Here is a 72,089-nt window from a genome sequence, read left to right as displayed (position 1 = left end):
GATAACTAGACGGCAGCCGTCATAGAATCAAAATGACCCCGCTGGGAGTGGTGGTGGCGTTTGTGGTAGAGTGACCATGGGTTTGTATGAAGAGAGATAGCGCATATGCGGTAGAGTGAGCATCGGTTTATATGAAGAGAGAGAGCACATTTGCGGTAGAGTGAGCATGGGGTTGTACAAAGAGAGAGAGGCATTTGCGGTAGAGTGAGCGAGCATGGGTTTGTATAAAGAAAGAGCGCATTTCACACACAGATCATTCATATATTACCAAGATTTAATGAGAAATAAGGCTTCTTTAGAAAAATGACTGACGGGCTGGGCTGGGTCTAATTTGTCAATTATTAGTCGAGCCGGGCTGAAATATTTAGGGGATATGAAAGCTCTAGTTAGTAGTTTGAAGTGCTCATGTGGCCTTAGAGTTGCTTCTTTTTGTTTTCATAGACCTGCGGACTGCGGTTGCTTATTTCTCTCCAAGGCTGGCAACACGGCTCATGGTCCAACGCACAAAGCCATTGTAGTGTCTGTGTGCACTTGACGGGTGATTTTATAAACCAGCGGGTGCTTCTAGAATCCACTATCCCCCGTCCCCAAGCCGTACCCATGTGTGTCTGTAGAATTGCAATGTGGGGGATATAGCAACAACACGCCCACGGGCACACCTCCACGCGCAAATAACGGCGTCGGCATAATGGTGACGGGTAGAGCAGGTGCTAGAATAACCTATTGGGGCGGCGCAGGTCCATTATCCCGATTTAACGGGGAATTTTTGGCCTGAGAATGGGGCCCTTAGAGTCTGTGTCGTTGTGTAAACTGTCCCACCGTGGCCAGCCTGACGAGACGAGTGCAGAGCGCTCAAACCTGATTTATTCAGCGTTGCGTCGTGCCTGCAGGGGCTCTGCACAGCACTGCATAAGCAGTGGCGGAAAAAAGTACCCAAATGTTTTACTTAAGTAAAAGTATCAATAATGCAATGCAAAAATACTCTGTTACAAGTAAAAGTCCGGTATTAAAAGTATTGGCATCAAAATGTACCAAAAGTAAAAGTACTCATAATGCAGAATGTCCTATTTCACAAGTGTTCAAGATGTATAGCAATCTTAGCAGATCTACAAGCTCACAATGTGTCGCAAAGCGACGTGTTTCAAGGCATCGAGGCTTCATGGAGTGTGTAATTGATAGAAAATAAGTAACTTTTTTGAGTGAACTACTCCTTTAATGTCCGGAGGTAAAAACAAGAACTTTGCAATTGACTTCTGAAAACTCACTAATCATGCGGAGATAACTCATTCTTCAGTTTTAACAAAGGTATAGCAGCACACACAGTCGCGCACACACGCACACACACACCCCCGTCAGCTTCCTAGACTAATGGCCTAAGTAATTTTTTTTAGGAAAATGATATTTTTGCCTAAGTCAGCTCCTCATGACACTGGCCACCTCTGGTAAAATGGCCCAACTCCTAATAGAATAGGATCATGCTGTTCCCTCACCTTTTAGTATAATGGCCTATTTCCCCAGTGGACTTACATTACATTTACATTACAGTCATTTAGCAGACGCTTTTATCCAAAGCGACTTACAATAAGTAACTTAGTGTCACATCCTCTGCCTCTGCCTAGTCTGTGCCAACACACCCATTCGCCCAGTGCCCTGATGACTACTTGGTTTCACCTGTGTATTCTCCTCACCTGTTCCCATTCCCCATTCAGTGCTTAGTCTATATATAGACCCTGTGTTTGCCTGTTTGGTTGCTGTATTATCCGTTTGCCTTATGTGTCCGAATGACACTTCCCTTGTTGTAAGGTGAACCGAAGTTCTTCAGTAAAAGTATCATTACGTTTATTCCTCGTTTCCTGAGTCCTGTTATTCTGCATATTGGATCCTTACCTGGTTTTCAAGAGTCCTGACAGAATAATACAGCCTTCAAGATGGATCCAGCGGATTTTATTCAGCTACAAGGTGCTGTTGCCCTACAAGGACAGCTTTTGGGCCAGCACGAAAATCTTCTGACCCAGATGAACGATCGCCTCACTCAGCTGATTGTCGCCGTCCAGAACTTCACCGTCGCTCCCCCCGCTGCTGCTCCGCCTGGGGTCCTGGCACAGGCCGTGGCCGGGGGTCCCCAGGGACCAGTCGTCACACCCAGGGAGCCTCGTGTTCAACACCCGGAGAGGTATAGTGGAGGGGCCGATACCTGCCGTGGTTTCATATCACAGTGCACTTTGATTTTCACCCTCCAGCCATCTGTCTTCACCACTGACGGTGCCATGGTGGCATATATTATGACTTTGTTATCTGGCCGAGCGCTCGTCTGGGCTAATGCGCTGCTGGAGAAACAATCCCCCTTGTGTGCCGACTATGACCTTTTCATTGAGGAGATGAAGAGGATTTTCGATCACCCAGTGAGGGGGAGAGACGCGGCGACTCGTCTGCTGCATCTCCGACAAGGACGCAACAGTGTCGCTGACTACGCGATCGAGTTCCGCGTCTTGGCCGCGGAGAGTGAGTGGACGGAGGTGGCGTTAATTCCTACTTTTCTTCACGGGCTCTCGGATGAGGTCCAGGATGAGTTAGTTTCCCGTGAGTTTAGTGAGGGGTTGGATTCCCTTGTTACCTTGGCCATTCAAGTGGATAATCGCTTCCGCGAGCGCAGGAGACAGAGGCAGTGGAGCAGAGCGCCGGGTTCAGCCGAACGTTTCCGAGTGGGGCCGAGTGCTCCCGACTCCTCCCGAATGGTCCCGACGTCATCAACAGCTGCCGATTCCCTGTCTACAGAGGAGCCTATGCAATTGGGACGCACCAAGATTTCTACCAGGGAGAGGGAGAGAAGGATAGCTGAGAGGTTATGCATGTATTGCGGTAAGCCAGGCCATTTCCGTATTTCATGCCCAGAGAGAGAGGGAAATGGGGCGGCTCAACAGTAAATGGGGAATTACTGGTGAGCCATATCGTTTCATCCTCCCCATCTTCTTCTTGCTTTAAAATGCCTGCCGTTTTGTCCTGGGGGGGCCAAAAGCACTCTGTTACTGCCCTCATTGATTCGGGGGCAGCAGGGTGTTTTTTGGACAGTTCTTTTGCTCTCTGTCACGAGACACCTTATTTTAAGTTAGATCACCCCCAACGTATCACTGCACTGGATGGACGTCCTCTGGGAAGGGGCGTGGTTCAGCATCTCACTGAACCTCTGAGCCTACGCTTGTCTGGGAACCACTGTGAGAATATTCAACTTCACCTTATTGACTCCCCTGAGCTGCCGCTCATTCTGGGGCATCCGTGGCTGGTGCACCACAACCCCCACATCGACTGGCCGTCCGGGACCATATTGGAGTGGGGCCGTTCCTGTCATTCCCAGTGTCTACGCTCTGCAGCTAGTGCGCCTCAGTCTCCAGGGCCTGGTCCTTCGTCTGGGGGCCCCGAACCACCCGAATGTTCTGGGGTCCCTCCCGAGTATTCTGACCTCAACCTGGTCTTCTCCAAACAACGTGTGGCGTCCACACTGCCCCCACATAGGCCCTATGACTGTGGTATTGACTTGCTGCCAGGGACGTTTCCACCTCGTGGGAGGCTCTACTCTCTCTCGGGTCCTGAAGTGGCGGCCATGGAGAGCTACATTGACGAGGCCCTCACAGCAGGGTTCATCAGGCCATCCACGTCCCCAGCAGGAGCTGGGTTTTTCTTTGTCGGGAAGAAGGATGGCGGCTTGAGGCCCTGCATTGACTATAGAGGTCTAAATCGCATCACGGTAAGGAATCGTTACCCCTTACCCCTTATGTCCTCATCTTTTGACCGTTTACGTGGAGCTAAGTTTTTTACCAAGCTTGACCTCAGAAATGCTTATAATTTGATACGCATTAGGGAAGGGGACGAATGGAAGACGGCGTTCAACACCCCTAATGGTCATTATGAGTATTTGGTCATGCCGTTCGGCCTCACTAATGCCCCTGCTGTCTTCCAGGCTCTAGTGAATGATGTACTGAGGGACATGTTGAATCGTTTTGTGTTTGTGTACCTGGATGACATACTCATATTTTCTAGGTCACGGGAGGAACACATCCAACATGTGCAGAGAGTGCTGCGCCGTCTCCTGGAGAACCAGCTCTATGTCAAGGCGGAGAAGTGCGACTTCCATGTGTCCACCCTCACCTTCCTGGGCTACATCATTACCACTGATGGGGTGACCATGGACCCGGCTAAAGTCAAGGCAGTGGCTGACTGGCCCCAACCCACCACCCCGAAACAATTACAAAGATTCTTGGGCTTTGCTAACTTCTACAGATGTTTTATCCGGGACTACAGCAAGGTGACAGCGCCTCTCCACGCCCTCACTGCCGGGCCTGCTACCCGCTTCCGTTGGACCCCCGAGGCGGAGCGGGCTTTCAGTGGGCTGAAGCGGAGCTTCTCTTCTGCCCCCATTCTGACCCACCCGGATCCTTCTTTGCCCTTTGTGGTAGAGGTCGACGCCTCTGATGTGGGGATTGGCGCAGTGCTCTCGCAATGTCCTCCTAAGGGGAAGAGGCTCCATCCCTGTGCCTTTTTCTCTAAGAAGCTGGATTCGGCAGAACGCAACTATGACATCGGGAACCGGGAGCTGCTGGCGGTCAAGGAGGCGCTAGAGGAATGGCGGCACTGGTTGGAGGGAGCGGAACATCCTTTTGTGATCTGGACTGACCACAAGAATTTAGCTTATATTCAGTCGGCCAAGAGACTCAATTCCAGACAGGCCCGGTGGGCTCTGTTTTTTGACCGTTTCCGCTTCACCCTTTCCTATCGCCCGGGTTCCAAGAACCTGAAGCCTGACGCACTCTCCCGCCAGTTTGACCCTTCTGAGAAGGACCCGGATCCAGGTCCCATTATTCCGAGTGCTCTGGTTATAGCGCCCGTTACCTGGGAGATAGAGACCATCGTTCGACAAGCGCTTCAGCAGGACCCTGACCCGGGTGGTGGCCCGCCATCCTGCCTGTTCGTCCCTGTGGCCGCTCGTTCCGAGGTACTCCAGTGGTCCCATTCTTCCAATCTCGCTTGCCACCCTGGCGTTCGACGCACCCTGGCTCTCCTCCGGCAACGCTTCTGGTGGCCGTCCATGGTGGCCGACACTCACTCCTTTGTCCGGGCTTGTGCTGTCTGTGCTCGCAACAAGACCCCCAACCTCAAACCCTCTGGGTTACTCCAACCCCTGCCGGTGCCACGTCGCCCCTGGTCCCATATCTCTATTGACTTTGTCTCTGGGCTTCCCCCTTCTGAGGGCAAGACGGTCATCCTCACCATCGTGGACCGTTTCTCGAAGATGGCCCACTTTGTCCCTGTGTCTAAGCTCCCCTCTGCCAAGGAAACGGCCCAGCTCATGATCGACCATGTCTTCAGGTTGCACGGGTTACCCCTGGATGTGGTTTCGGACCGGGGACCCCAGTTCTCCTCTAGGTTCTGGAGGGCCTTCTGTTCTCTCTTGGGAGCTTCTGCCAGCCTCTCGTCAGGTTTTCATCCCCAGTCAAATGGCCAGACGGAGCGTGTGAATCAAGACCTGGAGGTCGCACTCCGCTGCCTGGTGTCGGATAATCCCTCCTCTTGGTGCGGTCAACTGGCCTGGGTGGAGTACTCCCACAACTCCCTTCCTTGCTCCTCTACTGGCCTGTCCCCATTCGAGTGTGCTCTGGGCTATCAACCCCCGCTGTTTCCGGAGCAGGAGAGAGAGGTTGAGGTCCCGTCAGTTCAAGACTTTGTCCGCCGTTGCCGTCGCACCTGGAGGAGAGCCCGGTCCTCTCTCCTGCGGACAGCTGCAAGGAACCGGAAACAAGCTGACCGGCACAGGCAGCCTGCTCCTCGCTACCAACTCGGACAGGAGGTTTGGCTTTCTACCCGGGATTTGCCCCTGCGAGTGGAGTCCCGAAAATTGTCCCCACGTTACGTTGGCCCTTTCAAGATCACACGCATCATCAACCCAGTAGCCGTTCGCCTCAAACTCCCCAAGACCCTTCGGGTGCACCCTACGTTCCATGTCTCTCAACTCAAGCCAGTTTCCTCCTCCCCTCTGGCGCCTCCCACAAAAGCGCCCCCTCCTCCTCGCCTTCTCGATGGTCATGCCACCTACACCGTCCGCCGCCTGTTGAAGGTGCGTCGCTGGGGCAGGGGCCGTCAATACCTTGTTGACTGGGAGGGGTATGGTCCCGAGGAGCGCTGCTGGGTTCCTAGTCGGAACATCTTCGACCCCTCCCTGATTGCTGACTTCCACCGTCAGCATCCGGAGTCGCCTAAGGGGACGTCAGGAGCCGTCCGTAGGAGGGGGGGTCCTGTCACATCCTCTGCCTCTGCCTAGTCTGTGCCAACACACCCATTCGCCCAGTGCCCTGATGACTACTTGGTTTCACCTGTGTATTCTCCTCACCTGTTCCCATTCCCCATTCAGTGCTTAGTAGAGATGCACGATATTGTTTTTTGGATACCGATACCGATACCGATTATTTGCTGGGTCATATCTGCCGATACCGATCCGATACCGATATATTATATATCATATTTATATTGAGCTCATTGCTGAATTTTTTTATTTTAATTTGTTTTACTGGTGAAAGTTGATGGTAAACCCCCCTCTCCACTAACCCTACTGTGATGAAAAATATTTATGGAATAAATACATTAATTATAATTATATTCTTCTAAGTAACAAACTTAACTATGACATCATTTTTGTATGCTATAAGCCATCACAGAATTATTTGAATCTTTGTATAACACAAAACCATATGTTATGTGGCCTATGGAACTAAGATCATTGAATCTAGTTTGTTATTAGTGTTATTCATATTGTCTGTGTGTGTGAGAGTGAGAGTGAGAGTGAGTGAGTGAGAGTGAGAGTTTAGGACAGCTTGCTTCGTACACTACACTACAGATTGTAGGACAACAGGATGTCAAAGACAGAAACATTACCAGCTGAGAGTTAATTTGTGCTCATTCTCTGTGGTTAAATACACAAGCAGCTTGCTTGTTCAAAAGCAGCCGCTGGTTGCAGTCGAGTCGAGTTACGAGTGTTTGTTACGTCGATGTTAAATAACGAGGCAATGTACACATTCGTGTTGAAAATATATCCTCCGCAGTATCCCTACTCTAATCTAATTTAAGATGTACAAGAAACCCTCTGACTGTTCTGGGTATGAACTATGGACGTGAAGAGTTTGTTTGCTGTTAAGTTTGCTGTTAGTTCCACTCGTCACTTGTGCAGCCTAGTCTGCTCCGCTGCGTAGTGAGAGACATTGCATGTAGAGCGTGTGGAGGGGGGAGGAGGCGGAGCTACAGCTGGCTCTCTTAAAGAGACAGAGACAGGCAGACAGACTGCTCTCGCCTCTCGGTCATTTTATTATACAATATCTGTGAATTTAATCGGGTTTATTTTGACATCGGTTCGGTACAGATATGGCCGATATGGGCCAATATCGGCCGATACCGATAGGTTACCGATTATATCGTGCATCTCTAGTGCTTAGTCTATATATAGACCCTGTGTTTGCCTGTTTGGTTGCTGTATTATCCGTTTGCCTTATGTGTCCGAATGACACTTCCCTTGTTGTAAGGTGAACCTAAGTTCTTCAGTAAAAGTATCATTACGTTTATTCCTCGTTTCCTGAGTCCTGTTATTCTGCATATTGGATCCTTACCTGGTTTTCAAGAGTCCTGACACTTAGGCCAAAATAGGCATTTATTTGGCCTAAGTCACATGTGTTTGTGAGTCTGGAGAAAATCATTTGGCCTAAGTCAGGTTTAATCCTATTTAAACCTATTATGTTACATAAGTGACAGACAGTGTTATTTGTATGTTAATAGTCATAAACGTTTTGGGTGACATGATTAACAATATATATATATATAACACACACACACACACACACGCACACACGCACACACGCACACACACACACACACACACACACACACACACACACACACACACACACACACACACACACACACACACACACAGGCTATAAAGCGCATTGACTCTCTCTCTCTCTCTATCTATCAATCTGCCTGACAGTCAAAGAGAGGAAAAAACGTCTCCGCCTCTATAAACCATTATTCTAGTGACTGAGCTCTGACCTGCAGCCACTGTATGAATATTATATATAAACATTCTTATGCTGTATGTCATAAGTTATATAATTACACAATCTGTTACCAGTGGGTTCTCAAACTTATTTGTGTCAAGAACCAGGTTTGCCAGATCTGCTTATCATCATTTCCCGCAAGATTTTATTTGAAAATAGCAGATCTACAAGCTTGAGCTTGAGCTGCTAAATAGCTGATGTAGGCTACATGTACTCATGTACATAGTCGCTTCTTTTGGGCTGGTTTTCCTAGACCTGGTTGCTTGTTTCTCTCACAGAATCTGGCAACACTGTCAAGAACCCCCACATTGACATAAGGTTTTGTGTCAGCCCCCCCCCCCCCCCCTTCTATGGGAATAATGAATGGGCTTTCAATCTGTGGCACCACCAAAATGGCCGCCCATGCTATGCCCCACACGACTGTGGAAGTGCTGGTTGTCATTACAATAAAAATGTGAAAACAAAAAAAATACAAACAAAATAATCTGGAACGATGTGTTAACATTGTCAGAAGTTATATACAATACATGCAACATGCATATTTTCCCAAAAGTTGGACACCACAAGCAATCATGAAATAAAAATATAAAATGAAAATAAAAATGTGCAAAATACATTACATTACATTACGGTCATTTAGAAGTCGCTTTTATCCAAAGCGACTTACAATAAGTGCATATAATATATATATACTTTCTTAAAACCACGCCACTCAACTTGAGGAAAACAGCGGCATTCCAGGCATTCTGGGGATTGTTTAGTCTTCTGTGGGTTTACAGTCCAATAATACTGCAGCCATTCCCAACAAAAACAATGTCAGGATGTATATGGGAGGGGAAAGCTATACAGTGAGTGCTGTGCACACTTGCAAGAGTTGGGTTGCAAGGAGTACTCAGATCTTGGACTGAAGCAACAGTAGAAGTAGTACTCACAGACAGGGCCCTTTCAGAATCATATACTACTGTATATGTTATATTGGACTATAATTAATTATTGATCATTAAGCATTTAAGTAGTTTTACTTACGCTATTCTAAAATAGCCGATCTATATCGCTCAATATTTTGTAATTAAGTGCAGTACTTAACAAATGTGCCTAGTTACTTTCCACCACTTGATGGGTTGAAAGGAGTCTGAGAGAACACACGCTTCAAAATGTCTTTAGAGATGAAACGGCAAAGGAAGGAAAATTACTAAGTGTGAGACAGAAAATATGTTTGGCAGCTTTATTTCATCTCTCTAACTCAAAGCTGCTTCAGTCTGAGAACGTCTAATGACTTTGAGGACAGGTGGAATTAAAGCGCCATAAAATGGAAGCAGCGCCACAGAAAGAACAAGCCCTTTTTAATCCACTTTAAAGAGAGACAACTCTGCAGGGAAGAGCAATCCCACCCATGATGCATCAGCTGTTGGGGGATAGAATGGAATAGAATTAGACTAACTGTATTGGCATCAATCAATATTTATCAAAGTGCTTTGAGATTGTTGCCTTGCAAAACAGTGCAGCCCCAGATTGAGGTGGAGGTTCTTGAAATATACCGAGTACATCTGGAAATGATATGATAATGCAGGGAATATAGAACAGGGCTACCATGGATGCAATTCCCTTCATGGAACTGGAGTTTCATGGGACCTCGACCTGACTGCTAGAATAAGCTTAAGGAAATCACTATCATCATCATCATCATCATAACCTTTATTTATGCTCGGAAATACAGTTGAGGGGCAGGCCCTCATTTTCAATGTAGCCGAGACAACAACACAGAACACAACACTCAACTGGCAGAGTCATTCACATACAGCAACATCAAATACATCAATCAGAAGACAGAAAACACTAAAAAAATATATATATTAAAAAAAAAACTGAAAACAATGTCAGAGCATGTTTGTTTTAGTGATCAATCAATCGATTGTGTTCCGGCTTGTATCAATGGAACTAACGTAGTAAGTTCCTATCGGTATCCCAATGAAAATTTAAAGAAATACCATGACTTTCTTTCTTTACATGAATTATTAACCACGTAAATCCCAGCATCCGAATTCGGGGGGAAAACCTTCACAGAAAATAGCAGATCTACAAGCTCTCAACGTGTCACAAGAGCTTGTAGATCGGCTATTTTCAGTGAAAATATTGAATGTAGAGCCCTATCCCTAGCATAAAGCCCTGAGGGACTCCACTCCACCATATATGGGGTTTAAGTGGTTAATGTTATGTTGTAAATACAATCTTAGTGTTTTGCCAATTATTTGGAGTCCCGCTTGCAATATCCTGACGGCCCACCAGTGGGCCCCGGCCCACAGTTTGGGAATCGCTGCAGTGGTTCACAACCTTTTCAGACCACGACCCCCCAATATATTTGAACTGGGGACCCCCCACCCTGACAAGCACTTGGAATTGGAGTTGAGGCATTACATTTAGTTTGACTTGGTTCCACGATAAATATTGTGAAAATAGCCGATCTACAAGCTCACAACGCCTCGCAACGTGAGGCGTTGTGAGCTTGTAGATCAGCTATTTTCACAATTGTTGCCTTGACAATTTGGCCAATGTTTGACCAGTTTTTATAGTATAGTTTGTTGATTTCTTTTGATGCACTAATGTCCTTTTTTCATTTCATTTCTTTTCTTTTTTCTTTTTTTAGGTATAAAAGTCCTTAAATTGTCACTTAACTGTCATCTGGGACCGCCCCACCCCCCCAATCACGACCCACAGGTTGAGAACCACTGTTCCAATGTTGAATCACTGTCCACTCACCTTAGACAGGATACAATGATTATGCAACTGCTATAATAGTTCAACTGTTTACACCAGAGAAACATGCTGTTATACACATTGCTTAGACACACTATACTTACAGGAATCCCCTGGCTTCATGGAAAGTAAACTAACTATGAATGGAACAATTCACTACGGTGCATGCAAACATTTTAAAGCCACAATGTGTATTTAGCTGAGAATACAAAGCTATATAGCATGGCATCCTGTAAAAACTAAACCTTGGCTTACAGTAAGCATTGTAGCATCGTGGTAAATACAGACACACTGTGGTGGCTCTGCTGTCAACGTCCTCCTTGTCATGTTGATCTAAAGAGAATGCTTGTCATTATAACGATGAACTATGCAGACGATATACCAGTTGTGGAAGAAGTACTCAGATGTGTTACTTAAGTAAAAGTAACAATACCACAATTTACACAATTTACCAGCAATACCACAATTTAAAAATACTGTTGCAAGTCCAATGTTTTCAAAATTTCACTTGAGTAAAAGTACAAAGTATCGGCATCATAATATACCTAGTTACCTACAGTACTAAAGTAAAATTACTAAAAGTTTTCAACATTTGCTGATACAAGCTCACGATTCTTCAAATAGCCGAAGTATAAAATAGGTCTTAATTGGTTAATGCATGTTTCGTATAAATAATCGAATATACAGGATATACTGTAGGCCTACATAAAAGCGTAATGAAACACTTATTTCCAATAAGGTCATGAAATAATTGGAGTGGAGTAAAAAAAAAGTAAAGTATTTTCCTCTGAGATGTAGTGCAACAAAAGTATAACGTTTCACAACATTGAAATGCTCAAATGTAAATGTAAAGGTAAATGTACCTCAAAACTGTACTCAAGTACAGTACTTGAGTTACTTTCCACCAGTGCAAAATACTCATCTGCAGGAGATCAGTGAACCTCAAGGAATGCAGACAATAGAACAATATACTAACACAAAATGTGGTGAAGAAATATATACAGTAGCCTACAGTGTATACACTATTTCTATAATGAATCTTTTCACTGTCAGCCTCAGTGTTAGGGGAAGAATTCCAAGCACAGCTTCCAAAATAAAATATATTTTCCCCAAGTTAGATACTAAGATTAGACATAAACAAGAAGTGTACTTTAATTATACTCTGTGACACTTTTACAAGTTGTATTGTTGTAAGCAACTGACAGTGAACACACAGTTTAACTTGATGTTTCTTTTCGGATAAACCAGACCAAAAGTATGAGGATCAAACTGGATCTTTCAAGCGGCATCAAACATCAGACCACCTATGTAGTCAGAACATTTGGTTGGTAGCTTAAAATGTTGAAACTGGCTGTCAACCAGATCTCACACAAAACCTAAACCAAAAGCCTGGCTTTTTTTTCGTTTTCTTTTTAATGCAGGTTAATGGAATGTGGTTCCTTTAAGAATACCAAGAGGTCAAGGACAGCATACTGTATGTTCAGTTAAATATTATGATAAACTTATAGGCAAACAATGTGTTTGTTAAAATATAGGCCCTATCTGTTGATAATGATCTCACATTGAAACTTTCAGGAAAAAATAAACCGCTTTGGGATTCAGAATAGCGGCAGACACAGCCTCATCATGTACTAGGGCCTACTTGTAGTTGTTTACAGGACCTCAAATATTCTAAACCATAATTCTGTGGCGAGCAACCAATCCATGTGTGCAGCTTTCAGATCTCGCAGAATTACGCTGTTCCAGACATGCTTTGAAGGCACACAACACAATGGATTTTTTTCCTTCTTAACAATGGATCTCACAGGAACCAAGCACCAGGGTTTCAGGAAAAGAGCCGTCTCTCTCCCCCAGCCTCACCCCATCATTTTAGGTTCTGGGAAGACAACCACACCAGGGCAGATGCTTGAAACACAATCCAGCCTTTCTCTCCAGCCACTCTTGTTCTGTCGATCCCCCCCATTTCACAAAAGGGACCAGAGAATCAAATATACAACAACAATGAAAACCCAGCATCAGCTAAATATCAAACATGGCCCGGGACCCACTGGAAAGGAGCTGTGTGGACTGGAGGATGTTGCATTCAGACATTGTGGTCGCGGCTCAGAGATGTTATATGGAGCCAGCGGCACATCAGACTGTTAAGTGAAGGCAGATGAGATGCTCTCTTCCCATTCCAGTGTAAAAGACTCTGGACCTCCCACTTTCACTTCCTTTAAGTCTAATTTATGAGTATAAATTGGTTCTTTAACCACAAGCAGACAAATCCCACAGCTCCCCCATAATAATAACACTTGGATGCTGTTCATGTAGTTCATTAGATTCCGTGAGAACAACAACTGATTGTTGTCCGCATTCTTTTAATGGCACACTGTTCAAGGCAAACCATTTGAGCAATTACCCAAATGACAAGTTGTAACATTTATGAAAATAAAAGGTCTCCATCAATGAATGCTTTGCACTTGTTCTGTTCTGTTTTGTTGTGAGTGATTAAGAAAGTAGGCTACAAAATAATTGGAGCATTTAATCTGATTTAGTCTCATATCAGATTAAAAAAGGACTAAAAATGGTTTCTCTAAATTTGACAGAAAAGGAAAACAAATCACTATTGTCTTCGTCGTTGCTCCAATCATAATAATAATTGCCACAGTTTTATTTTGTTATTTTCTTCCAAATATCTGAGTGTGAAGCTGATCTGAGGCACTAATAGTGAGAACCTTGACACTGCTTCACTCCAGTGATGGAAGAAATACTCACATGTTTTACTTGGGTTAAAGTATCATTACTGCAATGTAGATTTGTTACAAGTAGAAGTCCCATATGTAAAATGTACTTGAGTAAAAGTACAAAAGTATTGGCATCAAAATATACTTAAAATACCAAAATTAAAAGTACTCATTGTGCAGAATGTCCCATTTCACAATCTTTTGAAAATAGCAGATCTACAAGCTCACAATGCGTTGCATCATGACGCATTGTGAGCTTGTATATCAGCTATTTTCAAATGGCCGAAATATATATACGGGCTGAAATGGTTAGTGTATGTTTTGTAATAATTATCAAAATCTACAAAGTAAAGTAACTAAAGTGTTCATATAATTGTTGTGGAGTAAGTACAATATTTTTTAATGTGGTAGAAGTAAAAGTATTAAAAACTGTATATACTGAAGAAAATACCTCAAAATTATACTTAAGTACAGTACTTGAGTACATGTTCTTAGTTACACCACTGCTTCTCTCACTCTCCCCAGGGTGCCTTGGCCATCACACCACGTGAGGCTGGCCATCAGGCAGACATCAGACATTCACTGTGAAAATGGTACACCTCATTATGTGTGTGCACATAGCCTACACACATTCACAGAATAACTAACGGAAGAGACCATTACAGACCTCCTATACTCCACACAGCAACACAATATCAAACAATCGTAACATCTCTGCCTGTCATAAATTGAAGGTAATCACTATAAACCATCCTCAAAATGGTGCTGATGATTTGTCTGACTTCTACCCTGCCTATGACTGAAACATATTGGCTGCTATAATAATGAATAGCTTTTTGTGGAATGAAAAAACAAAACAAAAAAACACGCACCATCATTTATGCTAGAGTGCCACCCAGTGGTCACAAATAACAAGTGCATCATTATCTACTATAATATCTATACCACCAAATGTTAGCCTATGTTATGTTACGGCAATGTATGTATCGGCAAATTCAAGGCATTGTCAATTAACCTAAAAGCATATTGTCTCTTAAAGGTAGGGGGTAAGTGATATTTTTTGGGTTAAAACAAAAAGTATTTTGTTAAAAGGTTAAAGCACTATTCTGATAGTAATCATTGCTATAGAGTGTTTACTTTGTTCAGTAACAGCCAGGAGGAGTCTCCCCGTCTCTCTACCTTAATAAACAGAAAATACATTTTCCGGTAGGTGTCACAATCTCAGCCAATCAGGAGAAAGTACCAATTTTTAAGCTTCATTTTTATAGTGTTCCAGTTCTAATTTCGCCTGCTCATTTCTTAGTGTCATCACTTCCTATTTCACTTGTTTAATCTATATCCTGATTGAGTTCTCTATCCTGATTGGATACAATTGGAAATTAAACTGAAACTGAAACAAAAATGCATTTTCTGTTTGATAAAGAGCTGGAGAGACAAGGAGACTCCTTTTACTGAACAAACACTCTAACTTCAAGCTGAATTGTCCCTCAAATGGACACAGAATAGTATCATTATTTGGGCTATATAGTGTATGTATACCATATATATGTGTGTGTGTGTGTGTGTGTGTGTGTGTGTGTGTGTGTGTGTGTGTGTGTGTGTGTGTATTATATATATATATATATATATATATATATATATATATATATATATATATATATATATATATATATATATATATATATATATATATATATATATATATATATATATATATTGGATATATATATATATATATATATATATATATATATATATATATATATATATATATATATATATATATATATATATATATATATATATATATTGGATATATATTGGAGGTATATCCAATTAACTGCCTATCAGGAACGTCCCTTTTTTAATGGTTGAATCAACAGAAAAATCAGCAAGTCAAAATCTCTGGGACCTGACTGTATTCCCGCCTTCATATGGAAGACAAACCATTCCATGAAAAGCTGTACAGTACAGCAGTTCTGTAACGAGACAAGCAAGGGGAACAAATCCACCGGCACTGCTTCTTCCTTTTCCTTTTTTTACCCTCTTTTTTTCTTCTTTTACCTGACTGACCTGTACACAGAAGACTGACACACTGACAGTTGAACACATTCTGCTCAAGAGCTTTTAACATCCCTTGAAGAGTTAACAGCCAGAGTGGGCCTAATGCTAAATGCCAAGAAGACAGAATGCCTGATTTTGAATGAAGAGTTGGATCATCCACACACTGACATCAAAGGAAATTGAAGACATCAAATACCTCAAATGCAGTCAGCAGCAGAAAGGACTTCCTGACAAGCAAATGACAGGCCTGGAGAGTGCATCTAATACGGGAGTCAGACGTCTCGAGCACTACCAAGATCAACGTTTTCAAAGCCTGTGAGGAAAGCATCCTTCTTTACAGTTCTTTACAAAGACCTCCAGGAATCGTCTTGACGGAACATACACAAGACTTCTTCATGTGTGTCCTGAACCTTTCATGGAGGTACCATCCCTCGCAAGCTTAGATTTATGGTGTTACATCCCATTCCTTCCCAACTCAGCTGTTGTGGCACAAAGAAGAGTCCGCTTTGCTGGACATTGCTACAGAGCAAAATACCAGATCATCTCAGATATTCTGCTCAGTCTGGAGCCAATTCTTGCTCATCAAGAGGAAGAAGATCACTATCGTCTGCAGAGGACTGACCACGAATTAATCTAGTCAGTCTGATCATCAGCAACAGGAAGCAGTGGAAGCAGATCAGATCTTGAGGATCACATGAAGCACATGTTTTGACCAAAAAACACACAGCTTCCGACATTTGGCATCATCAGTGTACTGTAAAGTGAAGACAGTAAGTGACTTTACATACTTGGCTTTCATTCAAGTGAACACATTTCCCAGAGGAAGCTTTGCTGTTTATTTAACCTTGGAGAGGTGATCCAGTGCCTTAAACCTTGAATGATTCCCTTTAAAGAGCTTTTGGAGAAAGCCCAGACCTGAAATCTGAAGTCATTGTCATAACACACATGGTTATTGATCTTGTTGGTGTCCACATTCTTTAGAGAGTGTTGCAGGAAGAACTGGTACCTACTGTACACTGCAAAGTCTGCTCTGCACAGGACCAGTGGATCAGGATCAGAAAAGTTATTTGAATGTCAGATGTCTCTCTTCCACTATACCCTCATAAGCTGGCTTCACCTCACACCAGTGGTGGAAAATGTACTAAAATATATAAATATAAATTCTGCAATGTAGAAATACTCTGTTACAAGCAAAAGTCCGGAATTCAAAATGTACTTGAGTAAAAGTACATAAGTATTGGTATCAAAATGTACTTAAAGTACCAAAAGTAAAAGTACTCGTTATGCAGATGGTCCCATTTCAGAAGTTTTCAAATGTATAAAAATCCTTTGAAAATAGCAGATCTACAAGCCCACAACGGGTGGCTTTGTGACGCGTTGTGAGCTTGTAGATCGGCTATTTTCAAATGGCCGAAATGTATAAAGGGCTGAAGTGGTTAATGTATGTTTTGTAATAATAATCAAAATCTACAAAGTAACTAGTAACTCAAGTTTTCAAACAATTGTAGTGGAGTAAAAGTGCAATATTTGCCTCTGAGATATAGTGGAGTAGTAGTCAAAGTACGGAAAACTGGAAATACTCCAGTAGAGTAAAAATACCTCAAAATTGTACTGAAGTACAGTACTTGAGTAAATGTACTTAGTTACTTTACAATACCACTGCCTCACACTATCACCACTCATGAATCTGTGATGTCTCAATTCTTCCTCTGTCCTTCCTCCAGCATTGTCTCCTCATCCATTCCAACTGTCTGTCTCCCTCCTCTGCCTCCACGGACTCTGCCTCTTCCACATTCCCACACTGCTGATGTGACTGGCCTGCAGAATCTCTGTGGCTCATCTTTCTTATGCAATACAATTATTAGATTAAGGCACTTAGCGGGCGCTTTTATCCAGAGCGACTTAGTTACAAGTGTGAGATCGTAATGAATAAAGTAAGCATGAACTCTAGTCAATAAAGAACGACGCAAATAGTCACATAAGTAGAGTTCAAGGAGAACAATAGTGTGTCAAGTAAACTTTCATCTGACTGATCAGTCATCACTCATATCGGGTATTATTGGTGAAGTTCATAGATATTGTTTTGTTAAAATAAGTGTTAAATAGTTCTATATTCTGTAATAATCATTGCTATAGAGTGTTCAGTACCAGGGGTCTCTTTGTCTCTCCAGCTCTTTAGCAAAGATAAAATACAGATTTATCCAATCAGGAGAGATAACTCATGTAAGATACAAGATAAACAAGTGAAAATGGAAGTAATGAAACGAAAGAAGAAGAGAGAAATATTATTACACTGATAAAGCTGATAAATGATCTTTGTGGTGTTCTCTCTCCTGATTGGATATAATTGGTATCCCCACCTGAAAATATATTTTCTGTTTACCAAAGAGTTGGAGAGATGGGGAGACCCCTGTTACCGAACAAACACTCCAGCAATGATTACTATTTGAATATAAAGCTTTAACTTTTAAACTTTTTTTCCCCAACACATCGCCAAGGTTATTATGCAATTTTGAGGTTTACTATACACCCAGACCTGCAGAATCCATTACATTTGACAAACAAATTGTGTTTTATTTAGAAAAAGAAATCTCTGCCAACCTCTTCTTTCTTTACATGGATCTAGATATTCTCTAATTAGGCTAATAAGTCAAATTAATGTTTTCCTTGGGCACTTTTGGCTTGCTTTAAATCTTGGCAAATTAGGAATATAGACATGACATTCACAAAGGTTATTTTCAAGTGGGGACTACACTTGTTGCTATGGCGATGATCTTTACAATAATTGATTTACCAAGGCCTGTGGGGATATACCACTGCCACTAACTGCCACCAACTGCCACCAACTTCCACTGAATGACTGGTAGACCTCCGGTGGCAGTTTTAATGACATATACATTTAAACTTCAAAATGTGTCTACCTTATGCGCAAGAGACAGACAGAGAGAGTGTGTGTGTGTGTGTGTGTGTGTGTGTGTGTGTGTGTGTGTGTGTGTGCGTGCGTGCGTGCGTGCGTGCGTGCGTGCGTGCGTGCGTGCGTGCGTGCGTGCGTGCGTGCGTGCGTGCGTGCGTGCGTGCGAAAATAGGTTAAAGGAGGTTTTCTTTAGACTAAAAGATCATTTCTACTTTTTTATACTATGAAAATATATAATATGTCACAATACAACGTTCAGTGAAGGTCAGTTACTTTAATTTAAAGCTTAAAGTAGCTTAAAGTCTTCTTCTTCTTCTTTCGGTTACTTCCCATCGGGGTCGCCACAGTGGATCATCTGTTTCCATCTGCTTCTGTTCTCTGTGTCTTCCTCTGTCACTCCAGCCACCTGCATGTCCTCTCTCACTGAAATCCATAAACCTCCTCTTTGGCCTTCCTCTTCTCCTCTTGCCTGGCAGCTCCATCTTCAGCATCCTTTTCCCAATGTACCCCTCATCTCTCCTCTGCACATTCCCAAACCATCTCAACCTCACCTCTCTTGTTTTATCCTCAAACCTTCTAACCTGGGCTGATCCTCTAATGTAGTCATTTCTGGTCCTGTCAATCCTTGTCCTTGTAGCATCCTCAAGGCTAAAGTGTTGGGGAAAATGTGTGTTGCTTGTAGAAGGCTCTATCCAGAAGGTTGGGTACAGTTAAAACAGGTATCTAACAGGTAGTACTGTAAATTGGTCTGAAGGATGCTAGGTTCTGACCTGGAGCACAAAGCCTGTTCCATCTCCCCCTTATTGATAGAGAAGGGAAATGAAATGAATTCCCAGACTGTAAGTCTCATCTGTCATAGTGTTTTGGTTATCTGACATTGCAGTGAAAAGCGTGGTTTGTCTCCACATTGCTAAATATAATGAGTCACTGTTAAACTGTATTTAACCTTTATTTAACCAGGTTTGTCAAGGATGTCGAGGGAGACCTGGGAAAGAATAGCAGCAACACAAAGTTTGAACAATAACATAAGAGAACAACTGCATAAAAAAACAACATACATAGGTTTGAGTAACCATCATATTACCCCAAATACTGTACCATTTGCACACAGACAACCTGGATTCAGTAGATTTCTAGTTTTAAAATTGTACAGCGTTTAACATTAAAGGAGCACTTCACCCATTTTCAACCTTATCTTCATATAATTGGTCCTTACTAATGCTCATTATAAAAACTGCAAGGCAGGTTTTTGAACTGTCCACAGCCCTCCTCTGAGACACGGACCAAATAGACTTGAAATGGTGCCATTAATGTAGCCTGGTAAACCACCCCGGTCGCGGAAATCACTGTGATTTCCGCGACTGGGGTGCTTTACCAGGCTACCATTAATGAGCATTAGTGAGGATCAATTATATGAAGAAATGGGTGAAGTGGTCCTTTAAATGTTGTCTGCAGAGTGCATGCAAAGCAGGTGCAGAAAACATTTCCCAGTTATGTTTGGACTTTGGAAGGAACAAATCGCAAAGTGGCCTGAGAACAGAGTACTATTCCAAGTAGGAATTTAACCAAGCATTGTAAATAACGTGGTGAGTAAGAGCTGTACAGTTTGTAATGCATCTCAGAGCTCTATGATACACACTACTCAGCATGTAAAGGAATCAGTGGTGGAAAAAGTATTACATTTTTTACTCAAAGTATCCATACTGCAACATAGAAATACTCCACTGAAATGCATTCATGTACATGCAACACATCACCATAATCAATGACAGGTAAAAAGGCAGACTTCACTCATTTCCGTGTGACGTGAAAGGAGAAGCAAATTCAAGCCTTAAAAGCCAAGAGGTCATCAATTAAAAACCTTAAAAATGTTAAAGTAGATACCAAATCAGATTGTTAATATAAAGATATGATATAATAATTTGTCAATAACTAAAACAAAAGGTGATATGTGGGTCAAAGTAGGGCTGGCGATATTATTTCAAACTTTTGCCTTGATTACGATTAATGAACGATTGTTTGTATTTATTCAGTGAAAATAGCAGATCTACAAGTAGATCTCACAGCGTGCTCAAAGCGGTGTGAGCTTGAAGACTGGCCATTTTCGCTGTTTGTGCATACCACCGTTGTGCAACGAAGTATAACACAGAGCTTAACTGATGTAGTCGATTTTTAAAAAAAATTAATTTCTTGTGTTGATTCGTTGATATATACGATATAAAAAGAATTACATATACACACCTGCTTTCTATTAACCTTCATGAGCAAGATCAAGTCGGTTATTGGTTCTAAATGTCGGTTTAAAAATCTTTCCGGTTAATTGCCCAGCCGTAGGTCAAAGGTCTTACGCCCCCAGGTGAACAAGTACTACATAAACGTGGTTTCCATAGCATCAAAGGTCTGATCAAGACAAACAGCAGACTGCACTCATCCTGTGTGTTTACACACAACCTGTTCAGCTCCTACCATTCTCTGGACACCTGTGATCATCACCAAAGCACAGCTCCCTTTGGAGGGAAGACAGTGAAATACAGTAGGGGCCTGATTTCCCAGAGCTTCATTTTTCTCTGTCTGCCTTCACAGCCAATTATCTTCGTCTCTGGCTCTCCACTCTCCATCTCTCTCTCTCTCCCCATCTCTCTCTGCCTCTCTTCCTCTCTCCAGGAAGTGACTGACTGTCAGTCAGTCAGTCAGTCAGTCAGTCAGTCAGTCAGTCAGTCAGTCTGTCTGTCTGTCTGTCTGTCTGTCTGTCTGTCTGTCTGTCTGTCTGTCTGTCTGTCTGTCTGTCTGTCTGTCTGTCTGTCCCTCTCCATCTATCTCTGTCTCTCTTCCTCTGTCTGTCTGTCTGTCTGTCTGTCTGTCTGTCTGTCTGTCTGTCTGTCTGTCTGTCTGTCTGTCTGTCTGTCTGTCTCTCTCTCTCTCTCTCTCTCTCTCTCTCTCTCTCTCTCTCTCTCTCTCTCTCTCTCTCTCTCTCTCTCTCTCTCTCTCTCTCTCTCTCTCTCTCTCTCTCTCCCCCCCCTGCCTCTATTCATGTTACTGGGCCGGGCTAAACAGCAGGTGGTGTTGAGAGTACAGCCTCAGCTGGATATGGGATTTACAAATCAACAACACTTCTTTGACTTCTGCACTGAAGACGGACGCTAGGCAACAAACCCAACATTAATTAAAAAAGAGTAAAGTAAGTCTTGTTCATGAGATCTACTTTCTCCTTATTGTGAATGTTCACATTAAAATCCTTAGTGCTCATTTAACTGTGAGTGTGTACAAATGTGTACACTCTCAGAGACACAAATGTATATATTCTGGTTTTGTACTTCTAATTGAATTAAATTGCAGTAGAGTTTTTTGATTGCAGAGAAAAGTAGTTATGTGTATTTCATATAGGGCGTTCGCATCTTTTTCTTCTGTGGATAAGTAGATTTTGGTGCCGCTGGGCCATTTGATCAACCCGTGTGAATCATTCCTAACTGTCTAGACAAGCTGATCAATTTTTTTTTACAGAAATGAGTCTCAGATGAGAAATATTGAACTGAAAATCAGTCAAAAACAAAATGTCCCCTTGTTTAATACGATCAACTTGTTGCATAATATTAATTATAGATTAATGTATCAAATATTTGTACCAAATGCTGATAAACTAGTAGGGAGCTAAGAGTTTGCATGTCATCTTCTTGCATGTCATCTTCTTCTCAACTAAAATAATGATACTGGGCTCAAGCGCTCTTAAAAATGGCATATTTTTGCAATTCAAGATCATATTTAATTTAATAGTATTCAGAAAATCTGAGAAATATGATATTGTCACTGACATATTGTTTCACAAGCGTTACATTACAAATTTCATATGCAAAGCTTTTAAAATCCTCATAGGCTTTTAGATGCTAAAATGAATGCATTAATATTAGTAAAGATTTTACTCAGGTTGAAATAAAACTACAAGAGCTGTAAATAAAGGTCACGGTTTCCTTTGTTCGACCAAATTATTCTTGTAATCACTGGGGAAGTCTGTAAATCTGTGAGTCTTGGATAAAGGTGCCCAGGAAATGTGGGTCACATTAGACTGTCACGTAAATGAACATGAATTATATGTTTCATTGAATTACTAAATCCTGAAACAGATTGGTGGCATGACAATACGGACATTATTAATAGAATATGAAAGAAGAAATTGTATTAAAGATGAACGTGTATCGACTGAGGCCATCAAAACAGAGTTAGAGGTTTTGTTAAAGGTTTATGATAAAATATTTTTCCCAGCATCACACCAATTAATACTAATCCAGTTTGGTCAGGCCTGTGTGACTGAGCAGGGATTGGCTGATAATTCTAAAGCAGCATTTCAATGCATCTGCTTAAGTCTGGGGGCTTGAATTTTAATATACCTGCTTGGTGGTCAACCTCTCCATTTGACACCCCTTTGAAAACCCTCTCACAGCAGCAGTACAATTATGTAACCCCAGTTTTCCTCATGAGGATACGTACCTCTTATATAACATCATTTTGATTCATACACAATGTATTTAAAAGGCATTGCACCTAATTCTTTTTTTTAATATAATGACTTAATCGTCTCTCTCCGCTTCACAGCTCAGGTGTCACGGCGATAGCGTCACTGACGGAAGTTCGTTGAATAAGGATGCACATGGACTTGAGGAGACAAAGCAGCACTAGAATCAGGACCTGTGCAAAACAAACCGCACAAAAAAGGCGGAAGAAGTCCATCCCTTAATCTCGGGTCCACGGGTCTGCAGTCTGGATGATGTGAGTCTAATCACATACGAAGGCGAGGCTGTTTGAAAACATGGAGGAGGTGGTGGTGGGTCTCGTCTGCTTGGCGTCTGTTGGTTAGGTGAACCCTGACGTTAGACATGGGGTCAGACACACCCTAAACTCTTCATCTAAATGACCTGACTTCTGTCAGCATGCAAACACAGCATAAATGAGTCACCCCTTTGATACAGAGAATTGGGGACTAGCACAATTCAAGTATGTGGCAGCTATAAGTGACCTATATGTGACATATTTCCAAGAAAGGACACAGCCAGAATGGAAGTGCAGACGACATCTTTGGTGTGGATTTATGCAAACGGTACAGAACAAGCAAACATGTCTTATAACACCACGGAACTGACTGAAAATGCGGACGTATATCAATATTACGCCATTGGCCTCTTCCTCTCGTGCCTCTACACCATCCTCCTCTTTCCCATTGGATTTATCGGCAACATCTTGATCCTGGTGGTGAACCTAAACCACAGAGAAAAGATGACCATCCCTGACCTTTATTTCGTTAACCTGGCGCTGGCCGACCTCATCCTCGTGGCCGACTCCCTCATCGAGGTCTTCAATCTGAACGAGCAATACTACGACTACGCCGTCCTTTGCACCTTCATGTCCCTCTTCCTGCAGGTCAACATGTACAGCAGCATCTTCTTCCTCACGTGGATGAGCTTCGACCGCTACGTGGCCCTGAACAGCTCCGTGAGCAGCAGCCCCCTGAGGACCATGCAGCACGCCAAGCTCAGCTGCGGCCTCATCTGGATGGCGTCGATCCTGGCCACCCTCCTGCCCTTCACCATCGTGCAGACGCAGCACAGGGGCGAGCTGCACTTTTGCTTCGCCAACGTGATCGAGATCATGTGGCTGGAGGTGACCATCGGCTTCCTGGTGCCCTTCTTCATCATGGGCCTGTGCTACTCCCGGATCGTGCGCATCCTCATGAAGGCTCAGAAGCACCGCGGCCTGTGGCCACGGCGGCAGAAGGCTCTGCGCATGATCGTGGTGGTGGTGCTGGTCTTCTTCATCTGCTGGCTGCCAGAGAATGTCTTCATCAGCATCCAGCTGCTCCAAGGCACGGCGGATCCGGCGCGGCGGACCGCCACCACCCTGTGGCACGACTATCCACTCACAGGCCACATTGTCAACCTGGCAGCCTTCTCCAACAGCTGTCTGAACCCTATTATCTACAGCTTCCTCGGGGAGACGTTCAGGGACAAGCTGCGGCTCTTCATTAAGCAGAAGGCCAGCTGGTCTGTGCTGAACCGCTTGTGTCACCATGCCCTTGACTTACACATCCCTGTCAGGACTAGTGAGGCGTCAGAGGTGTGACTGCAAGAGACTGACGGCTTAACTGCCTGAATGCTAGCGCCCTCCTATTCTGGGGGAACGTTTGTCCGATCTACAAGCTCATAATGCGACGCGTTATGAGCTTGTAGATCGGCTTTTTCTGGTGAGGAGATTTGGTGTAGAAGGAAACAAGAGCAGACCAGGTACAGAGCCAACTCAGGTCCGTTTCACTAAGTATAATAGGGTTTAAGTGGTTAACATGAACATTTGAATACACAGAAGCCAGGGGTGCGGTTCCTCATGCCCAGTCGACATTGCATGCTAAGAAATGATTTATTACTTTATTAAAGTTATATATCTCGCCATATCATTCAATCTGTTGTTTCACTAGGCGCTACTCCGTTAGCCCCTTCGCTCTTCAGATCCCCAGGGTGGCCGTACCCCCAGTGCGTCCCTCCAGCAAATAATATGCCCTCCAACTTGGAAAACATTTATAGAGATAACCCACTACACACTGTAAATGAAGGTTGAAAATTACATGAAATGTTCCCCTGTAAGAGATCCAAAATGTAGTCATATTTCATTATGTATGATGTGAAGTCTAACATTTAACTTAAACTGTGAGCTCACTTACATGTTTTTTTCCCCATAATTTGATGCCCATCGGTACATGTAATTGTGTTCTAATTATAGCCTGGAAACCAGACGAATCTGCCAGTGCAAAAAAAAAAAAATCACACCCAGTGTGAAGTGGGCGGTGTCTTGCTAGCTAATCACAATACTGAATGGAGTCAACCAATCATATACAAAAAATAAATACATTTATTGAAACACTCTTTATGAAAGTCATAAAGAGTGAAAGTCATAAAGAAAGTCATAAAGAGTGATATACCCTTTCCACCCACAATGTGTGATTCACTTAAAAAAAACTTTTTAAGTTTTCAGTTTTTTTTAAGTGCATAGTCCTATTTATAGGGCTATGCACATGTGTCATGTTTCCCTAGCCAATCACAGTCCTGAATAGACTGTGATTGGCCAATCACGGTGCAGGGTTAGGCAAAAGAACTGCTCGGTTGTGATTGGACTTTGATTCCCTCAAAGTTGTGGGGCACCAATCAGGGCCCAGTATGCATATATGTGGCAGGTTTATCACCAGAGGCATTTTTTTTATCCGCCTCTTGGAAATGCAGGTTCCACACAGAGATTCCAGACTAATATCTATGCAGTGATATTAGTCTGGCCACGCCAGGCTACTATATTTAGTCCTACACTGTTTAAGTGTATTTAACATGTTTCAGAAAGCTACAATATACTGCAATATTAGCATCATCCTCGTGAGTCCAACCACCAGAGACAGATAATCGACTCTAGTCTCTGCTTTTCTGTGAGATGTACCTTATGAAACAGGGTTGCCAGGGGGGGTAATTGCCACCACCTAGGCGTTCACATTTAACCTAAGCCTGAACCTTTTTGTTTTGCAGATTTGACTCTTGCGTACTTCGTATTGGTGAAAAGTTTTATATTTGTTATCTCTATACCACAAACACTCCATTACATGACTAAATTACATCCTTCTATTTTATTTCTTTGCAGAAATCTGGTTCCAGATGGCACATACTGTAAGTGTGGATTGTAGAATGCAAATTTGCAAACAAACTTAATCAGAGTGCTCTTTATTTACAACTAAATCCCCATCACAAAAATAACTCCCACGTAACAAAACAGCATGGACAATTGTGTTTAGGGAACAAATCCAGTGACCGGTTACTTATTTATTTACCTATAGTCAGTACATTTCAGGGGGATGCACATCAAAATAGCCGATTCCTTTGCCCCTGAAAACAAATGTTCTCAAATTTGTTTTATTTATAGAAATAAAATAAATAGTAACACTTTTCAGAAAGAATATTAATGCGTAGAAGACCTTCCTTAATGTATTCCTAGTATTCTCATCACGGCATTTGCCACATACAGTATGCCGCATCATAGCTCAGTGGGCATGGTGGTCATTTAATGATAATCACCTGCTATTTAATTACAATCACCTGTTTGTGACCGAGATCAATCACTATGGCATGATGACATGAGTCAAGAACATACTGTATATCATAAATACATTCATTGTCAACATACATAGCAGGCTAATACTGCAAATGGTAAAATGACAGGTTATTACTTTTGCTGTCAGATTGCAGAGTCTGAGAAATATGAGCGATCATTTCAAAGATGGCTGCTATAGTGTTATTACCTCACTTGTCAGCTCTTGTTAAAATGAGAGCCAACTGGCAGGTGTGGCTTTTCCTGGAGGGGGATGAGACTTGTAAACACATTAATTGAAGATACACAGTAAAATCACGAGTGTTAATGTAATTCTGAGAGTTGTTTTTACACTCTCAGAGTTACATTAACACTCTAGTCTGGATTTTACTGTGTATTATATCTTACTCTTACAGTCACATCCTTTCATCTAATGCCACTCAATATCAATGACCAGAAATAGAGAACATCTACAGACTTGTACTGTGTGTGTGTGTGTGTGTGTGTGTGTGTGTGTGTGTGTGTGTGTGTGTGTGTGTGTGTGTGTGTGTGTGTGTGTGTGTGTGTGTGTGTGTGTGTGTGTGTGTGTGTGTGTGTGTGTGTGTGTGTGTGTGTGTGTGTGTGTGTGTGTTTGTTGGGTGACAGTGAAAATGCTGTGCTGAGAGACTGCTGTGTGACTGGAAAAAACAGGAGCCCAAAACCACACAAACTGTTATTCCAGCTGTGACAATCCCTGCAGCCTGGGAAATCAACTGAGACAACTGTTTGAACAATTGTTGATAGGAGGTCTGCAAAAAAATGTCAAACTTGTTGTGGTACATGATACTAAAGACCCTTTTTCACTCTGTTTCAATTACCAGGGTTTACATTATATAGATGACTGTGGCTTGTACAGAAAAGCCTTCAACATGGTTCTCATTTTCACACATTTGTCTTTCAGTCTATAAACCTAAACTAGGTCTGAATTGAGTAAAGCTTGATATTGGCATGTGGATGTGTAAATAAGCATTATAGTCCTTGTATAAACAGACAAGGCATAGGACTCCAGGAAAGCAATAGAATCCGGAACACGGGAAGTCGGGGCAAAAACGAATACAATGAAGTCTGCCAAGTTCATTGACATAATGAAGCAATACCTAGACAGTCCAAGCTAAGAACAACCAAGGTCAACCCCTAGGGGAATGGCAGATGACCCATGCATTACGCACATACAGTACACATTCACACACACACACACACACGTACACACGCACGCACGCGCACACACACACACACACACACGCACGCACACGCGCACGCACACACACACACACACACACACACACACACACACACACACACACACACACACACACCCTGTGAGAAGAGGTTGACAGTGGATTGGGTCTGCAGCTGGGACCACAGACCAAGGTTAAAGGTTTGTGGTGACTGACGTCATAGAAAGCAGAAAGGGTGAAACTTTTCTCTTGCTTACATTTGTAATATTTCCTCTGGGCGATGCTAGATTAAACAATTGCTGTTTATGGGGACATAAGAGTTCAAATCCACCTCTTGGTTATTCTTAACTTCAGTAGGAAGCTGTATGGCCCAACTAAGCCTTACTGTGTTCACAGATTTAGCCTCCAATGCATTATTAATGTAACTATTCCTGATTTAGTTTCTTTGAGAAAAGAAAACAGGCTAGTGGATCAAAGTTCTCTCATCAACAAAAAAACTGTCAAACGTGAACAACGCTTCATTTTAATTCCGTTTTAAAACATAAATCATCTATCTGATACATCATGAAAATAATCATCCCCCCACAAGGAAGATCCACTTACGTAAGGTCCTTTGCATTGTCAAAGTGCAGAACAACAGTAGAGTGTGGGCTGCAAACTGGCCTGGTGCATGTTGAAGTAATTACAACTGGATAGTTGAGGGCTTATGCATAATTACAAGGCAGTGCACACCGTGGACCTCAGATACTGAATAATGGATTAGATTTATAATTGCATTTGTAAATTAAAATCTTTACAGGAAAAAAGAGTTGGAGAAAATAGATTAGCTCCCCAGGAATACAGTTGGAAAGGAACGGATGAGATCTGCACATGCTCCAATGGCAAGCAAGTATACCTTTTAATCTTGAGATTGACTGACCAAAATCAGCTGCTTTAAGTAAGTAACCCAAGTCAGCTGCTTTAATCTCCAACTAAGGTGAAAATTGGTCACACTTCACTAAAACCTGGAAAAGAAATGTGTATGTGAGTTGATGGATATATACAGATGCATAGACAGCTACCAGTGCAACATCAAATGTACACGTTTTCCTAAATGTGTCAACGTTTTGGTATATATCAATCAATAATAGTGAAAATAGCAGCTCTACAATCTCACATATTGCATCATGATACATTGTGAGCTTGTATACCTGCTATTTTCGCTATATTTGAAATAGGGCTTCAGTGTTCTTCTACCCCGGATTTTAACCTGTAGTCCATGAGCCAGACAAGATTTCCTTACCGAAAGAACAGGCAAAACCATACCTATATCAAATTGTTCATAGGGTCAATATAAGTAAATAAATATATGATAACCTTTCCACAGGAGTAGATTTTTCATAGTTATCACACATTTTGTTATTTTCCCCATACGTACATGACAGGTGAAAAAAACACAATTTAAAAAATAGTTATCATAATGAAACTTCCCCAGTTGATTACTTACATGAAGACAATGATTTATCGTATTACAAGTTTTCTGAAATTGTATATTTAAATATGCAAATTAGGGCATATTTTCCTATATAATGCCTAATTTCACCTGCCTAACTATGAAAAAGCTACTCATGTGGAAAGGTTATCATATATTTATTTACTTATATTGACCCTATGAACAATTTAATATAGGTATGGTTTTGCCCACTCTTTTGGTAATCATTGCTCAATTTTGGGGCTCTGGCTCATGGACTACTGATTTAGGTGCTGACATTTTTACCATTGAGCTAATAGAGCCTGCCTGCTTGCTCAGGGGATAAATTGAATTTTGACCATGCATGTAAAAATTTGCATCAGATCCTGTGTCTAGCTGAGACTTGACCTTTAACACGATCTAAATGTCTCAATAGAATAAGTAATATTGTATGAACATACTCTACCATACAAATTGGATAAAATTACATTTTATTCATTTAAAAAAAGTTACATAGTGCCGCTTTAACTCATACTTTTTTTCCCTTTGTAGAAATGTAGTGTAGTCAAACAATATCTGTCTTTGGAATGTAGTGGAGTGAAAATATCAAAAGAATGTATGTAGAGCAGGGGAGTAGCACCAAATTCTGGGCCCTGGGGACAAGGATTCACTGTGGGCCCCCTATGATTTTTTTCTTTAAAATTGAAAGAAAAACACGTTTTTTAGGGGCCCTTGTAACTCAGTCCCACTCCCCCCCCCCCTGCAACGCCCTTGAGAGCATTACCCCCATCAGGTGAATCATAAAATAAAACGCCATGCTACCAATGCACAGGTGTGAGATTTTCTTAAAACAACCAAGCCTCTAAAAATGTGAAATTAAATCAAGTCAAACACATGTGGAATTTAGTATCAACCCTCTTTCCTTGTTCCAACCTCTCAAATCTTTTCATGACACAATTATCACCCAATAACATAAGATTAAGCTGTTTAAAGTTGAATGCACAGCGCTCTCTTGCGATTCCTGTAATGAGAGGAATCATTTGTGATCCCTATATTATCCCTATATTAGTAGTGTAAGTGCAGTGCCCTCATATGATAGTATATGCAGAAGACAATATGCCTCACAACCAAGTAATTCACTAGTAATTGGTTCATTTGTATGCAATTGTCTGGTGCACGGGGTCATGCATGGGTCGGACTCAGACTCATGTGCAGCATGCACATAAAGACAATGCCTATAACAGAGCATACCTGTAATTGCCTTGATATACTAAGTAATTGGTTGTCAAAGTGGGGTCCGGGGACCCCCAGGGGTCCTTGGGGGGTTACCAGGGGGTCCCCAGCAAAATGTGTTAATATGGTGTCACAATCATTTTAACCACTTTAACCTTACCATACTTTGGCTATTCAAAAATAGCAGATCTGCAAGCTCGTAGCGCGGCACTCAGTGCTAGCTTGTAGATCTGCAAATCTTTGAATATATATATTCTTAAATCGAACATTCGTAACTCAAATCTTAGCTTCTGGGGGTTCTGGAACAACATATTTTGAGATGGGGTCCATGGCCAAATACATATCATTTTGGGGGTCCTTGACATGAAAAAGTTTGAGAACCCCTGTACTAAGTAACTTGTGCATGGTGTCGCCCACTGAAAATAGATCTATTCTACACCCTTTCAAAGCATCACTCTGTGACACTTGTTTGCAAGACACCAGGGCTGAACTATAAATATGGCTTAATTCATGTGAGGTGGACTTGAAATGACTGAAATTAACTTCAATTGCAGTACTTGAAATGACAGTCTTTTTAAAATTATTATTCTAATTAGTTCTCAAAGTGGGATCCTTGAGGAGGTTCCAGGGGATCCCCAACAAAATGAGTTAATATAGCTTCAAAGTCAGTTTAACCACCATAAACAGACATAGTGCAGACAGACAGACGGAGTGCAGACAGACAGACAGACAGAGTGCAGACAGAGTGACAGACAGACAGAGTGCAGACAGAGTGACAGACAGACAGAGTGCAGACAGACAGACAGACAGACAGACAGACAGACAGAGTGCAGACAGACAGGGGGGGCCATACTGCCTGGCCGTCATCACAATACATGCCCTGCAGAGAGAGAGCAGCAACAGATCTGCCGCGCCTGCGCACCTCATTGTTTTGACTGAAAATGCCGTCGGTTTCGAAAACGGCGGCCAGCAATGCTTCTCCTCAAACCGAGAAACCGACCCACTATACGTAAGTTAAAACGCGCTCGGGCCGGAGAACTTAAAACTTTGACAGAAAAAAACACCCCCATGGCGCTTCGTGCACGTTGCAGCGGCGTTCATGTGCAAAGGTTTTATTCCGTTTGGCCGTTGCAGCCTGGTGCGTTAAAAACATGGTGCTTTTTCCTGGCTTTGTGACACTGACTACCTACATAGCAGCACATTCCGACTGCAACGCTAGCGCCAGTGAGCGTGCAGACTGGGAAACGTGGAATTTAATACATTTGCGAGCCCGTAAACGTGTTGGAAGTGTCTTTTAACCGAGTGGTGGAGTCGAGAGGTTTGTTTTAAAAACCTTATTGTTCTTTAGGTTGCTGCTAAATGATTAGCCAGGAACTGGCTGGCTGGCTGCTTGTTGTAAATAGCACGGCCTTTATTTGAAGTTCCTCCTTCTCGCTACGTACATTATCGGACGTACGCTGCGCGGGCGCCGATGAGGGCTACGCTCTAACGCGCGCGTATCTCCGCTGTGAATGCCCCAGCGTATACGCCAGTAACGTAACCGCGTTTCAGGCTACTACACCAACTAGCTGTAGGCTATAATACAATATTCCTCATTCTGGTGTATTTGTATTTCATATTTATCTGTTATTGTGTGTATCTGCTGCTGTGCCCCTGGTTTGTGCTGGAGGCTGTTTAATCCGGTGTTCGTGGATTAGAGCAAAAAAAATAAAATCTCACTACTGAAAAAGTGTTTGTATGACCCTAGTCCTTTAAAGCTGTGTTATCTTGGGCGCGTTCGAAAATACAGCACTGAGCGCACTGGCCAATACAAACTAATAGGCGAGTGTGCTCCGGTGCGTAATTTCCGAACGCACCCCTAATGTTTTGTTATCGCAAATAAGTCTATGTGCGATTTGTGAAACGGTATGAAAAGGAGCCCTTCCACACACACACCTAATCTTTGATAAAATATCCAAGAAAGACTATTAAGATTTTATGGAAGATGCTTCTGCACATATTGCTAGTTTGACCACTCAAATTGCACTAATAGTAGGCTACAGTAATAACCGAAAATAGCAGATCTAGCTTGTAGATAGGCTATTTTCGCTGTGCAACGTTTGATTCCATTGAAGACATGCTGGCTTCTATGGAATTTTGGCAACTGAGAACTTTAATCCGTGGGTGTGTACTACTGTGTATGTCTTTGTTTGCAGGTACTTGAAGGAGTTCAGGACGGAGCAGTGCCCGTTGTTCTTCTTCTTCTTCTTCTTATTATCATAATTATTGTTATTATGTCTTTGTTTGCAGGTACTTGAAGGAGTTCAGGACGGAGCAGTGCCCGTTGTTTCTGCAGCACAAGTGCACGCAGCATCGACCCTTCACGTGTTTCCACTGGCACTTTCTCAACCAGCGGCGCAGAAGACCCATCAGGAGGAGAGACGGAACCTTTAACTACAGCCCTGATGTCTACTGCACCAAATACGACGAGACCACAGGCATCTGTCCGGATGGAGACGAGTAAGTGATTGATTGATTGATTGATTGAATACTTTATTAGCAGTTTGCAACAAAAAAAAAAGCACAGGAAAGTACAGTTCAGTACAAGGTCTGCTCAGAGGATTTTAAACCCAAGAAAGCCTATGGCTTTTTTCCATTCCAACATTAATGACAGACAAATTTATACACTATGCAAAACATCATATTAACAGTTTGAAAACAAAAACAAAAATATTTACAGTAAAAGTGTTGTTTATAAGTGCCAGAGATTGTTTTGTTTTTTTGTTGTGCGAATATAATTACTTTTTTGTACTACTGCTGTTGATGTGTTTCATGAACAAGCAGGACGTGTTGAAAAGGCTTTTAAAAAACACCAATGTTGTTACAAAAATTCAATGAAATTGCCCTCTGATATTGGTAGCTTTTCAGTAGGGTGAAGTATACATAAAATTGTCCTGTAATGATGGTACGTTTCAAAGTAGTTGTTATTGTCAGAAACGTGCGTCATGCTCAGGTTGGTGTTTGTTTTGTTTTGGTGTGTGACAGTGTTGCCAGGTTTTGCGAGAGAAACGAGCAACCAGGTCTATGAAAACAAGCCCAAAAGAAGCGAGCCCTTTGCCCTTTAAACATATACATTGGCTATAGCCGATCTACAAGTGATCTACAAGATCTCCACAATCTTACTTGTAGATCTGCTATTTTAAAAAAACTATTGAAGAAAATTGGAGAAATGTGGAATATTTCTGAAACATTTTAACAACACAAATCTTGTATGGGGGGTCTGTGGCACAAAATATTTTCAGATGGGGTCCTTGACATGAAAATGTTTGAGGAGCACTGCTTTCAACCATAATAAAAAAACAAAACAACATTGGAAACAAGCCCAAATAAGCAACTACACTTTAGAAACAAGCCCAAACAAGGAACTTATTTTTCTTTTCTTAGCTGTGTATAGCTGACCATTTGATCAGAATTGTATTAAGTTCACAGTTTTATTATATCTTTTTTGTTTTAATATGTAGCAATTTGAGATTTGGTTCAAATATAAAGTGTGTTACAAATAAAATGAATTATTATTATTATTATTATTATTATTATTATTATTATTATTATTATTATTATTATTAAGTACACTTTAGAAAAAAGCCCAAAAAACACAACCACAATATTTACAAGCAACTTAACAGAAAAACAAGCCCAAAGTCGCTTTTAATAAGCAGACATGGCAACACTGGTGTGTGAATGGCGCTGGCTGAGTGTGGTAAAGCCAAGCTGCGTGGACACACCCCCTGTTCCCTGTGTCCTGATTGAACAGTCTCTCCTCACAGTCTGCTCTCATTGGTCCACACACACAAGCGTAGTATTCTTTGTTTACATTATTAGGCCTTCCAGCAATGACACTCTACTCTACTTTATGGTGCAGCTTTGTTTGGTTCAGGCCAGTTGGTGGTTGAACCACCATCTTACTACTGAAAGTTAGAGCTAAAGCTACTGTAAAACACTACTGGGTGTATCCTTGTTTGTGACATTTTTGAGGGACCTTCATCTCTAAATAATGTGTTAAAATAATATTGATTGACCCACCTCTATGAATAATGCAGGAGAAGTGCTACATATTTTTTTGCATTTGGGTTGCTTTAAGATAATTAGATGTATTGTCTCAGTATTCACAATTACTATCTCACTTTAAATACATTTATATTTGAAGCCAATCCTTAATTTAAGAAGCTTAGATTTTTCAGGGAATGGGAATACACAGACCGATATAAAATGAGTAAATAACATCTTTTAAGACACCCGTAGGAACTCGCATGACTTTGTTATGGTGTGAAAAGAAATTAAGATATGTAAATTGCATAAAGTGAATATTCACTAAGACGTTTATATCAAGGATACTGTGCTGTAGATTTCCAAATGTATTCACGTGTTCACATTGTTTTTAACTTGATGTTTTTTCCTGTAGAATTGACAAAGCTTAAGTTTTTCTCAAACTTTAAACAATTGTAAAAGTCCTATTGTACCTGTCTGATATTGGAGGATACAGATTAATGGATATTAATTATACTGTATAGTTTCCTTTGTTCTTGGTTAGACGGGCATTGTTGTATCCATTCTGTACCATGGGAAACGCAATGTATGCTATGCCTGGCCATGGGTGCACACCATAGTATACATCAACGGTGGCACCGGTAATTTGATGTTTGGGTCCCAAATTGAATTTGATCTTACCACATTGCCACACAAATCACCAGGTTATTGTCTTTTATTACAAGTAAATTATTTAATACTATAGAGCCCAGTCCCCCCCCCCCCCCCTTACTGTATAAGGCATCTTGCTTTGCTCTTTGTTACTGCTTATAAATACAAGTTTAAACAGTGTTTGATGTACATGCTGCTCAGTTAACGGTCTTTTAGCGGATTTACTCTAATCTTGTTTTTGCAAAACATATCATTGCTGTCAGGCAGAAACCTCATACGGTATCTCCATATTGCATTTTTTTAAGTGAATGCCCTTAATGCTTAAAAATTGCAACAACAGCCGATCTACAAGCCCACGGTGTGAGGCGTTGTGAGCTTGTATCTCTGCTATTTGTGCTATTTATTTGATGTGAAAGTGGTTAAGTCTGTCGGTGGGTTTTATATATTGAATCAATGAAAAGTATTAAAAAGAGATTGTGACTAAATAATATCTACATTGAATTCACTGGAACCCAGCTTTTAAAAAATACATTTTTACAAAAAAAATAAAAAATCTGAAAGTAACAGTGTTGGACATACAAGGTTTCCACCCGACAGCGACGATATTACAATGCTGATTGTGTATAATAGTTGGATCCACACAATGCAGCTTTTACAGTAATTCAACTCCACAGAGAAGTAAGAAGAGGCAGGTTGCATCTGTTAAGATTGAGTTACTGTACTGCATCATCGTCTTCTGTTCCTCTTCTACCAATGGAAGCTATTTCTGTACGACCTTAAGTGTTACTATAGCAACTGTTGCCATTACAGATAGGACAATTTGTTCGATTCAAGAATCTTATTGGCTATGCACTTTGAAAGGCATGGACTCTGTGCCAGCTCAGGATGCGGAATGGAATGATGTCGAAAATGTGTAGTGAGAAAACATGAAATAAACAAAACGGGAAACAAATCGCATCCTCATGTTTTACATACAATTGAGATGTATTGTGTGCATCTAAATAGATGGTATGGTGTCTTTCAAATGTTTGCAGTGCTTAGCAGTCATTGTTTTTTTTTGTTAATCATTTTACATTCTGTTCAACCAATCTATTCTTTATTAGTTTGGATGAATGAGTTATTATTAGTGGTGTATGCAGTCTATTAAGCATATTGTTGCTGTCTGGCAGAAACCTTATATCTCCATATTTCAACTTAAACTGTTTTTTCCTAAATGAATGCCCTGCTTTCAGTGCTTTGTTGTACAAGAGTGTCGAGCAATAGTAGCGAAAATAGCCGATCCACAAGTTCACAACGGGCGTTGTGAGCTTGTAGATCTTCTATTTTCGCTGTTTATCTGTGGGTTTTATAAATGTAGAACCAAATAACCTATGAAATGTGTTAACAAGAGCTTGTGACTAGATAATAACTACATTGTTGACTGCCTTGACTCACTCCATTTCCACAATGTCCCTGTCCCTTCAGCTGTCCTTACTTACACCGGACCACTGGTGACACGGAGCGCAAGTACCATCTACGCTATTACAAGACTGGCACTTGTATCCATGAAACAGATGCCCGTGGGCATTGTGTGAAGAATGGTCTACACTGTGCTTTTGCTCACGGGCCACATGATCTCCGACCCCCAGTCTACGATATCAGGTGACGATCAATGCCTATAGCAGCCACGAAACATTTGAGAATTTCTGTTCATGTTGTGCTATGGAATAACTGGCATATCAGGTTGTTGCTTAGCAACAAGATACACAAAGCAACATGTCTGTCAAGGGCAGGGGGAGAAAAAAAATCTGATGTCTGTTGATATGGCCCTAGTCATGAATGAACTATCCGCATTAGGTGTAAAGGCCTTTGCAGACAGGGTGCGATTAGTCAATCAGTTTTTAGAAGCACGAATCGAGCTGGGTTCGATTGAAGAAAAAAAAACGCATCGCCGCAGCCACTTGCTGCATGGCAAATTCTGAGCCGGTGTGCATGAGGTCATAGAGAACCATGTGTTCATTAAAAAAATTATATTGTCCGTTTTTTCCGTGTGAAGAATCGCACCCTGTCTGCAAAGGGCTTAATTCTGTTCTATTATTTACCATAATACCCCCAAGCAATGCCTCAAAATGGTCGATGTAGCCAAGAGATTTGAATGGTAAAGTTGTTTCCACCATGTAATAGCTGGTCAGTTACATTCACCAGAGTCCCACAGGGGTCTATACTAGGCCGCCGCCTTTTCTCTCCACCAAATATAGCCAATCTACACACTCAAGAAGTTGCGAATTTCACCCCAGAATAGGGGTTCATGTGCTTAATGGCTAAGGTTCAATAATATACCATATCTGGTTACGGTATTTAGCTGATTTTTATAAAACGATGACAACACTGGCACTTTTAAATAAACCCAAAGGCTACCATTAGTAAATAGATTTAATAAGGTGTATCACAGAATTGGTCATAGTTCCATGGTCTACAGGAAATTATATTTGCCCACTGTTATCTGGATTACTGAATGTCAGTCAAGTTTAATTGTAACCTTTACTATGTAACATTAGTAATTTACTCAGTGATCATGTAGTGCTTGAATCTAGTCGCAGGCTGGTTTCATAGACCACACACTGAGACTAGATCAACTATTTTGTCCTAGTCTTCTGACTGACATAACCTTCGTGCACAGAGAGATCCAAGCACAAGAGGCCCTCCAAAACGGACAGCTGGGATCTGGAGAAGGCATTCCTGATCTTCAACCTGGTGTTCTGGCCAGCCAAGCTATGATAGAGAAGACACTTACAGAGGACCCCCGATGGCAAGGTGAGGACCTGACCAGACACATCATTGCTGATGGTTTAAATGTGTCAGATAAACTCCTTGATTTCAGAGATTTCTTTTGTATTTGTAGATCACCTATTTTGGGCGATAGTTAACCCCAGAATAGGGATGTTAGGGTTCATGTGGTTAATTGAAGAACAAATGGAATTAATCATATTTTAATCCTTTTTTACAGACACCAATTTTGTATTGGCCAACTACAAAACGGATCAATGTACCAAGCCTCCTAGACTATGCAGACAGGGGTATGCGTGCCCTCACTACCACAACAGCAGAGACCGAAGAAGAAATCCACGCAAGTTCAAATACAGGTGAGATGATGTTGTGACTCTTGTGTTTTTGTGAATATAAGCAAGAATACGTTGTCAAGGGTTTGTATGACTCAGATTGTGGAATCCTGTGAATTGCACGCTAGGTCAACTCCATGCCCTAATGTGAAACACGGGGACGAGTGGGGTGAGCCCTCCAAGTGTGACAGCGGAGACGGTTGCCAGTATTGTCACTCCCGCACCGAACAGCAGTTTCACCCAGAGGTGTGTGAATATATATTGTTTTCTCCAAAAAAAATATTGTAATAGGCTTTTTGTCAGTTTTTTTTATTTGTTGTATTCCAGTTAGTATGAATCATTTATCAATAATGTTTTTTTTTTAAATCATTTGTGATATATTTCCATCCTCCTTAAGATCTACAAATCAACCAAATGCAATGACATGAGGCAAACTGGATACTGCCCTAGAGGTCCATTCTGTGCATTTGCACATGTAGAACGTAAGTGAAGTATCAGTCACTTCTCTTTATCATCGCTGTTGGGCAGAAACCTTGTCTTTTCATGAAATGTCTATTTATGTTTTTTTTCATAAAATTACACAAGTTTGCAAAAAATACACACTGTGAGCTTGTAGATACAGTAAATGCATTCAAATTTAAATGCCTATAATAACATGCCCAAAATAGGGACACCAGGTTGAAAGTGGTTAAGTCTGTCAGTGGCTTTTACCAATATTTAACCAATAAAAAGTATTTTCCAAGAGCTTTTGACTACTCGTTTATAATAACTTCATTGGATCCAATGGAACACAGGTTCTCTTTTCTCCAGTTCCTGAAAAGTAACGGTTTTGGACATAATGTACAAGGTTTCTGCCTGATGACATCAATGTTATTCTAAATGCCTTGGCTTATTAATAACTTGTTTCTAGATAGTGTGTGTTTCACAGTTTTGTTTTTGTGTGCGTTTTTATTTTATTTAATTGATCCAGGAATTCCCTCCACAGAAGAGACCATGAGTTCGCTCATAACAGCGATCCAGTCAGGATCTCAGTCTCAGCAGTATTCAGAATGTCCAGTCAGCGAGTGGAACAGTGGAGGCAGCTCCACTAACTCTGCTACCAGCAGCAACGGACAAGTAGGAAGTGTATGTTTTCACACACGTCACGCTAGGGCTGGGCGATATGACTTCAGATCAGTTTCCAACATTATTTCAAAGGTTTGCAATTACGACGAATGAACAATTAATAGATATTTTTTTTATCTATAGTGAAAATAGCAGATCTGCAAGCTCATGCGACACGCTGTGAGATTGTAGATCGACTGTTTTTTGTACGCTACTTGTGCACACCACGGTGTACGCCACCGTTGTACAACGAAATATAATGTAGGGCTCAAGTAGTTGATCAGACCAATCGATTTAGTAGAAAAAAATCAACTTGAATTTGAAAACTGCTTCTTGATTATTCGATTAATCTACATGAGCAAGATTAAGTAGGTTATAGGTTCTAAATATCTGTTATGATATGTTTTAGGTTAAATGCCCAGCCCTACGTGATATACTACGAAATGCCTTAACCACATTAACCTTGGCATCCCTGTTTTGGGTGTGTCATTATAGGTGAAAATGTAAAAAATGTTTCCAAAATGTTCTATTTGTTTGAAAATAGCAAAAGTATAAAATAGGCCTTAAGAGGTTAATTCACCTTCAGTGTGTTTCTCTACAAAACATGTCTGCATAGTTATGCTTTGCTTCAAGTTGTGTCATTTTCAATATTTATTTTGTTTTTACATAATTGTTTTTGTTTGCTGTTCTACATTTCATTCATGAGTTAGTTTTGAAGAACAGAAGAAAGTCATCTTAGTGTAAGGATACTTAGTGTATAGCAATATGCCTCTATATATTTTTTCCTGACTTAAGGTCTAAACTTACGCCTTCTTACTCGAATCCAGGGACATTCTATATATTTTTTTTTGGGATCAGCATTTCATTAAGATCCTGTGCACTTCTCTTCCTCAGGTTTCATGTTCTAGTAGCCCAACTGTAACACCAAGCTCAGGAAGCCACAGTTTATCCCCAGTGGGAACCACCTGCAGGCCCAAATCCTTAACTAATGGTAGCTTATGTTCAGAGTCCAGCACGCCCAGTGTCTCCTCTCTGACGTCTTACTACCCTAAAGCTCCGGGGTTTGAACGAGAGGATCAGGTACACAAGACTCCCACTCTATAGTCTCAGGAAGACCACTGCATAACTTAGGGCCTGACACTTATTTTTGCCAATCTTGCATGTTTTAATCTTAACATTAAGTTCTCTGTCTTGTCTTTGTGGTTCATTTTCATTATTTTATTCATTGTGAAATGTCATGCTAAATAAAACATGCTGCAGTAGTTCCTAATAATCTAACAAGACAGCAGCCACAACTGAGCACATTTCACGTTTGCAGCAGTAAAGCCTTATCTATTTCCTGTCGCACGACGGTATCGCACTGCAAAAATATCACACCTACAAGCTCACAATCGCATTGTGAGTTTGTAGTTCTGCTATTTTCGCTGCTCGACGTTGTTCGACAAAAGTCTGAATTGGGCTTAGCACTCAATGGCCTCTAATTTGAGGATGGTAGTCTGGCGCATTGGGCTGATAACAACCCAATGCAGGGTTTTGTCAACAGTTCCATAAACGCAGTTAAGAAATCTCCTTGTTCGATTAACTGTTGGCACCCCTAGTTGAAACCTAGAACCACGTAGACTGAAAATAAAATGGTAGTTGTGGTGGATTATCCCTTTTCATTACCTTTGTCATAAAAATCATGTCATGCCAGTTGTAGGTACCGCTGCTGCTCCAACGTCTGAACCCATAAATTGCACTGGCGATAACGACATCGCCCTCAAGCTATTAGGCTAATGTTTCTAATGCATCATCAAGTCCAATCCTAGCGTCAAATATTTGACCAATTCTTAGACCAGAGCTATCCTTGGCTCAAGCCTAAGAGCTGGCCTATGGTTTACTTCAGCCACATCGTTGCCCTAACTTGTTGCCCTGAACTGCTTTTGAAGAATTGCTTGCCTTGCAAGTTTGGCATTCAAAGTTAGCTTTATGTTGATCTAAATTGATTTGCAGCAGGACATGAAGCAAAGTGCATACTGTACACATTCACTAGAAACTTGAGAAACATAGAAGATACAGTAAAACAACGATGTAAAGTTTAGCACATTAGCAAATGGGTTGCAACATAGAGTAGATTGTTACATTGTGGTATGTAGACAACCCTCCTCCAGACCAAGACTTGCTAACTGGGTTCAAGTCAGGAGTGTCCACGTTTAGAACCTGCAAATGTCATGTTAATTAGCCTGGGGCTAAGAATTTAGCACATTCTTGGTTTACACGGTTCCTATAATGTACACTTAGCCCTTGGCTAAATACAATGAATGTGGAGGTTGTAGTTGCTAACCTACTGTATGCAAACACATAAATGTAGATATGGACACCACTTTAGGATAATGGCCTTTGGTGTTTGATATGTTCTTTTTTTGTTACTCAATTATTTTCAGATCAAGAATAAGGGACAGATGGATCACAAGTTTATGGACCAAGACAAACAGGTTTGTGCTCAAATGACTACATACTGTACGCACAGTAGTGTTACTACATGCTATGTTGTAGTCAATGTTGCTGTTTTTACAGCACGGCTCCTCAGGCGAGCTGTGTAGAAAAGGGACTGTCTGGCACTAATCTTGTAAACAGCTGGACTGACTACCAGTAGGCCACAGAAATACCTAATTTTAATAATATGCCCATATATGGAGATCTCTGTGGATCCCAAGATCCACATGGTTTGATTTTTTTTTAAAATTATATTAGTAGCTGTAGTACATGAGTGCTAAGCAACCTGATGTTTCTGATTGACTATTTAACACGTACTTAGTTCCATTAATGAATACCTTTTTTTTTTAAATTCTTCCCTTTTAGATACAAAATAGTATATTTTCTGTGGTGAACCCTTTGGCATCAAGCATTACCTCCAGTATAACATCAAGCTTGGCTTCTAGTATTGGCTCGGAAAGTTCTTCACCCACCACCTTATCAACAATGAACGTGAAAGCCACCCCTTTCTATCCTGGGAGCAACACGGTGGAGTCTGTTATAGGTAAGTAAAGCCAAGACTCAACCTGGTATTCGAAAATAGCAGATCTACGAGCTCACAATGTGTTGCAACCTTGTAGATTGGCTTTTTTGCTATTTGACTTACAATAAAGTGTAATTTAGGGCTTAAGTGGTTCAAACTTCCACCATCATGTATCTTACATTCCATTGTTCTGTTTTGTCTTTGTCTTTAAGGATCGGCTCTTGACCTGAATTTCAGTGACATCAATGTTGCATCTCTTGAAAAGGAGTTAGAAGAGCAGGGAAACAGCTGTTTAGGACTAACAAGTAAGAGCGCTTAGTATATACAAGTGTTTTCCTTGGCCGTCCCCATGTTTAATACACAAACAAAATCATTATTTATGTACTTTCTCTCCCTAGGTCAAAGGTTGCTAGCCGGGTCCGCCCCAGTTAACATTCCTGGCTCACTTGCCCGATGCGCTTCCTTTAATTCCTCATCATCACTCTCCACCTCCCCTTTAAGTTCCCTTTCTCAGTCCCTGTCCCAGTCCCTGATGTCAGGGATGGTATCACAGCCAAATCAGCCTCCAGCCGTGCTAGCCAAACACGAGCACGGCCTCCTGGGAAATCCAGCCTCCAACTCCCAGAACTCTCTGGGTAAGACTGCAAGGATGGCATGGTTTCATTTTCATTAGTTTACGTGTGTGTGTGTGTGTGTGTGTGTGTGCGTGTGCGTGTGCGTGCGTGTGTGCAAGCCTTTTAGCCAGTGTGCTGCCATTGGCACCGTTGCAAGACATTTAATGAGTTTACATAGTACACATTAGTTTAAATAGTAGATGAGAGCAAAGATTAAGACATGAAATGGATGTCATTTTGAGGAAACAGGAACAATATTAACCTTCTGGGTATAATGAAGAATTCTATTCGGCGGGTTTGTGTCAGTTATTTGAAGCTAGAACATGGAAACTGTTAGAAGGATTTAATATAGTTTTTGGTAGAGAATTAAATTAAACGTGACTTGCGACCCTGTGAATCCAAGCGGGTAGGCAGGCGTAGTACTAGTGTCCCCCCCACTGTGTGAAAAGACCACTCATCTTAGACTCTTGACAGTGTAAAAATTTACCCTTGTGTATTTTGTTTCACTCTAAATTAACAGGATTGTGCTGTGTATTACAGTACAACACGGCCCCGTGTTTTGTGCTTGTAATAATCCTCCATTGTACTCTCAGGGTTGAATGGAGGAGCCGGCAGCATATGGGATTTTGTTAGTGGCAGCTTCTCACCAAGCCCATCTCCAGTGTTCAGCAGCCTGACCTCCACCAGCAGCGGTGCTGATTTGGCCCGCCTGATTAGAGAGTTGGATGAAGCCAAGAGGAAAATCAAACAGTGGGAAGAGGCGTGGCATCAAGTCAAACAGGTCAGTAACCTCATGCTCAAAGGCACAGAACTCAAACAATGTGACGGTGTCATTTGAAGTACTACAATTATACAGTATTGGCAATTAACACAATGCAATCGTAAGCATACGGTGGGGCAGCTCTGTTGCCTCTTAGCAAAGAAGGTCCTGGGTTCAAACCCCGGCAGGGATGGCCTTTCTATGTGGAGTATGCATGTCCCCCCCCCCCATGATTGCGTTGGGTTTCCTCAGGGTACAGCAGTTTCCTCTCACACCAAAAGGCATGCATGCTAGGTACACCTGCCTGTGTCAGGTACTGGCATTACAGTTGCTGCTCACTGCTCCTTAGGATGGGTTAAATGCAAGGATAAAGTTAAGGGTACAATACATTTAAATCAAATCAGTACACGGTTCTATAGACATCAGAGAGGTTGGAGTACAGCTGCAGTACAGTGAATGCCCATGAAGCATTTTCCTCAATATAAATGTAGTGTTGTAACAGCCGTCCTCCGCGCCGCATGAAAATCTATCCGTCTACTGCTCAGTTAACCCATTAACACCTTTACCGCCGGGCCCGTAGTTCTACGGGCCGTTAAATCCAACGGTTAAGCGCCGAGCCCGTAGTCCTACGGGCTGCGGTCTTTTCGCGCATGCGCGGTCCGGGTGCACTTTCGGAATTTTTTTGATCCACTTCCGTTTCCGGTTTGATGACAGGAAATAGAATTATTTGGGATCCGGTTTCGACGATCACGCCCGCTCCCATTCTACAGACGAAACTGAAACTCAATTCTCTTCCTGTAGTTTTTTCTCCTCGCATTTCACTGTTTAACGTAATCCGCTCTAACTCAAACATGGATGCCCCGTTTGACACGCGATCTTCACTGGGAGATACAGGGAGATCTCGCGGATGTAAACAGACCGTTCACGGCTCAATCTTAAGGATTTTAACAAGATCTATGGCGACATGAAAAAAACAAAAAAACAACAAAAACACCTTGGCACTGGTGAGTACATTATGAGATTAACCTCTGGCGGTGGATGTGTTAATACCTGTGACGCATCTGTGTCACTTTTAGATTTCTTTAGGCTATTCAAAAATAGCAGATCTACAAGCTCATAGCGCGGCACCGAGTGCCGCGCTACGAGCTTGTAGATCTGCTATTTTTGAAAAATCGTGTTTTTTTTTTTTATAATTTTTTTTTAAAAAAACTGTTAGGATTTTGATTTTTTTAAAGAATCGCCTCAGGTCTTAATGGGTTAAAAGGGTTATCCCCCTCGGCCAAGGGAGATATTCAGCATCTGGTCTTCAGGCAGAACTAGTGTGCCAACTCCTATATCGAGGCTAACCTGTCATCTAACGCCAACAGAGGTAGCATTGTTACATGATTACGTTACACTTTGGTCTAGGCATGTGAGGCTTGCCAGAAAGATGCACATGATACAAAGGATCAAGCAAAGTCGGCGGAGGCAGAGCGACAGCTAGCGGAACAGAAGTGGGAGGAGACCGAGCGCAAGCTGAAGGACCTCCAGGGGGACTTTGATGTGCTTTGTCGAAGCCCTGGGACACCTCTACTGCGCAGCTACGGAGAGCTGGACAAGCTCCCCTTGTCAAAGCTCCACTCCCTCCAGAGTCAGCTGCGTACTGACCTAGACCTGATAGACGGGGTAAGAAAGACTAGATCACGCATAGCATTTCACTTGTAGCTGATCCATTTTTAGCCAGTCTATCAGGACTATCACTCAAAAGCCTGTCATCAAGCATGTATATTTGAAAAGTTTGCACGAGTTATATTTTCATACGTTGCAACTGATATTCGTTCTTTTCTCCCCAGGTAATATATCAGCTTCAGTCAAAGAAATGTATAGTTTGCCAAAAGCATGATCGTTGCGTTGTTCTGCAGCCTTGCCAACATTATGTACTTTGTGAGACCTGTGCGCCTAGTAAAACAGAATGTCCTTACTGTAGAACAAAGATATTGAAGTGGTGTTCTACAATTATTCAAGGTACTATTTAAAGAATTAGCCCTTTGAAAAACTACTAATGCATATTATGCTTACATTACATTTTCTAAATAGCAACTTGTTTAATATAGTGATGGAATTAATAATTTATGATTGATTAGAATTACATAAATGATGTTTGACTGATGAAATAAGACCTGTTATAATTTGGACTGTGCAAAAGGGATTGTTAAGTTTTTGCTCATTTTAAATGTTTGCCCTCTATCAATATCGCCCTTTTCAATGCTCTGATAGAAAAGCTATGCAGTTAGAAACCATAATAGTGGCATCACCTTGCAATGCTCGTTTGATTTCCATTATATTACTAATTTAATCTTTGAGTGAAGCACTTGCAACACAAACTGCACAACCCCAACATGGTGCATTACACGATGGGCCATCTGTGGCCCTTCTCATCTAATACATCCAGTATATGAATTTTATTTTTTATTTACACTTGTCGTCAAGCTGTATCTGAATTCTCTACATTGGAATAGGGATTTATCTTGCAAAATGCAAATGTGCATTTACCATCCATTACTTTCTTTTCTTGAAGAATATGCAAAATCAAAGTCATACGTTGTAAGTAGAAAGGTAGCGACTCATGGAAAGTTGCAACACTGTATGCTTTTTTTCAATAGATCTTTTTCACATTTCCAGGTTCCATAGTAACGGGTGACGTAATTGATGTCGCCTTTTTCAATTTGAAAAGTCCACCATTGTTGTTCACCGTGAAAAAGGTCTGTTAGCATAAATGGAGTGACAGCTGGCCCTTACTATATTGATCAGTGCTAATTTAGCCACTAATCATCATAGTTCTTTGATAGTTCTGATTTTATTTTCCTTTATTTCAAAAGTAAGGACAAATTCCAGAAGTCGGGCAACAAGGCTGAGCACAAAGCGTATGTATTATATTTACAGCATCTATATTGTTGCTGTATGAGGGTTGGAAACATTGCATTTACTTGTTCAATGTTGCTAAATGCATCACTGAACATCTCCCGAGCTAATGGCATTAGGCTTATCAGTGCTTTCCTTTTTTTTTGTTGCAAGGTTAATTATTCTCCAGTATTTCATTTTTTCATCAGCTGTTAAGTGGAAAGTAAAATAAGGGTGACAAGTTAAATTAACAGCATATACAAATCTATTACTAGCAGTTATAGCAACACCCGTGGTGGATACTAAAGGGCATGAGCAAGGATGTCAAAATATCTTTGCAAAAATACTGCCAGTAAATGCTCTATGAACTACAAAATGCATCACAAACTTATCTGGTAGTGGTGTGAAATATAAAATGGGCAAAACGCAAACGCAATTGTTAATTCACTTCAAAGGGGAATCTCACTAAATATAAGAGTTGTCATGTTATTTATGGCAGTCCTGTCAGTATGTGTACAAATGAAGCTAGAACCCAGAGCCGCCTCTGATCTACCATGTCATGCTGATGTACAGTACAGCATTGAGTGGCTTCATAGATACAAATTGCTAGACTGCATGACCAATTAGCTATAATTAAGTTGAATAATTTATTAACTAGAAAATGTCAATTTCATCCATTTAGACCTGAAGCCGATTCTAAAAATGCCTTCTAAATCCTGACCTAAGTTTTCTGAAAAACTTCAAATATTTATTCAAAAAAAAAAAAAAAAATGTATGTTGCTATATACTGTACATAGCAACAACAACCCCAAAAGGGGTTCCCGGATTGAACGGTATAGTCACGTATAGGGGTTCAAAAATAGCAGATCTACAAGCTCAAAACGTGTCGCATAACAAGGCATTGTGAGCTTGTAGATCAGCTATTTTCCAGTAGCCGAAGTATAAGATGGCATTGAAGTGTTTAAGCAGATTTTCATGCTATATCATATTTTGCTGGGGAACCCTGGAACCACCTCAAGGACCCCTGTGGTCCCCGGACCCCACTTTGGGAACCGCTGGACAAAACTGTTCGTAAAGGAAACCGTAAGGAAATAGTAAATCACGTGACTCCCGTGAATTTAGTGGCATACCTCTTTAAGTACAACCCAAATTTTCATGCTGTAATTTGTATTTTAACCGACCAGTCAAGCATTATTATGACCGACCAAGAAATTTGATTTCTTATTAAAGCACTTTGTTGACCCGGGAATTTGTTAAAGGGGATGTAGAATTTTGCTTTAAGCTGCTTTGTAGTTTGTTCCCGTTCTTTGTTTTAGATTTACATATTTTTTTCTATATAAGCTAATGTCTGAAGCTTTTGTGTCAGTGTACTGTGAAACATAATTTGAATGTTTTATGTTTCCTATTGTTAAATCATAGTATTGTTCTGTATTAGTTGGCTTTCATAGAAAAGTACTTAATAGTTTCTACTTTAATAGTTACGTTTATATTAAAAGAAAAAACATTCAATCAAATAAGTGCAAACTTAAAAATGCATTTTAGGCATAACCAGCAGCGGTAATATCAGTGAGGCACATGCTAAAATGTTAAGGCATTTATTCAATCAGTCTGTCTTTTAGAGATTTATATAGCCTAGTCAATAGAGGAGCATGTATTGTATTTGCTAAAGCCTGAAATGGTAAATTTTGTAGAAATCCTAGCCTCTTGACCTTGTCTAGAACATATCGGCCTCTCACTCTCAAGTGCCTTGCCTTCCTTAGATGAAAAGTTATGTTTGAGATTGTCGGAGCAAAACACAAGTAGTTAAAGCTTGTTTCTGCACAACAAGTCTAATTTAGGTTTGCAGAGGCGTTCACATACTGTATATATAATTATATATGCCATAATGTATTTTGGCCCAATCCCGCCTAAGTATTTCTGCGGACGATAATTATATGAAAACAAATTGTGTCAGTGCCTGTGTCCTGACATCAAGCTAAAAAATGAAGATAAAACCCCCAGTCCTTGGCCGTGGTGCTCTTTGGGTGCAGCTTATATAATATTTTAAATAGCATTTTTCAATTTCATGTTTGGGAGTATGCAAACATAGGACATAATATATGATCTTGTATAGCAACAAGTCAAAAGGCTTTTTTCTTTTCTTTTTTTCAATCGTTCAGTGATTTAATTCATATTCTTGTAATACATATTTTGCAATGTTGAATGAAGAATTCTGTGGTTAACATGTAAGTTGCATCTTCAACTACGACAGTGTATTGTGCTTAGGTTACTCTAATTGAAATGACCTCCTACTGTGTTTGAAAAATCAAAAAAAACAAAACAAAAAAACATTTTCTTTTCATTCTTGCTTTTGGTTCAATAGAAAACCATGTATTTTCCAGGTACACTTTTTGCTACTTACAAATGGGAAAATGAATTGTTTACATTCACATAGATGGCAATTAAGCAACTCGGAGGAAAAAAAAAGTTTCTTCAAGAAAGTATTTTATTTTGCTTTACACGTTTATTACAGGGCATAAAAGGCAGGCTAAACACTTCTCATATTGCATGTGATATTATGCGATATGTTAACCAGCTTAAAAAAACTGTTCACACTGTCACACTGCCAGAATATTTGTATTGAGTCATTCTTAGTGTACTAAAGGCTTCTTAGCTTCACTTCTGCAAGCTTTGCTGCTACTGGAAAAGGTATTAACGTAGTTTCTTATAATACATCTAGATGTTTGAATGTTATTATGCATACATACAGTACATGTAGCTCAGATTTTGCATACCTTTCTGCATCAGACTTGGCTAAACCTTTTATTTGATATAATTATTCTTTGTGGATCAGTTTTGAGTTAAATTTGGGTACTTCTGTAAATGGCTTAGGATGGTGATAACAGACCTGTACTGTTGTACAATGTCCCCGAGTTTTCAATTGGTTGAAGTCGGTTATATTTTGGTTGACCTGCCTCATTAGTCTTCCCTCCACCGGCATGCAGTATTTGGTGTAGCTTAATATGCCCGCTCCTGATTAGCTTCATTATCACAGGACATACTGAGCTTTTGTTATGTTCTGCCTGTGAAGCAAACTTTAATCCATGATGTCCACTTTTAAAATCGAACCAAAGTGGTGTTCTAGTAACTATTCAAATAGGTATTTTTATGTGGGAAATGTTGCCCGCAGAGATTCATTACTACTGTATGACAGTTAACATTTGTAAATATGGATAAGTCATGCCTAAAGCTCGAGAGGAGGGAAAAGGCTCGCCTGGTAGACTTGACATGGACACGGGGACAGTAATGGCTAATTTATTCGTTGTCTTATGACTACCAATTCTCAACTTTGGACAATTTTATAGGAATATGGCAACAAGTTAAACACTGTAAAAATGTCAAATGAATTGTTAATGCTTTTGTATTCGGAGCCACCCTATTTTACACAGATTTGAATGCTGGTTCCACGTGAGGGCTCATAATCACAGATGAAAAGATCTACATCCTATATGAACAGTATGGGCTCTGTTTTGGGGAAGGATTTATCACTTTAACCTTTCATTTAATATGACATAAAAAATATTACAGTGATTAAATGACAGAGAGAACTATACCAATGGCTTTTGCATACAATATTAATGGACTTCCAAGTCCATTTAGTAGTTTTACCAAAGACACCTGTACTGTTGTTTCTTTTGAATATAATTTAATTTCATCAATTATTTTCTTTCTTTTTTATCAGCAAAACATCTAATTTGATAAATCACCTCATACCTTAAAGTAGATTGATATGGTTATTCAGTCACTGATATCCAGTTTTTCTTTATTTTTTTTACTATCTAGTTTAGCTGTAGTTGTACTCGGCTGTTATACAAATGATCAAAAACGTGGGTTGAATTCTGACTCGATATCTCTGTATGTGAATTTGAATTAGCATATTTGTTTGTTAATGGCAGATTTGTGCAATATTGGCGAGCACATGCTGACCAGTTAGATCAGCTTTTGTCTACAGTGAAGGAAAGCCAGGGAAGTTGGACATTTGTGTTAAATTCTAAAGTGGCCATATAACTTAAATATAGAACTATTTGAAGTATTTTTTATTTCCCTTGTTTTTGCTCAACTACATGCTAGTGCTAGTTGTGCACTGACTGTATGCCGTCAAGTTAGGCCTACAATGACTGTAGGGTGCTTTCTCTCCATTGGACAGTTTTTGATTGCTTAATGGTTTTACTCGTCATCCATAAAATCACCATGAAAGTAACGTCATGTGGTCAAAATGGTTTAACGTTTTATATGAAATTACAGAGGACAGTTGGTTCTTGTAACGAATCTCAATGGCAGATACAGACCTAAGTTGAATCATTATGTGAATTTGTTGCTGGCCCTTACCGTCTTTCATCAGAGTGGTCGGCTAACCTAAATCTTTTGAGCAATTCTCTCAGTAAGCTCAGCTTACATGTATAGTGTTATAACATTTCTTTGTTAAGTGTGTTAAATTTAATCTCTACAGTGGACCAATTACATTTTCAAGTACATCGGTGCCTTTAGCGATATTAAAATGAAATCATTTCAATTGGAATTTAGGGAATATTGCTCTGAGATGCATCTCCACATTCTACAAAAGCAGAAATGTAACAAAGTACCTAACCGTAATTAGAATTGAAATGTCAGTGCCTTACAATATTTTTGTGGACCATGTTTTAAGGAAATTTAACTGTAAATGATGGCCTGTATTCAGGCCACTTGTGCTGAAAAGTGTATCACTGTTTGCATAGAACTGTTTTTCCAATGAGACGGTTTAGCAGAATGAAGAAAGAGACACAAAAGTCCCCTATCAGTCTGTATTTGCCATACCATTAGAGAAACCATTATGACAGCAATACCTACCATTGTTGAAACAACTCCTTCTGATCTCAATTAGTCTTTTAGTGGCACCAAAAAAGTATTTGTAAACAAAAGCACCAAATAGACACTTGTAAATGAACTGTAATAGATGTATTATTATGCTCTGCATTGGAATAGTTTAATCTATTTTGCATTATTGTTAGTTGTTTTGTGTTGTCTTTTGTTTTTAATATTATGAAAATGGAGCCTGAAGATTTATGCAATCTTGTATATGAGTATGATGTATGGAGCTGTTCAAATTTAGTAAAAATGATACTAGTACAAGTGTGGTCATAAAATAATCTGAATGTGGAACCACTTGTTCCATATACCGTAGAATTTCAGTAGAAATGTTATTTTAACATTGAAGCCCTGAAATATTGAATGTATTTTGTTCTAAATTAGATATTCAATGAATAGGTCACTGGAATATTATGGAGAGCAGTTAATCCAATATGATGTAGCATCTAGTTGTGAATTGCTATTCAATAAAAATAAATTTATAATAACTAAAACACATGCAAGTTTTCAAGTTTCTGTACGTGTACTGTAAGTGTAATGAGAGAAAGAGATGTGTTTTCCTCAGGCTAATGCAACGATTGAATAGAGAGCAATGTGTTAAATCTGAAGAAACTGCATTTCACAGATGTATTTACCTTGATGTCAGTGGGTTAGATATTTATTTATAAATAAACATGTCCCTTATTTTGTTACAAGGTGTATGGATATGTAGGACACATGATTCTGATAATCCTAGAACATATCGTGGTTAAATATTGATATTTTTGTGTTATAAACACAATACCTTAGCTGAAAGTCTCATAGAATGATAGATTTTTGTTTTCTACATTAAGAATTGTGTACTGCATAATATTTTGTAGTGTATTACTAGTTTGTTAAAACACTTGTTAAAATGTTACACTACAGTTATGCAATGGTTTACAGAATTCACATTATTTTTTATCATCTTGGGAATTAAACTCTTTTTCATCTGAAATGTGTGCAATACTTTTTGTCTCTGAACACACAGTGTAGAACAGGCCTATCTTTTCAGTAACTTAATTTTTACTTAAAGTACCACTTAAAGTCCATATGGTTCTATTTGTACACTTAGTTACGGGGGTCCTTGAAATCAAGACTTTGAGAACCACCGTTTTTAGATTGCCTCACTCACTAGTTATAACATGCAGGACCACAATGGAAACAAGCCCTTGGGGCTTTTTGTGTTATCCTTTTAGCATCATTGTATAATCAATCATACCACTGTTCTATTTGCAAACTGTTAAGAAAGTATTCAATCAATCAAAAAATGAGGATGGTTGAATACAGTGTCTTGGCCTGTGAAAGAGGGGGAAACGGTCAATGGCTTGTTAACCACTTCCAACCTGGCATCCCTATTTTGGGCATGTCATTATATGAGAACATTGCTTGTTGATCAGATATTTATGCTATTTATTATTTTATATAATGTTTCAATTTGAAAGAAAATATATATAGTCAATACCATATTGTCACAATATCAAAATTGAGGTATTTAGTCAAAACTATCATGATATTGGATTTAAGTCATCCAGCCTTAATTCCTGCAGCATCTCCTTGACTGTAGTTTCAGTGTTCACAAAATAGCTTCTCCTCTAGTGCACACATCCTCCCTGCCACCAGGTGGCAGCCTAACCTCATCAGCTGCTCCAGTAGGTCTAAGGCGCTTGGCTAAGCTGCAGAACAGAGGTCTTCAACGTTTTTCAGTCCAAGGACTCCTTATAGTCAGGGAATATTATCAATAATGTCATATATAGGAATAAATTCCTTACCAAGACATTTCTTCACCAATGTGTTTGTAAAGCTGTCTAGTAACACATCTCACAAAGACTGAAATGCAGTTTCCCTAGGGGAATTTTTGACAGCTGCTGAAAGTTGGGGTACCCACCATAACCTTATGAGGGGGAAAAAAATGTAAATTTAATTCTGTTTTAAGAAGCATGTGAGGGGTCAAACTAGGGTGTTTTTATGATTCTGAATCCATTGCAAGCATTTTTTTTGCTCCTTAGGCTAAAAACGGCCCAATCTCAATGGGCTTTTTACACAAAAAAATTACCTGCAAGGGTTGGCTATGGCCGTTTTTAGCCCAAGGAGTGGTTTTGGTGCAAAACAAATGTTTGCAATGGATTCAGAATCATAAAAACACCCTGGTTTGACCCCTCACATGCTACTTAAAACAGAATTAAATTTTTAAAAAAAATCCCTCATAAGGTTATGGTGGGTACCCCAACTTTCAGCAGCGGTCAAAAATTCCCCAAGGGAAACTGCATTTCAGTCTTTGTGAGATGTGTTACTAGACACCTTTACAAACACATTGGTGAAGAAATTTCTTGGTAAGGAATTTATTCCCAGATTTTTGAAATATCCCCTGACTAGAGAGAGCCTACAAGCTCACAACGCCTCAGTTTGAGCTTGAAGATTTGCTAGTTCTCCTCAGAATAGGAATGCGAGGGTTCAAGTGGTTAATGTAAAAAAAAAATCCTCTCACACAAAGATTTGGCGGCCCCCCTGTTGTAACTCTGAGGACCCCCTAGGGGTCCCGGACCCCCTGTTGAAGAACCCTGCTGTAGAACATTTTGAGGGCACCAGCAGGCACTTTTTTCTGGCACAGAGCACTGTGTATCATCATGGACCCTGTTACAAACAAACAAGACCACTGTGTTTGTCCCCAGGGCTGTTGACAAAGGTCACTGAGTCACATAAATATACAATCAATGTTCCAAATGACTAAAGGGTCCCTTATTTTATTTTGAACCAGTGAAAGCAAACAGATAAACTGATTTCCTTTTTTCCTTATTTGTGTTTTTACAGATAGGCCTATTCTCAAATGAGTTAAACATTTTGTAACCTCAAAGCACGGACAAGTATTTTAAAAGTTACTTGTTACTTTGTAGATGTTGTAATTATTCTTACAAAACATACATTATCTATCCACTTCAGCCTTATTTAAACTTTGGCTTTTTCTACAATGATCTTCAAGCTCACAATGCGTCGCGATGCAACGCGTTGTGAGCTTATAGATCTGCTATTTTCAAAAGATTTGTATACATTTGAAAGCTTGTGAAATGGGACATTCTGCATAAAGAGTACTTTCTACTTTTGGTACTTTGAGTGCATTTTTCCACCAATACTTTTGTACTTTTAGAATTCCGGACTTTTACTTGTAACAGAGTATCTACATTGCAGTATTGATACTTTTACTTAAGTAAATAATTTGAGTGCTTTTTCCTACACAGCTTGATTCTACTCTTCAGGGCCCAGGAGGTAGTAGTGGAGTAGAAGTAAAAGTATTGAAAATTGGAAATACTCCAGTAAAGTAAAAAATACATCAAAATGGAACTCAAGTAGTAAATGTACTTAGGTACCTTCCACCACTATTAATAGGCTACTATAATGGAAACCCAGCTGTGTCCACAGGTGACTTTTTCAACAGATGCCAGGGATGCAGCCGTGTTTTTGTCCAGGACCACCACACGCTGCTGAGGATTTTGGCCAGGGCCCGATCCCAGACTCCAGGTCTGAGCGAACACACCGTGAGTAGACGCTGTGGATGATAGAAGGTTCATATTGTCCATTTTGAGACTGTGCGCGTAGCTTTGAGAAAATGATGAAAATGTTCAGAAAGTCTATAAGTTGTGTTGTATGAAGCAAATGCCATCACATGAAACCAGTGTTGCCATGTCTGCTTCTTATAAACGACTTTGGGCTTCTTTTTCTGTAAAGTCGCTAAAATAAATATTGATATTTGGGTGTTGTGGTTTTTTGGGCTTGTTTCTAAAGTGTAGTAAGGCTTGTTTCCAAAAAATATATATGTATATATTTAAACCAGTGGTTCTAAAATATTTTCATGTCATGGACCCCCAAATTAATGTATTTGTCCCTAACCCCCATCTGAAAATGTTTTGTGCCAGGGAGCCCCGTACCAGATTTGTGTTGTTAGAATGTTTCAAAAGTATTCCAAATATTCCACATTGTATTTCAAGATGTTTTGGGAAAATGGCAGATCTACAAGCTCACAACACGTCGCATCTGTGAGCTTGTAGATCGGCTATTTTCAAATATGTACACAGTATATGGGTTTAAAGTGCTCATGTGGCCAAGTCGCTTCTTTTGGGCTTGTTTTCATAGACCTGGTTGCTTATTTCTCTCACAAGCTGAAGCATCATAGTTCAGCTTATGCCTTGCACCTGAGCAGCGACTCCCTCCGAGAATCTAAAATATAAGGTCATATGATAGATGCTATACATTACCAAGTTTGTATATGTTACAGTATGATTGGAAAACAAGTCACCTTTTTCAGTCAGACTGGTTTTCCAATCATGCTGTGACATTATGTGCTTTCAAATGGATGAAATGCTGATATTACACAACATGATCAGCTATAGTATGATATGATGTTAAAAAAAATGAAATGGGCCAAAAACAACTCAAGTTATTTCAGGTAGAAGAACATAGTCACTCAGAATGGGTTTCTCTATAATGCCCACTAGCTGTGCTGCATGGCTTGTGCAGAAGTGCACGTAATGGCTGCACACTGTGATCTGTGGAGAAAATGAGACATGATTCAGTCAGCTTGCCACAGCAGGTATAGTATTAGAAAAAATGAAGGCCTGTCCCTCGTGGCCCCTTAATGGCCTGGAGGTAAACAGGGAAATAGGGAAATGAATAGCCAACAGTATAAACGTTATTGCCAAGAAGCATAGTTGCAACAGAGAAATAATATACCAAACACAATTTACACACACACACACACACACACACACACACACACACTAGTGATGTGCGGGTTCGGGTTTTTTCATGACCCGCCCCGCCCCGCCACGGAACCCAACCCGCCTCAACCTGCCCCGCGAACCCATATATAAATCTATGGCTCAACCCGCCCCGCGACCCGCGGTGGGAAAAAAAAGATAATCATCATCATAATAGCTCAGATTTATATAGTGCTCTTTTAAGTACCCAAAGTCACTTTAAATGTCTACAGTAGCACAACATTGTCATGGGCTAAATAAACAAGCATGTTGTTCAAAATATATATATATATATTTTTTTTCGTGTGAGAGCGGCTGACCCGCTCACCCGCAGCCCGCATAATTGCCTCTGAAATCCTGACTCGACCACCCGCGGGTTACGGGTCGGCCCGCTCATCACTAACACACACACACACACACACACACACACACACACACACACACACACACACACACACACACACACACACACACACACACACACACGTGTGTTCAGTGTTCACCAATATGCTTCTGTTGGTATTCACTCTCGTTTTGAGCGACCTGGTGTGTGACTGGCACCATGAGCATGGGTCCTGCATATATACATCAAGTGATAATGCCTGTGTTTGTTTCTAACTGGTTTTAAAAGTAAGTGAAGTGCGGTAACTTTAATTGTTGTTAAGCACTGTTAGTCCCAGTATGTATAGTATAAACATAATGCTTGCACAGAAAAAGAGAATGTTTTTTACTTACAGGGGAACACTTTGTCCAAGGATTCAGGTCTATAAGGATTCAGGTCCATATCATCAGTAGCATAATGTTTGTGGAAAGTGGAAAGCTTGTAGCACCTGCAGAATTCCCAGTGGCATCCTCTGTTACCGTGGTAACGGAAAGTAGCATGTCATGTTTTGAAAGTGAATATCGATTCGGGCCTTGATGGCGCTCTAGGTACAGTTTATGAGATGGATTGGTGTTTGTGCTAACCAAATGGACAATGAAATGCTACTTTGCTTAAAACTATTAGGGGCTACATGTTGTGAGCAGGAATTGTTTAAAAAGGAATTTCAACAAGCATAGGAGCTCCTCTTGACTCCGGAGTCCACTGGTGACTCAGGAGTCCTGAGTCACCAGTGGAAAAACAAATTGGGGGCTGCTATTGTTCGTTAATCCATACATGTATGCAGTGGTGGAAAGTAACTAAGTACATTTACTTAAGTACTGTACTTAAGTAAAATTTTGAGATATTTGTATTTTACTTGAGTATTTCTAATTTCCAATACTTTTACTTCTACTCCACTACATCTCAGAGGCAAATATTGTACTTTTACTCCACTACAATTATTTGAAAACTTTAGTTACTTTGCAGATGTAAATTATCTATATAAGTATTATAGAACATACATTTACCACTTTAGCCCTATTTTATTCCTAGGCTATTTGAAAATAGCAGATCTACAAGCTCACAACGCGTCGCGGGCTGTTGTGAGCTTGTAGATCTGCTATTTTCAAACATTTGAGTACTTTTACTTTTGGTACTTTAAGTACATTTTGATGCCAATACTTCTGTACTTTTACTCAAGTACATTTTGAAATCTGGACTTTTACTTGTAACAGAGTATTTTTATATTGCAGTTTTGGTACTTTTACTTAAGTAAAGAATTTGAGTACTTTTTCCACCACTGCATGTATGGGGGATGATGTTTCTGAAAAGAAGACTAAAAACCCCGATAGCTGTACCCAACCAGATTTAAGTAGTTTAAACCCACTGACTGCCTGCCCACACCCTCACGGCCCTAAAGATGAACACATATAGCCAAAATATTTTACAGGAAAATAATATAAAGTACCATGATAATAATAAAGATACTAAGTGCCTTTAGGCCTAAGCGTGGCGCTAGCGGAAATCCCATAGTGTTACCAAAATCATGAGGGTTCATCATCCAAGGAGAATGAATGTGCTCAGCAAGATTCATGGCAATCCAGCCAGCGGTTTGGAACTAAAGTGGAGTATAGACTTAAAGCCATTCTACTAGCAGGGACAAAATAGTCTTTTTTTCCCTTAGAGACAGTCCTTGAGCACATACTACAGGTAATGATCTAAAAAAATCATGTTTATTATTGTACAGTAGCTCTCCACATTAAAGGACTTGTTCTGTATCAGTTAGATGTATGAAATTAGGCCATTCTTCATGTGGTCCCAGTATCATGATTTAATACAGTGTTGAATACACACAATGGCTTAAAACTCACACTGAAGTTATTGTTTTTATAATGTGTTTAATTTTCACATAAATGTACAGTTTGCAAAGGAGTCCCAAAACATAGGCGTACAGTACACTGAAGCTGCATACAGTTGTATTATGAGTATGATATAAAGTTAATTGACTTTTTCTGGCATATTATGGTTCATTGTAAAATCAAGAATTACAGCATAAACTACTACACATTAAAACATAACTTGAACACAGGCTACAATCAAAGAGAATGCAGTGTTTATAGACCCCCCCAAAAGTGGAATTGTCTGTCAACAATTAGATTGTATTTTATTATTTGTTAAAGGCCCATCATGTGAAATTTAGACCCAGAATCATATTGCATACCTTGTAACAGTGAGTCAATCAAAACCCACGCTTATAAACAATACTCAATGTCTAATCAGTACATATAAATGTCACAGTTCCATATTAGAGTTCAGGAATTGAATTTAACCACTTTAAACCTGGCATCCCTATTTTGCATATGCCATTATAGGCGAGAGATAAACAAAAGAAATGTCAAAGACACAGGAAATGTTCGTTGGCAACATCCCGTAGGTCGAGGCCGTCGAGGCTTGGTGGGCTGGCACATGTAATGTTATTGTAGATGGTGACCGTCGTGTCGGGCTCTTCACCCTCTGCATGAGTTTCCACTTGCCGGGGTATAACCAATGGCTTTCTCAAGCTGTAAAGTCTGAGTGGAAGAGCACTGCAATCACATTGCCACCGATTCCCTGTCAGCAAAAGTTTTTCCAGAGTTTCTGAGAAATCAGGGACTATGCTAGTCAAACCATTGTTTCTTAGGTCAAGATAGCGCAGCTTAGGCAGTAGCTGTTTTGTGCCGTTGGGCAAGAACTGCTGGAAAAGATTGCCAGACAGTAGCAAATATTCCAGATTCTTAAGACCATAGAATGTGTGGGACGGAATAGTCTCCAACTTGTTGAAACTCATGTCTAGCCCCAGCAGGCCTGCCAGGTCGACGAAGCTCTGGCGTTCCACCATAGAGATGTTGTTGTGTTGCAGGAAAAGCCGGCGCAGTCCAGAGAGTCCAGTGAAAGCTTGAGTTGTGACCTTGGTTAAACAGCCTCTATCCAGGTGAAGGCTGTGCAGCTTTGACAGGCCTCTGAACACTTGGTCTGGCAGGCTGTGGAAACAGCTTCCGGACAGGTTGATGACGGCTACGTGAGAAAGGCCAGTGAAGCTGCCTACTTGTGCCTCCTGCACCTGGTTGTGCTCTAACTCTAGATGGCCCAGATGGCCCAGCCCCTCAAAGATCCTCTCCCCCAGAGAACGGATCCTGTTGTAACTCAGTCGTAGCTCTTCCAAGTACTGCAGATCCCGAAAGGTCCTGGGCCTGATCCCGGTGATGGAATTGTTGGAGAGACGCAGCACGTGAAGGCTGTGGAGCCCCAGGAACGTCTCGTCATGGAGGGAACTTAGCCGGTTGTTTGTGAGGTCCAACCATCGTAGGGACTTCATGCCTACGAAGGCTCTGGGCACCACCGTCATAATCTGGTTCTGGGCCAGGTAAAGCTTCTGCAGCTTTTGGAGTTTCACAAAGACGTTCGCTTTGATCACCTTGATGTAATTTCCGGTCAGATCCAACTCCTTCAGCTCAGTTAGACTTTGGAAGAGCTGTGGCTGCAAGTATGCTAGTCTGTTCCCTGCCAGAACCAGCTCCCTCAGGCCGATCAGGTCGTGGAACGCATTCTCAGGCAAAACCGTTAGTGAGTTCCATCCCAGGTTGAGAAGCCACATGTGTGAGAGGCCTGAAAACAGCCTCTCTTCAATGCGAGAGAGCTGGTTGTTATGGAGACTGAGAGAGGCGAGGTTGGGCGTGTTCTGGAAGATTGTCCCCGGTAGCGATCGCATGCGATTTCGCTCAAGGTGAATGTGAGCGAGCGACCTGAGCGCTCTGAACACCTGAGGGTCGAGTGTTACCAACTGGCCACTCTGTAGGTTCAAAAAGTCCAGGTTCGTGAGATCCTTAAAAGAGCCAGCTGGGAGCGAGGTGAACAAGTTGCCATCGAGCCAGAGGGAATGCGTGGCGAGCGGAATGTCAGAGGGGACTTGTGTGAAGTTACGTGCACTACAGTACACGTTGAGCTCTAAGCTGTAGTCATCGGGGAGACACGCACATCCACGGGAACATGGAATGGTCTCCTCCGTCACCTTCTCCCCCGCCGTGTCAGGGTCTGGCAACACCAGCGATGTTCCCAGCACCCACACCACCACCAGCAGCACGAGGGCTTGCATACCAGCTGTGGACATATCAGTGTGTGCTGTATTAAGCCTCAGAAACATACATATACACATGGTCAGATTAGGTGGGAAAAAAGATCAGATATATATTGTTGCTGTCAGGCAGAAATCTTGTATCTCCATATCTTTTCTTTTTTTTTATATAATTTAATTCCCCATTTTATACTTAATCACCTATCTACAAGCTTGTGGTGAGCTTGTAGCCTACAAAAAAAAAATCACCTATAATGACATGCCCAAAATATGGCCAGGTTGAATGTGGTTAAGTCTGTCAGTGGGTTTTATAAAGTTTAAACCAAAAAGTACAGTATTAACAACAGCCTGTGACTAAATAACTACATTTTCTCCATTTGGAACACAGGTAATTTTTTTCTCCATTTCCTGAAAAGTAACATTTTTGGACATGGTTTCCGCCCGACAGCAACGTTATGTAACCGGATCACTTTAGTTATGTACCGCTCTAAATGTTAATTATGTTGCAGACAGTACCTAAATTATGTTGTGTGCTCTCACCTTCAAGCTCAGTGATCTTGATTCGAGGTTGCAGGCAGTGAAATACTGAATCACTAACCTCTGTGCAATTGTTTGTATGCAGAACAGGGACTCTGGCAAACCCTAAACCACTTTTCCACCCACTTTATTTGTACAGTTAACCCATTAACGTCCACATGTTTGTTGTTTGTTGTTTGCTAAATTTCATGGAATATAAGCTATATTCTCTTAAAGGAGGAGTTCACCCAAAAAATTACTTATTTTCTATCAATTACACACCCCATGAAGCCATGATTTCATGGATTTATTTTAGTTTTTGTGGCATTCCTAAGACAATAATTTGATGACCGTGTGTATTTCCGGTAGGAGACACAAATAATCTACTTTGTGTCTCCTACCGGATACATTTGCCGGTAGGAGACGGGAATCAAATTATTAGCTTAGGAATGCGACAAAAACAAAAAATAATCCATGGATTCAAGGCTTCATAGGGTGTACAATTGATAGAAAATAAGTCATTTTTTGGGTGAACTCCTCCTTTAACTCATGAAGACCTGAGGCCGATTCTACAAATGCCTTCTAAATTAGTAGTTCTCACACTTTCAAGATAATTCAATTCAAATGTTCAAAAATAGCAGATGTACAAGCTCACACGCAGTGACGCGCTGTGAGCTTGTATATCTGCTATTTTTGAATGGCCAATACAAAAAGCTAAAATGACACAGATACTTTCCCAGTTTTAATAGGTTAAGCATATTTATAAAAGAAGTGAGACTTTATTTTCCACAGTGAATAACTGTCTAAAGTAGCATGTCATCAAGCATTTTAAAGAAGAAAAAAAAAAGAGAAGTGTATTGTTTTAAGTTTAAATTGTCCATAACCTAGTTATCAGGATAATGTGATTGGCCTGAAATAATTAGTAAAACACAGTAAAACACAGCCGTTACAAGTTTTCCCTTAGCTTACCTGGTTAAGCTGGAAGATTGCCTCAGATGTTTGAGCTTGTATTGTTCTTCATGTAGTCTCTACACATTCTGCACTAAATAAGGCAAAACGTGAACATGTTAGCAAATGGCCTTTGCTGTTTACCAAAGCCAGGGTCCTGCCACAGAGTGCAGTTACTGTAGATTTGCACTGATACACAGTGACAAATAGATAAGATGAACTCATTGCTCTAGGGACTAAAATCACATCTCTTTTCACCTGGTTTACAAAGGACTCATAGGAAGGGGGTGATATATAAGAGAGAAGGACCTTACACTAACTGACTGTGTAAACATATGCCTTTATTGCTGGGGGAAATATAGAGGAAATCGCCTTTTCACTTGGCATCTTGTATCTCCTGTGTTATTAGAACGAATGAATGAATGAATGAATGAATAAATAAATAAATGAATAAATAAAATACCCACCTCCTTTGGGCAAAGCAGTTAGAGAGTTCATGTTGACCTTAGTAGTAAGGGCATTAACATTGGGGGGATGGGGGAATATTTGGTTTATTTACCTTACCCTGCAGGATAGGTTTAGTTCCAGAGGTCCATTTCCGAATCACGTCATTCACGACACAGTTTCAAATGACTAACTTTCTGTTTACTTTAATTATTGATATCTGGGTACTTTTGGGTAACCATGGTTCATACTCGGAAGGATTGGCTTTTAACCCCGTTAGAGCAAAGTTGCCCAAACTATTAAAACCATCATCATTACTTGGGAAATGCCTTCACATATTTCAAAGAAATGGATATTGGGCATGAACTTAAACATGCCGTGCGTGCGTGTGTGCGTGCGTGCGTGAGATATGGAGAGAGAAGGAGAGAAAAAACCGCTGACCCTGCAAAATGAAAGGGCCATGTGAGGAAAAGGAGGGGAGAGGAATTTGGAGAAATAAATAAGCATGATGACACTGAAATTGGAACTCCCTGAAGTTCTCTGTTGCATAATCATGATAACCCACTGAAAGGTTTTAGTCAGCAAGCATAACTTTTGTGGTTAAAATTGTGGGGGAATCATTTTGCTAATTGGTGGCAGCCATGGTATAAACACAGCAATACAATGAACACCATAATATGCACAGTATCATGATTATACCATGGCCACGGGTGTTAAAACAAACACCCGTAGTCATGTTATAGTCATGATATACAGTATATCACTATGTACCACTGAGAATGTTATTTAGAGAGCATATATTGTTTGGACAAATGCTAGGTTCATTGTTTACCTGGTATCCTAGTTTTTTTGAGGCACATCAGTGTTCTCTCTGCACTCTACTTGTGTAGTTTGCTGACTAGGGTGCATCCTTACTCTGCTTACTCTGATCTCGCACTTGTACGCTCTGGATGCGGGCGTCTGCTAAATACCTACATTGTAACTGTAAATTGCACTTAGCTCTGACTGTGAAAGTGCTGTTCATTACACACCAGACCTAAGTATACATAGTGGAAAAGTGATTCAAGTTTTCTTCTCCTACCAGTAGAGAGCACTGCTGATCTTCTGTGATGATCAGAACAAATTCATGAACCCGAAATGCACATTAAAAGTCATTATTTAAATTGAAGACATGTCTGACCACTTTCACCTCCAGTCAGTTTACTTTAGTTGTGTAACGCAGTTGAAAGAAATGCGTATGTCCTGAAAGAGGGTGGGGGGCTTTATTGGGTATACAATTACAGTTTGATGTCAAATTATTTGTTGATAGCAAGTAAACAAGTAATCCTACAAACAGCCGCATAAAACACAGATCTGTTTTGTTGTTGTTTCCTGTAGCAAAACAGGCATACTGCAACAGTGGGTTGATTGCTCTTCCCAGACAAACACATCTAATTGGTTCATTCTCCTGCAAAGCCTCCCAGGTTTGTCAGTTGCTGTGGGTTCACTGCGAGTGCAGGGAGAGTGGCCTGCTACAGGTGTGTGTGTGTGTGTGTGTGTGTGTGTGTGTGTGTGTGTGTGTGTGTGTGTGTGTGTGTGTGTGTGTGTGTGTGTGTGTGTGTGTGTGTGTGTGTGTGTGTGTGTGTGTGTGTGTGTGTGTGTGTGTGTGTGTGTGTGTGTGCGCTTTACTCTGCAAAGCCCCCTGGTAATAATGTTTCATTGTTTACTAATGACCCTTTTAGGGGATTCAGTTCCATTTATAGTTTGTGCAATTAGGTGTACAAGAATATGTAGATATTTCACAAGCAAAAGGTTTTAACTTTAAGCCAAAAATTACACAGAATCGTGCTAAAATGTATTTCCTTTTTTATTTATCAGCCTTATACACCATTTTAAAAGTGTAGATTCTATCTGCTGGCTCATTGTTTTCATTGGGCATCTGTTTTCTGCAGTTTTTATGTAGGGCAAAGAAAACAAACAAAGGCAAAAATATATTGAATCAATTATCCTGTGGTATTTTGGTGTTGTCATGTCCTATTGTTTTTATGCTGCCTATGACCTTCCTACACTATGGTTACATTATGTCATGATATATAGTAACTAGTACACAATAAAGCTAGCTGTTGAGCTAGCTGTTGAACCCTATAGCATCCCATAGCATTCTGGGGGGGATGCTCACACAATAATAGGGTCTCAACGTGTTGCATTGCGACGCATTGTGAGCTTGTAGATCGGCTGTTTTTGCCGAAGAGATTGTGTGTGTGTGTGTGTGTGTGTGTGTGTGTGTGTGTGTGTGTGTGTGGGGGGGGGGGGAGTACAGAGCCGACCCTGGTCATCTAAGTATTTGTTTACTAAAGAGGGTTGAAGTGGTTGAAGTTTGTAAACTGTTGAACCTCCCATAGGCCTATAATTCTTCGGGAAAATCAAGTCTTTCACGTGGATAGAATGTTTGTGCTGCATGCGATCAGAAGAAAGCAGCACAAACTGCCTCCTCAGTGTAATTGGAGAATGCTGTATCCATGCAATGCAGTTTGAGCCTCAGAACTCTGTCTGACCAAATGTCTTCTTTGGCTCCCCAATCAAAGCTCCTGATTGGGAGCTAGCATATAGGCTGGCATGCGCCCAGTGAGCTATACTTTCAACCAACATCACACCAACATTTCCTCCAGCTCAAGAGCTTTGTTGTTGTAAACATGAATAATTTTTTTAAACCAGAAATTGTTAGGGGGACAGCTTCAAAAGCACCCCTCTCTGCTTCTCTTAAAGCAACTTCTCTAATAAACGCTAAATCGCTCTTCTCTCTCATTCTCTTGGAGACACACAGAAACACTCGGTCAGCACTTAGAGATGGATGAATTATTAAGCGGTCCAAAAGTGGGTTTTGTTGCAGAATGACTCACAGAGCTGATAGCAGGTTGGGGACTGCTGTATCTGTGCCATTCAAACAACGCTCAACTGCTAGCCTCTGTTTTTCCCTTTGGAGATAAGTAGGCCATTATCCGCATGGTAATCCCAACACTTTTGGGTCTCTCAAAGAAACTCCAGTGAGTCCGTCATGGCTTACTGTAACAGTCTGCCGACATTGACATTGACAGTGTGTGAAGCAGATGTCTTTTGGTGGTTCACAGTCAAATTCTCAGTGTTAATTTAACTCCGGTAGTGTACAAATGATACTACATTTATACACTCCCACAGTCACAAATATATATGAACACAGAGGATTTTGCTGTGTATCCTTTCTCTCACAGGCATACCAAGCTCATGCAATAAGAAGGGGATGACTTGACTTGAATTTACTGACCCTTATTGTATGTAATTAATACATTTTCCACTTTGACATTTTGAGAATTGGTTCCCAATGTTACTGTCACTGAGCACATTAAGATTAGTTTCTGGGTGGCATCACAAATTAGAGTGTGTGAGGTGAGATGGTTTAAGGTTAAAGTTGTTTATGTTGCCAAATACTGTACTGATTGAACCGAACTGTCAAATCAAGATTAATGTGTTGCTATAGTGTTGGATTGACAGAATATCATTGCTGTTGGGCAGAAACCTTAAGTTTTAATTATTCCATATTCAAACATTATGTTTTTTCGTCACTTAATGCCCTACGTCATACAAGAGTGTCAAGCTTAAGTAGTGAAAATAGACAATCTTTTGTATATCTGCTATTTTCACTATTTCTGAACATTTTCATTCCATTTCCTTGGAAATGACGTTTCCACCCGACAGCGACGATATACTGTAGGTGCTTTATCCTAAAAAATCTGCTCTAGTCATTGACTGATTACATGACTTTGGCACTGAATCCAGACTCCCTATAGGGCATAGGCTTATGAGAAGGCAGGAAGACAAATGTTAGTGTCTCACTGCTCATGGAATCAATGTAGAACAATGAAACAAGACAGAGACCGTTCAGCCGACGACAATGGTCCTGGCAATTGAAGAATCAATATGCTACACATCATTGCACAAGTTTTTCAGTTTGTGCAGAATATTGAAGCAGCTGTCTTGTATTATAGGAGCCACATTACAACTCTGGCTACAGCAAAACGTTGGATGACTTTTATTTGAGTAAAATGGACAAGTCAATACTAACTTACAGTAAGTTTAAGGGTTCCCGGAGCCTCCTAAGGCCATTAATGTAAGTGTGTTCCACTAAACACTGCAGAAATTGTTTAAATCAAATATTTTCTATTGTTATTTGGGTGCCTATTATTAATCTCACAACTCAACTTGGCATCACAACAATAGAGTTACTGTAGCTATTTAAACTGTTATTGTCTCCGCCAGGCCGAAAGGCATGGCGAGAGAGTATGTTTTACCCCCCGTCCGTCCGTGTGTGTGTGTGTGTGTGTGTGTGTCCGTCCGTCCGTGTGTCCGTCTGTGAACAGCTAATCTCCGACACCGTTGGCCCGCTCGCTCAGAAACTGTGCACACACACTCCCTGGATGCCAATTCAGAACCTCTGCCCAAATTTTTTCACATAGCCCTGTTATAGCGCCACCAGGAGGCCGATTTGTGCAAAACCCATTTACTCCTACAGATTTTATCCAAACGTCATTGTTACGGCCCTAGCCGTATGGTTATGTTATGTGTGGTTATATTTTTGTGCTATGTGTGGCTTGTATTATATTGTTGTGTTTCTGTGTTCCATATAAGGTCATGAGTGGTGGTGGAAGCTGTGAGTGAGTCTGGGTGTGGTGCTGGTATGAGTGAGTGAGTGATTGACTTCCAGCTGTCCAGCTTGACAGGTCCAGCCTCTGGCCCTGTTCCCCTGCTCCCATTCGTCGTCCCTTTGTCTCCGCCCAAGCCAGGGTTGGCTGTTCTCTGAAGCTCACCTACAAAAGCTCATTCTGCCCTGACTGTCATGGGGACTGGTTGCTCTCATTTGAAAGAGCTAGCAGAGATTCAATCCCTCTGTCTCCCCGAACCCATGTAGCCTGTTTTGTTGTGTTTTGTTTTGTTCTTGCTTTGTTCTGTTTGTTCATTTGTCCTTCAGTGACTTTTGATACGATCAGTTATTTTGTTTGCCCTTCAGTTGACTTATTTCAGTTTATTATTTTGAGTTAAGAGTTTTCTGTATATATTTGTCATTTCTATTAAGTATTGTATTTATCTGTTCACTCGCCTTGTAGGGGTGTTTGGTCTTTTTGTTTGGTTCAACCATTTCTCTACTTGTTTTTGTATATTCTTTAGTTAGGTAAGTGAGTTTAGTAAATGTATATTTTTCTTTGGTTAGGTTTAGGTTAGGGGGTAATTTTCTTTATTAGTTAGCCTTTTTACAAATGTAAACCGGCACCCTGAAGTTTCTGGCACTGGTGAAAAAAAGACAAAAAGAGTTTGAGATCTCTGCATAAAAAAAGGAAAATAAAATCAATTCATCTTTGAAAGCGACTTTGTCCTCCATCATTATGTCACCTCCCCTACCCTAGACAGGGGGTCGTAACAGTCATGCAAATCGGTACACATTATCTCTATAGTCATGTGATCAACACAGATCTGTCCGATTTTCCATATTCCATCCTCATTGGCTAAGGTTTGCTTCCAAAGTTTGCAGGATTGGTCAGTTTTGAACAAAATGCCTCAAATCATGAACGCAGCTTGCGATTTCCGTGAAATTTCACACGCACATTCCCACTAGGCAGAGGAAAAAATTGCATTGGCCTGTTATAGCGCCACCAGCAGGTCTAATTTAGCAAAACACATTTTTGGAACAAAAGCCTCAAATCATGAATGCAGTGTCTGATTGACGTGAAAAGCCTAAGAAGAAATGACACCCATTTCACATTGGCCTATTATAGCGCCACCAGGAGGCCACAATAACGTACCTGACCTGGCGGAGACCTGTGCTCCGAGGAGCACTTTTTCTAGTTACGTAGTTGAATCTGCTCTTTGTTACATCTGCGAGTTGCAAGTCTCCAGTAGGCCTACCTGCGACATATTTCACAGTCTGACCCCATTTCTCAATCGACAGCTCTGCCGTCATTTGGACACCCCATGGTACTGTCTGACCTGCCAGCAGTTTTATCAGGTCAATTTATGTTCACATTCATACTCTTGTCACTGTAACAATTCCCAGCCAGAATCCTCCAAGGGGCCTGGCTGTTAGAAACATGGTCCATTGTGGCAGTGGAGAGATGGACAGACAGCCTAATTGGAAGCTTAATCACGTCTGGTTGATGGTGGGATCCAAAGGCCCAGAGGACGTAAGAGAGACTTTCAAAATAAAATGGACAAACTGATGGCCTAGATTGGGGGTTCCAAAAAGAGAAATTTGGTGTCTTCCCAGGACCCAAACTTATAGTACAAAATTACATTATGAATTAGGGTCAGTGACAAAATGGGGTTGGCATGATGACAAAAAAAAATCAATACATTAAAATAAAATCTTAATTTAAAGGCATGTATCAGGTTTCATGTTATTTGAAAAGACATTTGCCCCATTTTTGCTATGGAAATTACAGAAGGCTGAAAATGTCAAATGGTGTAACCTCATACAAATGAGAAATACTGAATATTGTATCCACTTGAAAAGAATGAAAGTGTTGACTGTAGAAACCAAATATGTTTGCATACTGCTACAAAGTAGCTTCATCCACTAGCATGATAAATGACAAAACTGTAGGCAAAGCATTTCAGCAACACTCGGTGTACTGTAGAGAAACAGCTTTATTTAGAAACCTTTATGTTCTAAATAAAGTAGTTTTTCTGCAGTGCTGCATTCGTATCCTCCTGCATACTCTCTGCTATATAGCTATTGTATTGGTCATGCTTGTTTAGTTTGTCTAGTTTAGTTTAGTTTGCACATACAACCAAAACAACAAATGCACAACAGAAGAGGGAGGAATACACCCATAAGGATGGAAAATGAGTAGAACAAGTTAAAGAACAAAAAGTGCAAAAACAAAAAACCTAGGGGATATCGGGTCATTTGGAGGTACAGGAGGAGCAAGCTACTTCCAAACTGAAGATAAACTCTAAATGAATTGCCATGGAGAGGCTTTGTACTGGCAGGATGAGGCTGACTCGGCCTGCTCTCCTTTCGCAGTGCAGAGGTCAACATTCTGATACAGCATAGCTAGCCAGCGGTGAGGGCTGAAATCGCGAGGTGCCGAGCACACGGACACTTTGCCAACATTAGACGCATTACACAGCATCAATATGATAACATTATTGATTGATTGTATACTTTATTAACAGTGCAGTTAGTACAGTCAAAGGGTATGCTAAAAGGATAACACAATAAGCCCCAGGTTTCTTTTCTATTGTGGTCATTTGTACTCAATTCATCAGTAATACATAATAATACAGACAATACAATACAAATATACTACAAAATATATTGGAATTAATGAAATCATCTCCACTTAATTACCCCATTGTGAGTTCTCACAATGGGGAAGCTGCACGGGAAAAAAAGAAATCAGCTCGCAGCAAGCTAACCCCCTTGAAAAATACTGTCAACTGATGACTCTTACTAAAAATTACCAAAAATATATATATTAAACTTGTTTTTGGGTGATAAAACAGACGCATTGATCCTCATGATAGTGTTCCCAAGCTGGTTCGGGTTCTGTTAACCATTAAAGTTTTTGACTTCTAAAAATCAACGTTAACGTTTTTTAGCCCTTATTTCTTGTAATTCACAGTATATGCAATATCTGCCCTCAATATGACAAAAAGTCATATTCTCTGGCATTGAATTCTAATCAGCTAATCAGGCTAAGCAGATAAGCTATGATGACGTCATGCCGTGCCTGTGGTGTTTTTTATTATATCTATTTATGCATGAAAGAGCATGACATTTCTTCCTATGTGAGACTCTCTGTGGAGCCCTCTGTTCCCAATCTGTCTCTTTCACATCCTCTCAGATTGTGGTCCAGCTAAGCTGCTTTTCTTGCAGTTTGGGCGGTGTGACTCTGCACTGGCCCAGAGATGACAGGAATTGTGGACACTAACACGTTCTTCTTGCCTTGTGGGTGTCAGTGCATCTGTCCATAACACAAAGTCAACACGCATTTAATGGTGTCAGTTTTTCCAGTGTAACCACTTACGCCCTGTACTTCACCATCTCATCCAGTAATTTCCAATGTCACCATCAATCTAAACAGTAGGTTAATGTCAAGCTGTTGGGGGGCCCAATTATTGAACATATTTGTATGAGAGGAAAGACCAGGGGTCTTTAAAATCAGTAGGGGAGCATGAAGGTGCGCAGGAGGTGCACAGCAAATTCCATGGAAATCCAGCTAGTAGATTTCAAGATGCATCGTTTCGGAACAAAGTGTTGGACAGACAGACAGCTGATATCGCCATCGCCCATCCGAAGCCGCGCTCGTAGTGGGGTTAAACATTTATGAACCAAATTACCAAAGTGCTATGTCCTTTGTGATAGCAATATTGGTACAGTGCCATACACAGCAAATCTGTGCTTCAGAGCTGACAAACCTTAGGCCCATAGACAATACCACTGAGAGTATGTTTCTCCCTGAAAATACCATTACTGCTGCTCTGCCTCTCCAGATGATTGAAAGCGTTGTATTCCTCCCTCTCAAGTTACTTGACAGGCAATTAATCTGTTCATCTCTCCCATGTCCTCAGCAATCACTTTAAGTACCTTGGTTGTGCCTAAATATAAGAAAGAGATTTCATATGAAGATAACTGAAAGACTGAGACACTCAACACTTGATGCATATAATACATAAAGTGATCGATGTTCAAAGAGTAGCATGTTACATAATTGTCTTTGCAAATGTCACAATTACAGATGACCTAACACATTCTCCCTATAAGCCCCAGCCATCTAATATACTTCTCATTCTATTACTTTGCATAATACTCAAAAACAAGAGTAAAGTGAACTCATTTCACACATAAATGTACAATCCTGAACAAAAATTTACCACCACATCTTTACTGTACATGTTCACTACAGGAATAAATATGTATAATGCAGTATGTCTGTGCATAATACATATGTTTCCATTAAGGTCATTACTTGCAGTAGGATTGAACATGAGTATGTTTAGTTTTCAGTTCCCAGTTCAGTTACTCATCTCTATTCATGAACAAATTCCTGTCTAAACAAATGTATAACCCATTGTTTGTTAAAGGCAAATCTCCATTGTACAGCTTTTTGTGCTTGAGTTCCTTTAGCCTATGAGCAGGTCACAGCTTTAAATTTTCACACGTCAGAACATATCCTTCTGTTCTATATGCCTGAATTAGGTTATTATGCTGATAGAATTTCCAGAGGGGACCACCTCAGTGTTAGGAAACATCATTCACTAATTAAAATGGTGTCTCTTGGCATTTTGAAGAAAAATGACAATACTCCCAGAGGCTATTTTTAAACTCAAGTTCTAATGGAACACATGATTGTAAACAGGAC

At 40.7% G+C, this 72,089-nt stretch overlaps 3 protein-coding genes across 8 annotated transcripts; 2 read left to right on the top strand and 1 right to left on the bottom strand.

The window, feature by feature from the left end:
- Positions 1–23,588: 23,588 nt before the first annotated feature.
- gper1 (G protein-coupled estrogen receptor 1) lies at positions 23,589–24,659 on the top strand (the record flags this gene model as incomplete). The annotated part of the gene is made up of 1 exon (XM_080446932.1): positions 23,589–24,659. Exon 1 carries the CDS (start codon positions 23,598–23,600, stop codon positions 24,657–24,659), a length of 1,062 nt encoding a protein of 353 aa, XP_080303058.1. The 5' UTR covers positions 23,589–23,597.
- A 6,836-nt stretch (positions 24,660–31,495) lies between these two features.
- unkl (unk like zinc finger) lies at positions 31,496–52,539 on the top strand (the record flags this gene model as incomplete). 6 transcript variants are annotated; one of them, XM_080446218.1, is made up of 16 exons in its annotated part: positions 31,496–31,563; positions 32,844–33,053; positions 36,696–36,872; positions 37,891–38,024; positions 38,218–38,353; positions 38,458–38,575; positions 38,727–38,811; positions 39,315–39,454; positions 40,328–40,513; positions 41,857–41,907; positions 42,275–42,452; positions 42,644–42,736; positions 42,830–43,066; positions 43,639–43,826; positions 45,213–45,470; positions 45,638–52,539. In XM_080446218.1, the coding sequence occupies 16 exons, from the start codon at positions 31,496–31,498 to the stop codon at positions 45,818–45,820; spliced, it is 2,442 nt and encodes an 813-aa protein (XP_080302344.1). In that variant the 3' UTR covers positions 45,821–52,539. The 6 variants fall into 6 exon arrangements, with proteins under 6 accessions (XP_080302344.1, XP_080302343.1, XP_080302342.1 ...); XM_080446217.1 differs by having other exon boundaries at positions 39,300–39,445; XM_080446216.1 differs by having other exon boundaries at positions 39,300–39,454.
- Positions 52,540–59,094: 6,555 nt separating this feature from the next.
- igfals (insulin-like growth factor binding protein, acid labile subunit) lies at positions 59,095–61,367 on the bottom strand (the record flags this gene model as incomplete). Its single annotated transcript, XM_080448184.1, has 2 exons — positions 61,351–61,367; positions 59,095–60,836 (listed from the first exon to the last, which is right to left on the bottom strand). Exon 2 carries the CDS (start codon positions 60,829–60,831, stop codon positions 59,095–59,097), a length of 1,737 nt encoding a protein of 578 aa, XP_080304310.1. The 5' UTR covers positions 60,832–60,836; positions 61,351–61,367.
- Between the last annotated feature and the right edge of the window lie 10,722 nt (positions 61,368–72,089).

Source organism: Gymnoscopelus braueri (assembly GCF_963280865.1).
Source record: "Gymnoscopelus braueri genome assembly, chromosome: 13".
In the NCBI taxonomy this organism is placed as follows: Eukaryota; Metazoa; Chordata; class Actinopteri; order Myctophiformes; family Myctophidae; genus Gymnoscopelus; species Gymnoscopelus braueri.
Note: the sequence above shows the minus strand (reverse complement) of the source record. Positions and strands in the feature narration are given on the sequence as shown.